The 72089-nt window shown below is 42.9% G+C and overlaps 1 protein-coding gene across 1 annotated transcript; it reads right to left on the bottom strand.

Moving 5' to 3' along the window:
- Nucleotides 1-27486: 27486 nt before the first annotated feature.
- SH3BGRL2 (SH3 domain binding glutamate rich protein like 2) lies at nucleotides 27487-69300 on the bottom strand (the record flags this gene model as incomplete). Its single annotated transcript, XM_081998255.1, has 3 exons — nucleotides 69030-69300; nucleotides 44704-44889; nucleotides 27487-27558 (listed from the first exon to the last, which is right to left on the bottom strand). The coding sequence occupies exons 1-3, from the start codon at nucleotides 69072-69074 to the stop codon at nucleotides 27487-27489; spliced, it is 303 nt and encodes a 100-aa protein (XP_081854381.1). The 5' UTR covers nucleotides 69075-69300.
- Between the last annotated feature and the right edge of the window lie 2789 nt (nucleotides 69301-72089).

The following is a 72089-nucleotide window of genomic DNA, read 5'->3' as shown; positions in this document are numbered from 1 at the left end:
GAAGTGAACACCTCTTTTTTTGAAAAAAAAAAAAAAATCTGATTGTACCTGTTTTGTACAGGAACTCATTTACGTTTTGAGAAAAAAGGTGATAGTGAGACTGACTTTTATGCAACATTGTCCAATTTGAAATGCAATCAGAAGCTGGCGTTCACTTTTGGGGCTTACCAGAACCCCTGGTTTTAACCTTTTTCCCCATATTGCTGTTTCAGTCACCAACCAGGAGAAAAAGAGATGGCCTGGCTACCTACACTGCTTCTCCCAGGTAACCTTCTTCCCTATAACTTTGAACTCATTGATCAATTATTTGAACCACTTTGAGAGGGAAAACAGAAGGGTTGTTGGGTTTTTAAAAATTGGTGAAAACTGACTGGCCAAAGGCAAGAGAGCAGCAATGCCCCTGCTGAAAGGAGAGAGACCCCATCTCGCTCTTTATTGTCTATATCAGAGACTTTGTGGGGGTCACTGTAATAGTGACCAGCATTATCAAATGCAACCTGGTACAGTAATTATAGAGGAAGTGCTTGAAATGCCTACTCTGGCTTTAAGTAAGTTAGTCCCTTATTATCTTAAAAACTAGAAATTAAGAAACTGTTTAGAAACAAGACAATGTTATATGGAAGAGAGACATAAGCGTCCTACGATGTGTAACGACTCCACGTGTACCTTTTGTCTAACAAATATTCTTGTGCCCATGCTGGTAAAAGCAATGTCACTGCACAGGAGAGTGGAAAGCCCCTTCTGTTGGATTAGAAACTGTAAATCTGTACATTAATGAACAAAAAGAGTCCCTTCAGGAATTCATCCCAGCTGGAAGGATTTTCCAGCTTTAAAGTCTTGCAGAAGCTGTTGTGGGCATTGCTGGTACGTTGGCTTGTGCCATTGCGATTCCATTCTGTTTTAATAACTGATCTGAGTGCTACTGGAGACTCAAGGGCTGCCTCTTCTACCGCTGGAGAAAAGTAGTCTCAAAAAATGTTAGCTATCAGATTCTGAAAGGGGCTTCACTAAATAAGAAACAGAACAAAAATTTTATGGTTTAATCTCCTCTTGATGCCAGGAAAGTGAAGCACAGGAATACAAAGATTAGTAAAATCAAGCTGGAAATACAAATCTGATAAATAGTCTGATTGAAGGCTAGAACAAAAGTGAAAACACTAACATTATTGGAGAAAGTATATAAAAAAAAGACACCAATGTGTAGCTTTGGTCATTAAATTATAAGTTAGAAATAATACATTCTTGAAATGAAGCTATTATAAGAATTCACATGAACTAGACTCATGGACTTATAATGCTTTCTTCCTAGTGGACATTTAGGAAGAACATCACTAACCAAGTCAAAACTGTGGGCTGTCTTCAAGCAAAGTAGTATTTACCACATCAGAAACTAGAATATCAGTGAAAACCTCTAGAGAGAGTTAAAAATAAGTTAATAAATAGAAAAAATCCTTATGCTTCTGTTCAAGTGTGAATCTTGCAGTTTTAAACTAACTCAGAGTCAGTATACAGCTGGTAAAAATCGGTGATTCCCAATACGCCATGTTTTTTTAGGGGAAATCTGTGTCGGTTCTTGATGGGGACCTTTGGGGGATTGCAAGGAGTACACAGTAGCACAGTCTGGTCCATCACATATATTACTAAAGCACTGGAAAGGGAGGACTAACGACCCCTGAGAAGAAGAGGTCAGAGGGGAGCAGGCTGTGAGGGAGCAGGGATGGTGGTGAAGATACAATTTTGGAATGGCCAGAGGTCCATTGAAGCATCAGAAATCACAGCAGATGGCTGTTCCTGCCTGCTGAGAAGTGCTGGACCTCCCAGATGGATGCGTGTACAGGTTTTCCCCAGGGGGACCTGTAAGAAGCTGTGCTCTGTAGTGACGTCTGGGCAAGTCAGCAGAGAGGGAAGGGTTGAAGTTTGCTACCGGCACAAAAAATCCAGTCTCTTTCTGAAGGTGAAGGGGGTAAGAATGTTTTTAAATTAGGAAGAGAGTTGTAATTCCAGTAAAACAGTGAATAAATCTTGCCCAAATCTTTACCAGAAACCAGCCTGAAAACAAACTCAAACGTTCCTGGGTCCCAACATATGGAAACCTGTCCTCATTCTCCACTTCCCACACATGCTGATTTCTCATTTCTGTGTAAGACGGGAAATAGAGTATGACTTCATTTCACAAGAGCATGACTTTTTCCCTTAGGATAAACCGAGAGACTTGATAGGGTAAGGACTTAACAACAATCATTCAAAACATCATAGACATTGTGGCTACTTCATCATCCTCTGAAGAAGCAGCCGACCTGTGAAATCATAATTGCGTAATAGACTGGCTTCATGCAAAGCTGGATTAAGTCAGTCCTCCTCAAGCCAGAAGTCTGTGCCATTATTCCCTCTCCCCAGTTCATTTTCTGTCCCCCATTCTGCCACTGTCCACTGAGGTCCACACCGCAAACAGGATCGGGGAGACGAGCATGAGCAACACTGCTGAAGTGGCAACAAACTGCAGTGCATGGGGACGGAGGAGCCAAGAAGGGGATCAAGTGGCCTCAGGCAAAGATATTCAGGGTGGGAATATCTCAAGCTAGCATTGTAGCAAAAAGGATTGTATCCTGTAGGAAAAACAGTGAGATAGCGATAAACTCGGGAGTGCCCTTCAAAAACCACAGTGGTGTGGAGGTCGTCCACACATGGTCAGGGCACGACAGGGCAACAGACATACCTGAGGGTTTCATTCCACTGAGCTCCCACAAGTGTGAAGTTCATAACTCTGTAATAACCTGTGTCCCTGCTGAAAACTATAACTGATATAAATGTAAGAATATTTTTTTTTTCTTTATTTACAGGGACAAAAACACTTTAAAGCCTGAAAAAAAAGAATCCAAATTGGGAAGTAATTCTGCAGAGAAATTCTAATCTATTTTGATCAACTTCAGAAAAAATGAAAATGCACATGCAGGAAGAACTTCCAACTATCCTCTATTCCCTTCCTTTCATCCTAGAAAAAGAAAATATATATAAAGCAAAAATGATAATACGCACATGGAACCTTTAACATGGTAACAGCTTGCTGCTTCTGCAATATCTTCTAAAAGAGTGAAGAGTCATCTCAAATATTCACATACTGCCCATAGTATCTGCCCATAGTATGGTGCCAATTTAAAATAAATGCAATGTGGACTATACTAATAAGATAAAATGATTATAGAAAATCATGCAGAATTACTGGGAAAAAAACAGATTATGTTAAGGTTAAATGCAAGTGGTCCCTGTGGGAATACAGCACAGATGGAAAGAGAGGTGGCCAGTAAATCCCCCCCAGAGCTGAATCCTGTGACAGACATAAAGCAAATGGTTGCTTCAAGTCTATCAGCAGCAAAAGGAAGACCAGGGTAAACGTGAGCCTGCTGATGAATGGGGAAGGAGAACTGCTGCTAGAGGACATGGAAAAAGCCATGGTCGATGCCTCCTTTCCTTGGTCTTTACTGGTAAAACCAACCTTCAGGAATCACAGGTCCCGGAGGCCAGCAGGAAAATCTGGAACAAGGAAGACTTACCCTCAGTGGAGGATCAGGCTAGGAACACTTAAAGAAACTGGACATACACGAGACCTGATGTGACGCACCCACAAGTGCTGAGGGCACTGACTAATGTGATTGCAAGGCCAGTCTTACTCATGTTTGGAAGGTCATGGCAACTGGGAGAGGTTCCTGAGGACTGGTTCAACAAGGCCACGTGCAGGGTCAGGGCAACCCCCAGTATCAATACAGGCTGGGGGATGAAAGGATCGAGAGCAGCCCTGCCCAGAAGGACTTGGGGGTACTGGTGGATGAAAAGCTGGACATGAGCCAGCAATGTGCGCTCGCAGCCCAGAAGGCCAACCACTTCCTGGGCTGCATCTAAAGCAGCGTGGCCAGCAGGTTGAGGGAGGTGATTCTGCCCCTCTACTCTGCTCTGGTGAGACCCCACCTGGAGTCCTGCATCCAGCTCTGGAGCCCTCAGCACAAGAAAGACATGGACCTGTTGGAATGGGTCCAGAGGAGGCCACAAAAACGATCAGAGGAATGGAACACCTCTCCTGTGAGGACAGGCTGAGAGAGTTGGGGTTGTTCAGCCTGGAGAAGAGAAGGCTCCAGGGAGACCTTACTGCAGACTTCCAATACTTCAAGGGGACTTCTAAGAAAGATGGGGACAGACTTTTTAGCAGGGCCTGTTGCGATAGGACAAGAGGTAATGGTTTTAAACTAAAAGAGAGTAGATTTAGACTAGATATGAGGAATAAATTTTTCACAGTGAGGTTGGTGAAACCCTGGCACAGGCTGCCCAGAGAGGTGGTGGATGCCCCATCCCTGGAAACATTCAAGGTCAGGTTGGACAGGGCTCCGAGCTATCTGATCTAGTTGAAGCTGTCCCTGCTCATTGCAGGGGGGGTGGACTAGATGACCTTTGAAGGTCCCTTCAAACCCAAACTATTCTATGATTCTCTGATTCTATGACTGGAAGAAAACAAATGTTGGTACTGTCTTCAGTAAGGACAAGAAGGAGGATCCAGGGAATAGATATGTCAGATAACCTTTGGGAGGGTGATGAAAAAAGCCAAGGTACTTAATACCTTCTTCACCTTGATCTTTCCCAGTAAAACAAATCTTCAAGAATACCTGAAATTGGATGTGGCTTCATCCTGGAAGGGAAAAGGAAGCGCAAAAGACCTAATATAATATCACATAGATGATCGCTATAGCATCCACATCTGAGGTGGTATAACGGCAGATTTTTGGTGATAACTTGAACAAGTATGCAGTGGTATCATATCATAATGCATTATCAAGAATGCGGTGGGTTGAACTTGGCTGGACATAGGTGCCTGCCAAGGCGCTCTGTCATTCCCCCTCTTCAGCTGAACAGGGGGAGAAAATACAACAAAAGGCTCATAAGTTCAGATAAGGACAAGTAGACATCACTCACCAGTTACCGTCAAAAGGCAAAACAGACTTGACTTGGGGAAATGAATTTAATTTATTAGCAATCAAATCAGAATAGGATAACAAGAACTAAAACCAAATCTTAAAACACTTTTCCCCCACCTCTCCCTTCTTCCTGGCCTCAACTTCCCTCTCGATTTTCTCTACCTTTTCCCCCATCCAGCAGTGCAGGGGGGCAGGGTTGTGGTCAGTTCATCACATGTTGTATCTGCTGCTCCTTCCTCTTTGCTCTCTTTGCCTGCTCCAGCGTGGAGTCCTTCCCACAGGAGACCGTCCTCCATGAACTTCACCAATGTAAGTCCTTCCCACAGGCTGCAGTTCTTCACAAACTGCTCCAGCCTGGTCCCTCCACGGGGTGCCGTCCTTCAGGAACAGGTTGTTCCAGTGTGAGTCCCTCCACGGGGTCATAAGTTCTGCCAGCAAACCTGCTCCAGACTGGGCTCCTCTCTCCACAGGGCCACAGGTCCTGCCAGGAGCCTGGACATAGGGGAAGCTTCTAGCAGCTTCTCACAGAAGCCACCCCTGTAGTCCCTCAAGAACCAAAACCTTGCCACACAAACCCGATGCAAAGATAGAGGCATAACTTTATTCCTGCCCCCTCAAGCCAGCCAGTCCCCTCACATTGCATCACACTCATATTTATGTATTTTTTTAAAAATCTAGATATAACAATGCATAGGAGTCTTTGTGCTTCAAGGCATTCAGTGAGAGCCAAGGAAAAGTTGCCCCTGCTCTTCACTTGAATTCAGGGTTATTAGTACTGCTGGAAAATGCATCTTTTCTTCACAGCTATTTGCTTTTTGTCTATTTTGTCAACCTCCCCAAATTAACAGCCGGTTATCATCATCACACCCAGAGTTCTTCTAAACACTCATGCAGGCAAGAGAACAACATGCCTCTGACTGATGCAGTAGCAGTAATTTTGAGTGGGGCCAGCATGCCGCCTTTGCACAGCCTGACACCCTCCTAAATTTGTGTGGACTCAGATGACCCCCTGGGGAAGGTCAGCAGGATCTCAGCCTCTTGCTTCCCAACCGGCTTAACCAGTAAGCAGATTATGGGTGCGCTTGGAGAGTGTCTGATTGCTTAACCCAATGAGAGCCTTTCCGTATTTTGCAATCTCAAGTCCATGTTGGTGTGCAAGACTGCAGAGACCATTGCATTCTTGATAAGACAATGCTCAGCGCTGAACCATTGTCTGCCAGAACAGATGGTTAATAGGGAACAGTCCCACATTATTAGTTTACCAGCCAGCTCATAAATGATGAATGCCACGCTGTCACTTTCTAAATGCATACGTGTTTCATCATCATTCGTCGTAAAGAGGAAAAGCCAAGTTAACTATGCGTCAGTCAAAAAATATTTCACCTTAAACTGCACATGTATTAAGAAATGCCTTGTTGAATGCAGAGATGTTTTTTCAGCAACAGAGCAATGTTCAAAACACCATGCGAAATATCTTTTTTTTTCCCGAATAGGTGATACTAACTTTTTAATTATATTTATTTTTTAGAATAGAGGATAGCACTATGATTTTTCCAGCAGTTGACTGCGGTTTGATCTCTCTGTATATGAGATTGAAAGCTGTAATTGGAAACTGTAACAGTCTGGCAGATCACACCTAGGTCATTTCCAAAGGGTCCCAGCTCTGCCACTCCTCCCTGTGCCCTCCCATACCGTGTGTTACTGCAATGCACTTCCAACCCTCTTTGCTCTACCCTCCCACACAAGTCTTTTGGACATAGACCTGATGGAGAGTCCATCCAAGGGGTTTCCTCGAGTGTCCTGGTGGGCTTGGGATGTCCCCATCAGCTTCAGCACTGCTTGTATGTGCCCACACTCCTGCCATCAAACATCCCAGCTCCTGCTGTTCTCTGATTTCTTTCCTTACTCTCCATTTTGTTCCATTTCTGCTCTCCTTTTCACCACCTTTACTTCCCTTTCTCCACCCAGTCTGCTCGCAGACCACTCTGTTATCCCTATTTTGCTACAACCATTTCCAAATTTGTTTTTTACTGATACCATTACGTATGTGATCTCAGTGTTATACAGCATTAATGACATGGTTTCCTAGGTACAGCTGCCCTTGTAAGGCTCCATTCCCCAAAAGAGCCTCCAAACTCCCCTTGAACTATATCTGGTTCATACTGGTTTCAGTTTGCTTACCTTACATGCTTTCCGAGACATGCCATCCTGCTTGTGTCTTGATTCCTCTACTCAGCTCCAGGTAAGTGCAAGCACTTTCTTTTCCCACATGCAAACCATGTCAAAGCTCATCCTGTAACATGTTTTTTTCACTCTGTTTTTTGTGCTCTCCCTTTGTTGCTCAGTCACAAATCTTTGGCCTGGACATGTTCTTGGGACATCATCCCCTTTTCCACAGAAGCAGCATCTCAACACCATCCTGATGCTCTGCAACCCAGCACCCTACGGCAATGCTTTCCCAGTGTTGAGAGACACCTGAGCTGAGCACAGCATCAGCCCGGGCACTGCAGCAGGGGTAGGGCAACGGGGCAGATGATACAACCTCTTGTTGACTGGAGGCTATGCAAAATGTCTCTGGGGTTCAGGTCTGCCTGGATCTGCATCTGCTTTGAGGTTTGCACTTGAGCAGATGAGCGCACTGGTGCTTTGTTTCAAGGAGCAAACAGGTTTAGTGAAAGATACACCTTTGATGAGAAGTGTCCAAGCCTGGATTTGGCTAAAAAGGGAGTAAGAAAACCAAAATATTTTGCCATGTTACTTGATATCTGATGGGGCCAATGCAATTTTCCTTTATAAGTATCTGAGAAAGGTACTTTCTAATCGCAGATAATTTCCTCAGAGGTGATAAATCATTTATTGTAGTAATTTTAATAGGAAGACAAGTTTTAGATGACCTTTTCTGTCCCTGCAGCTAGCCAGTTACCTTCTCAGACAGTGGCTATGAATTCAAGACAAGCAATTATGTGAAGCTGAAAATAGGGTGTCATGATCAGGACAGCTGATGAAAGGGTGGAGGAAAATACAGAAGAAACTTGGGCTTCTGTCGTGTTTGAACCCCAGCTGGCAACTAAGCACCACGCAGCCTCTCGCGCACTCCTCCTGGCACCGCCCCTGGTGGGATGGGGAGGAGAAGAGAAAAAAAAGGTAAAACTTGTGGGTTAAGATAAAGACTGTTTAATAGGACAGCAAGGGAAGAGAAAAAAAATAAATGATAAAAGAATATACAAAATAAGTGATGCACAATACAATTGCTCACCACCTGGTGACCGATGCCCAGACAGTTCCCGAGCCATGGTCACCACCCCTCGGCCAACCCCCACTCCCCCAGTTTCTATACTGATCATGACATTATATGGTATGGAACATCCCTTTGGCCAGCCTGGGTCAGCTGTCCTGCTGTGCCCCCTCCCAGCTTCTTGTGCAGCTCCTCGCTGGCAGCGCGTGGGGAACTGAAAAGTCCTTGACTGAGTATAAGCACCACAACTACTCAGCAACAACTAAAAGCATCAGTGTGTTATCAACATTATTCTCATACTAAATCCAAGCACAGCACTAGACCAGCTACTAGGAAGAAAATTAACTCTATCCCAGTCCAAACCAGGAGAGCTTCCTTTGAAACAAAAGTGTACTGAGAAAAAACAGGCAGTGATATTTCACTTCCCAAGTGAACAATGCATTTATAAAACACATATTTCTATGCATCATCATTTATAAAATACTTTATGAAGGGAGTTGGCTGGCGGGAAAGGAGTCACATGATCTTTTGCTCGATCCTCCCTCCCAACACCTAAAGCAGGTGAAATGCCAGTTGAGTAGAAAGGTTTGTGAGTGTTGTCCATGTAAGAGGTTTTTTTCTATGATCTTGTATCAATAAAGACCTGATTATGTTCTTACCTGTTCTCTGTTTCATAGGAAACATTTTTAAAGATTATTGTTGCTCATGTCAGTGTTATTTCTGCTAAGCACTGTGCCTCTCATGGTCCTTCCTGCTGCTGCTACATCCCCAGTAAAAGCTACATCCCAGAAAAAGAAGGTCATTCTGTATTATTTCTAGTTCAGTAATTTACTGTGGTAACAAGCCAGGGACAACGGTAGTATTTATAGAGGTAGTTAGAAGAAGGAGATTAATTAAAGGTCATTTTGAAAAGAAGATGATCCCATTGTTTTGAAAAATAAAATCAAGAGCATGCAGCTGTAACTACTTTGGAAGGTTTACTTCCACTTTTAAAGCAGATGTCTCTGATGTTATTTAATTATGCATACACTGGAATAGCTGGATACTATGGGAAATCTGCCGTGGGGGCAGATGTCAGCCGAATTCTTCTAGTTCATACAATGCACTTGTAAACTCGAGAGGGTTATGGCCTGTTTTAGTTAAACTACACTGTAACATACACTGCTTGCTGTTCATTAAATGCTGTTTGTTGAAAGCAGCTTCTTAGGGAACGTTGACATCATACTGTTCCCTGGCTCTTTAGTCCTTCCCTCAAGAACAGTTCAAGGATGCTCTTTTTTCATACATGAAACCAGGCACAAACGTGTGAATACTTTATTAGCAGTAAGTATATTTTCAGTCAAAAAGAAATCCAGCCCTTTGCAGAGGGAAGCACACTCATGATGTACTTTTTGGGTTCCATATTAGCAATCAGAAGGTGGGATCTTCATTGCCCACCCATGACACTGTGGCCTGTGTTTTGCACGTGCTCATGCATTGCCGGTTCTGGTGTTAAGATGGCAGGAGGTGAAAGTCAGAGTCGTTCACTGCGTGTTGAGGATCTGTGATTCCAGGTGCTATGGGCAGATACTTCTGTATCTGGCAAGACTGGATGTTGCTGCCAAATACCTTTCCTTAGACTACTTTTGGGTTTTATAGATGCTTATTTGAAGAAGATAATGATGCACAAGGCCTGTTTATGAACCATAGTTATGCCAGTTAAAATAAATGTAAAGTTGAATATTTTCTGAACTTAAATTCATTTGGATCAATGTGATGTAAACATACAGGTTTGGAGAAAGTCTTCTTGAACACAGCTGAAACTTTCAAAGCTCTTTTAAGACCAAATTTGGCTTTGACTGACCTTTCATTTTATGATGAAATATTTTTTTTCGCTAAAAGATAATCACTGCTGAATGACCTCAAGCAGACTTTTTCTAATTTCCCTCCATCCCCAAAGCCTTGCCTCACAGTGACTGTATTAAAGTTTTGGGCAATTGTAGTAGAACAAGCAGGAAAAAAATGTGTCCCTGGAGGTCTGGGAGTTGTGACAGCTAGTGCATCAGAGATGGGCATGGGATAAAATATGGAGACTTCTTTCCCACAAAAGAGAGGATTTGAGTCCAGGCTTAGATATTCAAATGCCTGCATTCAGGCAGCTGAACTGAGCCTTCCCTAGATGTTGACTGGCAGCAGTGGGAACTTTGATACCTTGCTCACATGAGAACATGCATTCCGATGTCTTAAATGGAGGTAAATTGCATCCCTCTGTTTGTATGTTTTCCAAACTGGATAAAAAAACCACAGAGCCAAAGGAGGCATTCAGTTGTTGGACTGTAATTAATGTCAACAGAATGATGACATATTTATTCAGTGATAAAGCCAACTGATGAGGTGGGGGGGGTAAGAAGGTATTTATAGAGTTGCTATGATCTTGATGACATCATGAATGTTGAAGGGTTGTAGCCAATATTTAAACAATTGAAAATGGTGCTACTTACGTCTTGTGGCTGCTATGACCATGGTTTGCTTTAAAAGAACTTGTACTTCAGGTGGCTTGGGTTGTAAAGAAGCACATAGCTGCTTTCAAAATGCACCTGCAACATCTGTTGCTCTCTTCCACTCTCCTGCTAGGCGAGCGTGCAAGGACACCGTCGCCAGCAAGCTCCTGCTTTCTGTGAGTGCTTCTTTGAACCCAGCAATAAGGAAGGCTAACTTCACCCCACGAATTTTGGTGAACTTGTGTCACCCTGTGTAATTTTGACCTGACTGCTCAGAAACGGGTCTAGCAGAAGCAACACATTTTAACGGGAGCCCGCCTAATCTCAGCCTAATTTGCTGTCTGACAACAGCAGCACTGAAATTCTTCGAGGGGGTTTTCCCGTTCCCGTGTGCCTGTGCAAGGAGAGGTGTTTCACCTGGCTCTCCCCCGGCAGCGCGGAGCTCCTGTCAGCCTCAGCGAAACAGCTGCTTCCCTGGAGAAACCACCCCTAGGCAGCAGATACTGCCGTGAAGCATCAACTCTTGTAAAACTGGTTTAAAACTGAATTTTTTATTTTAAAAAATTATGCGGTAAATACTTCACTCTGCATATCGTTGTTAAACTGTATTTCAGCTTTTCTTTAATCTATTTCTAGGCAAAGCAGGGATGAAAATAGGACTTTATATAACCCTGATGAAAGCATCTGTCAAGTAACGGGAAAGAAATAAGTACGAGAGACTTGTTAATAAAACAGTAGGAATATCTAGAGACACAGCATTACAATGAGGGAGCCTGGTGCTCTAATTAAACCATCTGCTTTTAAAATTCATTTCCTTCAGCAACCGGCTTAAGCGCTGGGGCATCCCTGCGTGGCACTGAGCTGAGCCCCCCGGACCCGCCTCAGTCCGTCTTCCCTGGGACACGCAGGGATTGTCCTCCCCACCGGCCCTCTCAGGTGGTGCAAAACGGCCCCCAGAGCCACCGGCCTCACTCAGGAGCGCTGCGGAGAGGTGGCCCCAGCGCCAGGGGAGTGTTATTCCTTGCGGTGGGTGACATTTCTGCCCCTTCCGTGTATCTCCTTCACCAAGGTTCATGCTGAGACCATACCTGACAGCCCCATGTTTGGGGGAGTATGGAGGAGGAATAAAGTAACTTTTCTCTTTCCATCCACTGCCAAAATCTCCCTTGGTCTAGGGATAGCAGCTACTGGCTGGTTTGTAAAGTGAAACCGCTAAAGATTTGGGGGTTTTGTCCCAGGGCACAACTGGAAGAACTTTGCAATCTTAAAGCTTTGTGAAGAAGTCAATCCCTCTGTCATCCAGCGCTACTGAAACACCACTGGATGTCCACTGCCCGATTTGTTTTCCACCTGCAACATGCTTTCATTGCAGATGAACAGGTTTCCCCCTTTCTTCCAGTTGTGCTTGTCTACTGTTCCTGGCATGGTGTGCAGGGGCAGCAGAAGGGCCATCTCTAACATGGGGACCTGATGACCTCTCTCTACTGGTGATCCTTCATCGATCCAATAAAATAAAATAAGCTTTTGGAAATGTCAGCCAGTGGGGTCCACTGCTTGCAAAAGCAAACCAGCAGGAACCTTCCCGGCTGCAAAGTAGGCAGCAATGGGGGTGGCTGATGGGGAAGAGCTGCTGGGAAGCAGTGGCATGGGTTACACCTACCATATTGCCTGCCCTCACTGCCCTCAGCCCTGTAAACCCAGAGGGCAAAGCTGAAAGCATGGGAAAAGCTAATTAAATGCAGTGCTCAATTAAAATCCCTCTAAACAAATTTTATTAGCTTCATGCAAAATAGTTTACTCATCCTTTTACTATTCTGCCCACACTCTCTTTATGAAGACAGCCCGTTTAGGAGCAGTGGAAAAGCAAGGTGTGGGTTAATCTGCTGATCCTGGGAAATTGTGCCATTAAGTGCCATTTTGGCATGGTCTAAGCAAGGCGATGGGCTGCTGCACACATGCTCATCCACCTGCAAGGAAGAAGCAGCTCTTTGGCTTGAAGTGATTAGTGACCACCTCCTGGGGCAAAAGAAAGCATCCCAGACCAAAGAGCTGCAAACAGGTAAAAATAATCCCACTAAAGCTTTCTGGAAATGGTATGAATTATTGTTTCAGCATCTTCAGTTGTTTTCTACATCTGCGAAAGCTTTGTGTGGGCAGAAAGACATGGAGAAAGTGGCCTGTCTATCTCCATCCTCTTCATCTGTGCCAGGAAGAGGAGCCTGCTGTGAAAATATGTCTCTAAAATTAAAACTAATCTCCCAAGAGCCTTCCTACTTATTTTCTTTAATTTAAAAACCTGACTTACCTTGCCTTAACAGGGTCTTGAACAACATATCCTTTATAGGCAGGCATAAAATACTCAAAGTCAAGGCCTTTTCTGCTCCTCACACCACCCCACCAGCGAGCAGGCTGGGGGTGGTGCCCAAGAAACTGGGAGGGGACACAGCTGGGACAGTTGACCCCAACTGACCAAAGGGATATTCCATACTGTATGTTCCCATGCTCAGCATATAAAGCTGGGGGAATAAGGAGGAAGTGGGGGATGTTCGGAGTTACGGGTGTTTGTCTTCCCAAGTGACCATCACATGTGATGCAGCCCTGCTTCCCTGGAGATGGCTGAACACCTGCCTGCCCATAGGGAGCGGTGAATGGTTTCCTTGTTTTGCTTTGCTTGTGTGTGCAGCTTTTGCTTTCCCTATTAAACTGTCTGTATCTCAACCCACGAGTTTCCTCACTTTTACTCTTCCGATTCTCTCCTCCGTCCCGCTGGGGCGGGGGCTGAGCTGCCTGCCAGGTTAAACCACGACACTAAGAAACTGATATCATGATGCATGGTTGAGTGGGAGAGAGGAAGCTGAGAAAATCTGGAATGTATTTCTAGTTTGAACCATCACCATCCTTGAAGACAGATTAATTTAAGCTTTAGGTCATATGTAACCCTGAGAGGATGTTTGGCAGACCCTAATGGTAAAGAAAATCCTGTAAAGTTACAGTGATCAAAACTCTCACCAGGCTTTAACTGGGAAAAACTGGTGAAGTAGTCACCATTTCATGTTTTTTCCTCAGTGGCTTCAGGACATATGCAGCACTGTTTTTCTTATTATCGTTAACCATAAGAGCATCCGTCCCATTGGGGTTTGGAGAGCAGAAGCCCTGTAGCACCCCTTGGGGCAGTGATGCATCTGCTCCCTGAGGTCTCAGGTAACACTTAGTGAGCGGTGTTTTCTAATGGGTGGTGCTTTGTAATGGCAATTTACTATCATGGGAAGAAGATAATCAAAATGTTTATTACATATTCCCAAAATATCTCACATATCTTCATAACCTCTGTCATGGTTTAGCCCCAGGTGGCAACTAAGCACCACGCAGCTGCTCACTCACCCCCCCCCCAGGTGGGATGGGGGAGAGAATCGGAAAAAAAACCCTCGTAGGTTGAGATAAAAGCAGTTTAACAGCACAGAAAAGGAAGAGAAAATAATAACAACAACAACAACAATAATAATAATGATGGAATATACAAAACCAAGTGATGCACAGTGCAACAATTGCTCACCACCTGGTGATCGATCGCCCGTCCCCAAGCAGTGATTCCCGCCCCCCGGCCAACTCCAGTTCCTATACTGAGCATGACGTTACATGGTATGGAACATCCCTTTGGCCAGCCTGGGTCAGCTGTCCTGCTGTGCCCCCTCCCAGCTTCTTGTGCAGCTCCGCGCTGGCAGCGCGTGGGGAGCTGAGAAGTCCTTGACTGAGTATAAGCACTACTCAGCAGCAACGAAAACATCAGTGGGTTATCAACATTATTCTCATACTAAATCCAAAACACAGCACTAGACCAGCTACTGGGAAGAAAATTAACTCTATCCCAGCCGAAACCAGGACACCTCTCAGCTGGTGACACCGGGCAGGGAGACAGGCTTTGAAGTTGGGGAGGGAGGCAAAGGGGAGAGGCCACCGGCACCAAGTTGTATTAGAAGATATGACGAGGTGTGGAGCGAGGCGAGAAGACTGGAAAATACACTGATAAATGTGCTGGGAGCCCAGCTGGGACGGTAGGACAAAGCCGGAGGATCCACTTGCGGGAGCCTGATGAGGGATGCGTGCAGGGAGCAAGTTGGAGCAAACACCCCAAGGGTGCTTTTTGGGGCAAACACAGTGATTTTGGCTTGATGTGCAGGAAAGCCAGGCAGCGGGGCTGCGCGGGGAGGTGACGGAGAGGCAGAGGAGCGGGGAAGGGGAGAGCCTGAGCCGCGTGCGGTGGGCGGCGTTGGGCTGCTGAAAGGCAGGAGGCAGATCCTGTATCTGCTCAGGGAAAAGTGGCCACTGCCCCATCCCACTCGCCACAGTGCACACAAATAAAGCCACAACCCGCAACCGTGTCAGGCCTCTCACGCCCAGGTTTTTATGTCGGGGTAACTGCTGGCAGCCATGCAGAGTCATGTTCCTTGTTGCGGGTCAGGCTGACAGGCCTGTGGTTCCCGGGATCCTCCTTCTGGCCTTTGTTGTAGATGGGCGTCACATTGGCAAGCTCCAGTCTTCTGGGACCTCCCCTGTTAACCAGGACTGCTGATAAATGATGCAGAGTGGCTTGGCAAGCTCCTCTGCCAGGTCCCTCAGTACCCTCGGGTGGATCCCATCAGGCCCCATAGACTTGTGGGTGTCCAGGTGGCTTAGCATGTCCTTGACTGCTCTCTCCTGGATTATGGGGAGGTTATTGTGCTCTCCATCCCCGTCTTCCCGCTCAGGGGGCTGAATACCCTGCGGATTCCTGATCTGGCTATTAAAGACTCAGGCAGAGAAGGCATTAAGTACCTCAGCCTTGTCCTCATCCTGGTGACAATGTTCCCCGCCATATCCAGTAAGGGATGGAGATTCTTGTCATGGTTTAGCCCCAGCCAGCAACTGACCCCACGCAGCTGCTCGCTCACTCCCCCCCCAGTGGGACGGGGGAGAGAATCAGAAGAGTAAAAGTGAGGAAACTCATGGTTTGATATACAGACAGTTTAATAAGTAAAGAAAAGCCGCGCACACAAGCAGAGCAAAACAAGGAATCCATTCACCACTCCCCACGGGCAGGCAGGTGTTCAGCCATCTCCAGAGAAGCAGGGCTCCAGCACGCGTAATGGTTTCTTGGGAAGACAGGCGCCATCACTCCAAACGTCCCTCCACCCCTTCCTTCTTCTTTGTCCCAGCTTTATATACTGGGCATGACACCATATGGTATGGAATATCCCTTTGGCCAGCCTGGGTCAGCTGTCCCGGCTGTGTCCCCTCCCAGCTCCCCGGGCACCCCCAGCCTGCTCGCTGCCAGGCCAGCACGAGAAGCTGGACTGTCCTTGACTGCTCAGCAACAACTCAAAACATCAGCACCTTATCAACATTTTCTCATCCCAAATCCAAAACACAGCCTCACGCTAGCTTCTGTGAAGAAAATTAACTCTATCCTGGCTGAAACCAGGGCATTATCCTTGGCTTTCTTTTTGTTGTTGATATATTTGTAAAAGCATTTTTTGTTATCCTTTACGACCGTGGCCAGATTGAGTTCTAGCTGGGCTTTTGCCTTTCTAATTTTGCCTCTGCTAAAATTTTAGATTAATCAAAGATTGAAGTCTGTCAAGAGAATGTTTAATTCATATATTTAGCAAACGCAGTTCTTTCATCTGCCCACACAATATGCCCAGGAAATATGCTAAACTGGAGCAATAGCTCAGTCAGGGCTAAAATAAGAAACTGTTAAATGGCAAGACTTCTGCCACGCTGAAAGCAAGTATCAGGCTCATCTCTGTCTTCGTTACACCTTTAGATTATGGATTCTGCCGGCTGAAGTAATTAAAGAGCTCATTCCAGACTTGCTTCATGGAGTTACTCCATGCTATTCTATAGGGGAGACCTCCTCATCCCAGGGATCTCAGTTGTCCCTGGACGTCGGTGGTGCCGGCAGCAGAACTGGACTCTGCACCGGCTCAGCTGCGTCTTCCACCTGACAGAAGCGTAGCTAAGGCAGCAGAGGAAACCACTGTGTAAGTACCTACGACAGGCAGTTGGAAGATTCCTTTAGCCAGCCTGGGTCAGCTGTCCCGGCTGTGTCCCCTCCCAGCTCCCCGGGCACCCCCAGCCTGCTCGCTGCCAGGCCAGCACGAGAAGCTGGACTGTCCTTGACTGCTCAGCAACAACTCAAAACATCAGCACCTTATCAACATTTTCTCATCCCAAATCCAAAACACAGCCTCACACTAGCTTCTGTGAAGAAAATTAACTCTATCCTGGCTAGGGAGGATAGCCCTTGCTATCCCTGCAAGGGAGACGTACTTAAATGAAAGGACAACAAGGACAATGGAGATAAGCTGGACACGAATAAACTTCAGCTGGAATTTGGAAGAAGGATTCTTTTTTGGAGCAAGAGAAGTAGGATTTTGAAACAACCTTCCAAATGGCATAGCGGAGCCAAAAGAAACAGGAAAAAAAAATCAACCCAGACCCAGATTGTTGCTTTTAGCGGGGTTTTGGTTGTTTTATGAAACAGATGCTGTGACAACAGAAATGGCAGAGGATTTGGCTCTGTAACCCAAGAGATCTCCTCCAGGTTGACAAAGTAATACAGATCGTGAAATTTTATTGCACTGAAATGCCGTCACCGCTGCAGGTTTCTATAGGTGCAAGCGGGCTTGATGGATACCCACACTCTACTCAGGGCGAGAATGCTCCGAAGGACATGAAATGATCACTTAGGGCTTAAGTATTATAGCCCGGCTGGAGCAGTACTGATGCTACAGCAATTTACCTTAATGTCTCAAGAGCGTATTTCACAGCCATGCTGTACAGCTGTCCTGACCTAAAAGCCCTCTCACGGCTTAAACTGAAATTTATGCCACTCACGGAAGACATCTAAAAGAAAAAGCATATCCAACAAAGCCAGGAAGAAAAACGGAAGAATCTAAAGCTGCGAAAACCCAAAGAAAAAAACACATTGAAGGAAGATTGTACCAGCAGTGCCAACGATTATAAAAGTCTTGTAGGAGGAAGACCACTAGCTCGGGGGTCAGCAGTGGAAGGCATTATCAGCCATGACAGGGCGCAGCACGGCGGGACGGCAGCGGGACACCCAGCCTTCATGGGTCGCAGCGCCAGCCAAGGGCAGCGCTCAGGGGGGTACAGCCAGCTCAGCAAGCAGCTTTCCCATCTTCTGGAGATGACATATGGCTGTGTCACTGCTGCAGACAGGTGACATCACCGAAGGGCTCTGCGAAGGCTATTACCAGCAGAGACAGTCATTAGGCAATCGCTAAAAGAGGTGAGTATGAGTATGTTGGCAAAGGAAGATGAGGCAGGAAGAATTGGACTCCTCTCCAGATATGGCTTTAATTAGAAAATTTATAAATAAATTGTAATAATTACGTATTTGGACACGTTAGTATGCTGCTCGTATCATGCTTAAGAGTGATTTCTTAGTTCTCACATCTTTACTTCGTCTGTACTGAAAGGCTGGTCAGTACACCATCCATCTCTGCCTCTTCACACCTATATCCATAGAATCACAGAATCACAGAATGGTCTGGGTTGGAAGGGACCTTCAGAGGTCATCTAGTCCAACACCCCTGCAGTGAGCAGGGACATCTTTTCCCTCCCTGCTCCCTTCAGGCACAAAAACCCCATGAAATTAAGAGAAGCTAAAGGGAAAAGAGGAGAAGAGCCGTTAGCGCTGCTTTGGCCCCGGTTGCCGACCCCGTGGGATGGATTTTGCAAATGGAGGGAGGACAGGCTGGTGTTTATGTGCTGCGAGAGCGGGAGCCCATCTCCAGCGCTGCTTCCTGGCAGCTTCGCCCTGTGGAAAAGAAGTCGGCACACGAATTTGCAGGGAAGAAAGAAAATTGGCTGAAGTTGTCTTGGAAATGCATGCAAAAGCCATCAAATCTGTCAATTACCCTTTTCCTACCAGGAAGGTGTGAGCTGGAAGTATTTAATGAAGGGAAGAGGAGGGACGGACTAGCAGCAGCTGGAGAAGCAGGCTGGGACAGACCCGAGCTGCTCTCTTCAGCAAACCTCACCCGCCACAGCCCCGTCTTCTGTACAGAATTCCCCTGCTATGAACCCCTCGTGCGCAGGGGCTGGTGGTGGGCTGGTCCCTTCGGGAGGCACAGGGAAAGGCAGCCACGGCTTTTGTTTGGTAGCCAGGGCTGGAAGTCCTGCTATGCTCTCAGCTCTGGTACTTCACAGTGAGGTGTTTGTGAAACCTCGCTGATCCTTGAAATGCCTCACCCAAAGAAACGAGGCAAAAACCCATGCTACTGCTGTGGGGTTTTTTCCTGGTAGGTCCCGGAAGAACAACTTATTCTGCCAAGTTTATTTATGGAAGGTGCTGTAATGCAGCGACACATAGGCTTAATTCTTGTTTTACACATTTTTGTGTTCAATGACTTCAATGGGACTGCTCTGGATCTCCAAAGAGGTACAAAGAAAAGGTAAGCGCAGTTTGCTGTGCAGCAGAGTTATGGGAGACAGCACCTGAACCTGGAAGAGGTGTACGATCTTTGGAAATCGACAGGCACCATCAATGTGCTCTTTATTCCCGCTATGTGAAGAAATACTTTCTCTCTCACACATCAGGGAGCAGGAAGCATCCCCAGGTGGATGCAGGGCTGCTGCGTGATGCGAGGTATCTTCTGAGAATGGCAGTAGCACCGCGTAAGGGCTCTTTCCCTTATGGAGTGACCCCACCGGGGCCACCCTGGTGTGCAGAGAGAGGGACGGGGTGTTCAGAGGTCTGCCCAGGCACGAAGGAAGGAGCTTCTCCTGCTGTGCCTACCTACAGTGGCTTGGTACCTGAGCATCTCTAGAGGGGAGAAATGGCATTATCTTTAACATGTGAATCATTTGACTTCTGATTGATGCCCTGGGATGAAATGAGTCGTGGTCAGAAGTGTGTGCTTTCCCTGGAGAGCAAGGTTCCTCTCCCGCATGTAGATGTACATACGGTGGACAGCTAAACTGGATGGGGCAATTTAGCAGCTAGGGATTGGCAGACATTGCTCAAGGACTCTGCTTCTGAACTCCCATTTTTCCGTGTTGGAATCTAACAATTTCTTTTTTGCCTTCTAAACACAATTTTTTGAGGCTGCAGCTGACCTTTTAGTTAGGGTGCTAGTTCCTTAATCCTATAATTTTCTAATGTTTCCCAAATTCACCAGGGGATTGCATTACATGCAATGGTCACCTTTAACATAACCAGCGTATGGAGGACTTGCACACAGAACCACATTCGCCTGCGCTGCCCCGCGCGGCCTGAGGGAGGTTACTTCAGAGGAGAGCAGGAAGGTACCCTCCTCGACAGCCCAGTAAGTCTATGGAATGAAAAGGAAAGTCCTTCTGGCACCTAAAAAGCAAATCAAGGGAATTTGCCAGTTCAGGAGAACCTTCTCACAGCCCAGACCGATTGCTCTGGAGCAGGAGATGTAGACAGACATCTGGTTTTTTTTTGTTTTGCATGTGTGCAAACACAGAGGTGACCTTTAAGTGCTCTCACCCACTGATGCTCCCCTGGCACAGGGAGCACATGCAGAGGAGCTGGGGACACATGGGAGGATGACAGCTAGTGGCAAAGCATCCCGCATCGTGCAACCTCTGCCCGCTGACGGTCCTCAGTGCGTTCTCTGGCAGCCGAGTAGGAGGAACGGTAGTGCCACAGGTTTCCACACGGAGCGCAGGCAGTGATGCTACACCAGCAAAGTGGCAACAGAACACGTCCTCATCTTCCTCTCTGGAAATCAAGACGTTTCCGCCCACCCCTGCAGCAACATCTGGCTGCTTCTACCCACCGTGGCACAACAGCTGAGCTGCTACAGCCCTGCTCGCCTCGGAGAGGTGCTACTAATCCTACATCAGCTGAGGGTCTCATTTCAGGCACGCAGGCTTGCCTTCCCCATCTCTTTTACTCGTCCTGTCTTAGAGCAGGTGGCACAGAACCTCGTTCCAGGGTGCAGAAGGAACCACACATGGGCAGAGTTTTCATAGCAGTGTCCACACTGGAGATAATGGGCAAATTTCAGACAGGAACGATAAGGTATTAAAAATTACATACTAGACCGAGAATCAAGGGAAGACTGCGAGGATGCAAACCTGCACCTCTGGCCAGTCACTTCACTGTGTAAAACATATTTAAACACAGATTGGCAAAGTAGACAGGCAAAGAGGAACTCACATTCCTTTCAGACAAGAAAAAGCAGAGCTCCTTAATATTTTAGTCCTAGGAGCAACACTTCAGTAGGTGAAAACTTCCTGGCCACACTGCCCAAGACACCCCAGAGGATCTGTCCTTTATTTCCATGGTATTTATCAACTAACCCAAATGCAAAAATGGAAGACAAGAAATCCTTGCTTTTTTTTCTTTTCTGTTTTTTTTTTTTTTCACTGCTATTTGTCTGGGGAGGACCTAGACCCTAACCCATCAGGTATTCTGCATGCTGCAATTCCCACCCAGTCCAGGGATGAAAGTCGCTTAGCACCTTACAGAACCGGGCTCACCCATCCCAGGCAAAGAGCTCTGCAGCACTCTTTCATCTGCTCTTTCATCTGCCAGAGCCAAAGCACAGGCTGTCACCAGAGGGAGCTGCAGCAAGGATAGAGACCTTGTATTTTTTCATTGTTTTCTTTGGCACATACAACACAGTTCAAATGTCTTTTTTGAATTACATTTTTTATTAGACAAACACAGTGTTAATATAGAATTTAAAACTTCACGTGTACACGGCCTAGGATGCAGCGTGCTCCCGCTGAGTTACAAAACACTGATGCCGTGAAGGCGAACACCAGCTCCACGTTTGCGACCGCACACGGATGTTACAAATGGTCAGGTCTGGAAGCTTTGCACGCAGGCAGGTCTACACGGGACAGGACGAAGCAGATTAGGAGAGGTAAGGAACAGGAAGAAGGGAGCAAGCTGGATCTGCCCCGGCTGAAGGACGGCTCTCAAGAAGCTGTTCTCCATTTCCCCTCCCAAATTCCTCAGGGAGCAAGAGGGTGAAGGACGGGCTATGATGCAGGTGGGGTTCCGCAGACGGCACTGCCGGCCAAGGGCCCCCGTGCGAAGCGCGGCTCGAGGTGCTGCCGGCAGCCGTGGGCCATTCTGCACCGTCTCTTCCACGCCCGCTCTCCATGCCAGGCGAACACGCAGGGCTCCCTCCTCCTCCCACTGCTGGCACCAAGACCTAATGACATCAGCGGACAAGTCACTGAAGACTGCTGGGATTTGGCACTTCCCTGGTGATGACCCCACTCCTGCACTCCTGTGAAGTGCCACTGCTTGAAATTTCAAGGTCCTGCTTCTGAATCACAGTGTTCTCAGAATTGGCCTCCCTAAATAAATGGCCTGATGTGGGGACAGGACTGGGAGGGACAACCAAGAAATCCCCTGAGAGCTTGGCAGCACCTCTTCATTTCAGTGATAGCACTTGGGCTGCTGAACACTTGAACCAGATAGTTATTTTAAAGTGTAAGCATGGATTTAGGGGCTTTAATCCAGATCCACTTCCCTTGGAAGGTTTGATTCTAGACAGTCAAGAAAAAGGGGGAAAAAAAAAGAAAAAAAAAGAAAAAAAGAGAAAGCCACACTAAGACGAACCAAGAGTTCAGAAGACTCATCAAAAACTGTTTCAACCTTACAAAGCATTTGCCTTTTGACTCAGGCCTCAAAAATCACTTTACTGAATTATTACAAAAATAGCAATATAGAAACTACCCTTTCTCACCTCAAAGCTTAAGCACATCTAAGAAGACCCTACAGAAACAGTCCTCTTTCTGGCAAGGCACTATCCAGTAGTGTGTGGCACAAACAAAACCACCTCTATCAAAGCCACTGATACAATGAATGTGCACGTGCACATCAGCCCACTCAGCAACTTCAGCTAGGTACAAAGATTCACATTTTAATTCACACTGCTCCCCCTTTTAAAAAGTGGGGTAGTTAGAAGTACTGGCTAAAAATCGGGATCATTTGGTTCTTTATAAGCAAGTATTTTAAAGAAAATTAAGAATTTGCTATTTCTTTCAATAAATGGCTCTAGTTTCCACAGAGCTTTTCGGTTACCTGATAGTACATTTCATTATTATAAAATTGGTTTAAAAAATTCCAGACCATCTTGTGTAACAAACTAGAACTCTACTTGCTTTAATTACAAAAATAAGGCTGTCGTAAAACAGACCAAACTCAGATTCAAGCAACATATATATATTTTTTTTAAACTAGCCACTTATCATTCAAAAGCACATATTCTAAGGGACTTACACTGCCAATCCATGCAAGCAAGCAGGATGTCTTTGGAGCTAGTGTTGTCCTCCATACAAATGATTATGCCCACGTGTGCTCTGAAATAAGCTAGGTTTACCTAACAGCTGTAACAGGGCTAGCTCTCCACTGAACGGGAGGCTTCTGTTCTACAATTATCAAAATTCAAGAAGAGTTTTGTGAAACTAATTTCATCCCAGGAGAAATCAGTGTGGTTTTGCCTTTCACATCAGTAAGCCTGGGATTTCACCCAGGATTACTCATGTGTATATACTCACACACTTAGGTTTAAGTTTTTTGAAACTGGGACTACAGGCAGTTCTCAAAGTTTACAACATATCAAGTACATGATAAATCCAGGATGGCTCCTCTGTAATCAACTGCATAATTACATAATTTTATATCTGTATTCATTTGCAAAGTTAAATATTTTTCTTTAACTTTTTTTTAGGAATATTTATATTGAACCTGGTGAGGTTAACAACGTACAGCTCCACCTCATGTCACATTCCCTTCCTACAGTGAGTTCAATTGTCATGAAAATATGGGATTGGTGACAAGAATGTCACACTAACTTACCACAGACAACATTAACTCTTAAACATGCACATACACATATGTACACACATATATGTCTATGTGCATGTTACCAACTCCCATTCAAGATTCCTCTAGAGAAGGTCCTGTAGCTAAGATTTTGAGACTTGAAAGCTGTGTGTGCTCTTGCTCCATCTATCCCTTTAAAAGAGCTGAGGAGGCACCAGAGGATCCAAAGAGAAACTGGTTTATGGATGAACTCCTTTAACATCTCCTTTTTTAAAGCTTTCTTGCCTTTGCACTAAAGGGAAAAGCCACACAGCTGTAAGCAGCTTGTAGCTGAGACAACATGAACAGGAAGGTAACCTGTTCTTTACTCCAGCAACTGGTAGTCACGAACATTGTTCATGTCATACCTCTGTAGTCGTAAGCCATTATCCAAAATCTGAGAGGCTACAGCCCCCCTATTGTTCAGCATCTTCGGCAGGGACTTGGATGATGACCTAGTGTGCACCCTCAGCAAATCTGTGAATGACACCTGAACCTGGTTCAGTGGTTGGTAACAGCTGGCAGAACTTCAGGCCAGTGGCATCTCAAAACCTTGAGGACTGGGACAACAGAAACCTCATGAAATTTGATAAGGACAAGGAGAAAATTCTGCCCTCAGGAGTGGCGAGGCATCAGTATGGGCTGGGAAGCGACTGACAGAGTAACAGCCCTGCTGAAGGGACCTGGGCATTTTAGTGAACGCCAGGTTGATGACAAGCCAGCGATGTACTCACCGCAAACAGGCGAAAGCACGCACTGCTTCAGGAGAAGTGGGGCCTGCAGGCTGAGGAAGTTATTATACCCCTCTACTCAGCACTGGTGAGGCCACCTCTGAAATACTGTTTTGGGGACCTTCTCCCAGTTCAAGAGGGATGTGAACAAAGTGGAAAGAGTAGCCCTCCACGAAAGCAAAGCAGCCAGGGGCCCAAAGCACAGCCTGTGAAGAGAGGCTGAGGAAGCCAGGTTTGCTTAGTGTGGTAAGAAGGCGGCTAACAGGTGATCTAATGGTAGCCTGTAACTATCTTGAGGGCAGTTACAAAAAGGATGGTGCCAGTCTCTTCCTGTGAGTGCCAGAGAACCTGTGTTCAGCCTGGGAGTTGAGGCTGGACATGAACAGAAAGTTTTCACTAGGAGAGTACTGCAGTACTGGCACAGGTTACCTAGAGGGTTATGAGTTAATTAATCTTTGGATATTTTTAACACTCCACTAGAAAAACCTGATCTGATCTGAGCTAGTGTTCATGTTAGTGCTGGATCAGATGACCTCTAGCTGTCCCTTCCAACTACCATGTCCTGGATGCCATGGTTACTGATTTTAACAGAACATGTGATTTGGTGCACAGACAGTGTTGCTTTCTGACACTTCAAGCTTCCTTCAAGCCACACAGTCTGTGATGCTGTGATCACCAAGAAGATTTCCCACATAATGGTTGTCTTTCATTACCCAAAGACTTAAGGACATTTACTGGAATGGCACTACTCTGTCATTATGAAATCACTTCAGTAAAACCTACATTACAGCATAGCTGTTATTTTCAAAGCCAGACTTGATTCAAAATGCATAATGCAATTTGACTTCTGTCTAGAATGCATTTTGTAATGGTTATTGCCAAGTAATGGGCCTAAGTTCTGCTATGTACATCAATGCAGTCCCACTGGAACAATCTCCACTTCCTTTACTTAGCTCCTGTTCCTCAGATGAGCTGACCTTTGCGGCCTCATCCAGCAAAGCACACACTCAGCTTTCTCACTGTCTTTGAGGCACCTCCACATTTCCACACCTGGGGATATAACCAGGACAACAGCTGGGTGAGTTAGGTGTGCTCTTGGACCACAGTAGTGTGTTTAACCATCCATGGGACTGAGCCCTGGCTCTCAAAGTATCCCTCTGACTCTCATGTGGCTAACGGTGGAGCTGTGTATTACTGAAGATAAACTCAAGGTTTTGGCAAAATTTCATTTTAAGACAGTCCAACTACAGAGCTCCAACTTTGGGTGTTAAGTTTTTCTCAGTTAAGAAATAACTTAATATTATCATTAGCTATGAGACCTCTTATTCTGAACGACACAGTATTTTCCACCAAGTGTTTTCCTGCACATTTCACCTGCATTTGGAACAGGAACCCTGTAAAAATATTTAACTTTGGCACCTCCTCCATAGTGACAACTGTTTTTAAACAGTCCGTCACAATGTACATCATGAGACAAATCAAGTTTTCATGAACAACATGGGTTAGCAGCCCATGGCTTTTACAATAAACATGATCTAGCACAAACATCACAATAAATAAATGCCGAGCAGAATTACAGCAGTTATTGGCTTAGACTGAGATCTCAAGATTGATGATTTTTACCTTCTGGATCATAAACAGCACAAGCATTCTAATAACCACCAGCTCTTTAACTATCATGATGAGCTAATTTCAGCTACAATAGTTGGAAGAATTAAAAAAGGTAAGGAATCTGACTACATAACAATAGAAGCCCTTCACTTCCAGTCCCTCGTCTCAAACATCCGTGTCTGTTAAAATATCAGTGACAGTTGCAAAAGCAATCGAAAGACAAAAGTGAAACATCAACAATGAGTATTTTTAAAAAGGAAGATGAGTAGCCCGGCCTTAATCCTGTTTCATATATGTGTTATTAACTCCATATTATTGGAGAGCACTGTCTCATGGCAAGCAGACTACTACTAGTGATGCATGTTTGCTCTATCACAGTGATCCATTAGGGAAGCTGTTGTGTGCTGAAGAATAGGGTCACTCATCCAGGAGATGTGCTTGTGGATACTTCAGATAGGCTTTCTAGGGTTCTGACTCCTATTTAAAAGAAAAGAGAAAAAAAGGTTATTAATGCTATGAATAAATTCTCATCTCCTGTGTCTAACCCTGGTCCACACAGCAGCTGAGGATGCATCACTCTGAAGTACTGCCAGACTGAAGCAGTGATCTGGCCAAGTTTACAGAGACCCTCCTCCAGGACTACAGCAGGTTATTTCCCAGGAACAGAGCTGCATAGAAGCTGCTATTTCTGATTGCAGTAGGACATCATCTTTTTCTGAGGACTAGTTCTTCAAGCTATGAAGCAAGGCAGGCTGCCAAAATAACCTGCTCTTGTGGTTCCCTGCTGACGTCCCCTCCCACTCCTGTCCTTCATTGAGTTCAGAAATAAGTGAATCCCTGGCAGAAGATGAACTCTATAGATACCCAAGAGCTACCGCCCAGGCCTGAAACAGTACTACTACCAAACACAGCTGTATCTACAATGGCCAAGGGAAGAAAAATCCTCCCCTATTTGTCTGATCTACTGCCCAAAAGTGCACCATGCAGTCTCTTTCAACAAGTGTCCAGGCTTCCACATGGCAATAAAATCTCCTCTATTATACTGCCCTCAACAGAAAGATGCTATCTAACTTTGTGTTCTGACCTGTATATATGCATTCATTAAAACTTAATTCTTATCCAAAAAATTGCTACAACTGATGCCTGATCCAGCATTTCAGCATTTAAAAAAACAATAAATTAATGCCTAATAAATAAATGCTGTCCTCGTTGAGCCATTATGCTAAGCTGGCCCAGCAAGATGATGTTTTGGTGACATAAACTGCAGATATTCCAGTGATTAAGATCCTAGTTCCGTCTCCTGTTATAACTAAGTCAGTTGCTTTCAATTTACGTTTATAATATGAAGGAGAATGTATTCTTTAAAATTCATTTATCTGCTGGCTCAAATTAACTCCCATGTATATGCTTGGTTTCATTTAAAATGCTTTGCTGCTCATAGCAACAGTTTTGATTACCTCATTAGCATGAAGCTGATATGGACAAGGTATGGATAAAGGCAGTGGTGCATCCGAACACACAGAGTTCTTTAGACTCAAAGAAAATTCAATCTCAATATTTCAAGAATTCCATGAAAAGTCTGCAATACTACACTGACCTTTGATGCCTAAGTAGGTTTCAGTCCAAGAAAGGAGAAGACAGTGTTGCTCTCCTTTGATTCAAAAAAGCCATCATAATCCTAGAGAGGGGAAAAAAAAAAACATGAGTCAACATTTGTATTTGTGTTTTCTTGATTGATCTTACCACACCGTGTATTAGACTAAACGGTGATATATAATAATGCTTAGGAAAATACTGATACTCACCCATATTCTACTATGCAAACCTAAAAGCTATTCTAAACTGTAATGATGTCACCAACTACAATGGCAAAGAAAAACACATCAATTGTCTAACTACAACACCTTTCACTACTTTTTTTGACAGGAAAATACAAGCATGGAGTGGCATTCAAAGGAAATCTATTGTGGGTATGTTTTAAAATTATTTAAGTGCCTAGCAATGCAAATAAGTTTCTGACTGGGTTTCCAATTTGCATTTTAGCACAAAAAATACTACCTAACATGAAAACCCCCAAGAAGTCGTCGTATGACAGCTGAACTCCTTATTTCTTCTGTGCTGGAACAAAGACTTTATCATCATTGTATCCTTTGAAATCAGCCATCATACCTCAGCGTTGGACAACCATACAGTTAAATACAAAATGTTACCATAAAGACACTTGTTGTATAGAAAGATAAAAAATAAGCTTCATTATCACTATTAAGTTCCTTTTAGGTTTCAGCTGCTTAAGATCAGGTTCTGATGTAAAAGCATTATTACTACTTTTACTGATTTGTTTATTGCATTGGATACCTGCTACTCTTCTGTCATCAGATGAGCTGACAATATTCAGTTTTCAAGGGAAAAAGAGAAAAACAGAGCACACTTTAGTGCATGGATTTGGCATATGGCAGGAAGCCAGCAAGTTTCAGGTTCTCTTAGAGGAAATCTTTGCCAAACCACTATGACCACTAGCAAACAATAAAGCACCCAGTTCAGACTCTTTTCTTCCTCCATATAACTGCAAAATCCATACTTAACCACTTCTGACACATAAAATACTCCATAAATGTCAGGAAATATCAGGTATGTGCTCATCACTAAATAGTAATTATTTCTAAATATCTATGAATAGTAGTTATGCTTAACTTGAAAGCATTCAACAAGAGAAATCCCTTTAAATACTAACTGTGCACATATACATCATAGTAACAGGCAGTCTCCATGCCTCCACATGCTTCCCATCTGTCTTAAAGGTCATTCTCAATGCACCTGACCCCCAAAGTTAGCACTTCTTTGGCTCCTAACCTCCAATCTCATTACTTTTTGAGAGCTCATCTCTTATTGTTAGTTTCAGGTGCTTTCCCTGAAATGGGACCTCAATTTTTCCCTAGCAGCTGCTGCTTTGCCTGCTTGTCTCATTCCACTCCTGCCTTCTCTTGAACCTGTAACCTCACAAACCACCCCACAATCACAGGGGACCATGTAAGATAAACAGAAGCAGCTCTAATTGAAAAGCAGAAATGTTTCTCTGACCTGGTATACTTGGAAGGCTGTCATAGGATATGCAAAGATTCGGAACCTTCTTTTATCTGCCAACCAGAGTTTACTCATGCCTAGCCAATATCCGCTTGTGCTTACATTTTGGTGCCTCAGATCCTAAGCAGGAAGCAAAAAAATGGTCTGGGCAAGCATTCTGCTTCCCAGTATTTCTCTGGGTCTTCACAATGCTGTGTGAATCCCTGAAAAGCTCTTCATCCCACCTGCCAGACCCCATTATAAGATATACCAAATTATATCTTTGCAGAAGGATGGTTGGAATTCTGTGAAATAACTTTGTAAGGAAAGTGTGTGCTTGTAGATGAAGACTTTACGTGTCTTCGTTCTCTTTTTTTCTCTCTACCAATGTAAAATAAAAGACTGTTTGGACAGAAAAATATATAGTCACTATAGCAAGGATAATATACCTCCCATGAGATCCATAATCATCCTGCAGATGTGAAGAATTTCTCTTAAAACCTTTATGGTGCACTACACGAAGATGCTTTACTAGCATTTTCATAATGTTATACTGTTATACCAACGTGAACACAACTGTCCGAGCAAAGTGATACTTTGCAGTTGATAATCATTCAAATACCCTCAGCCCAGGAAAAAAAAAAGCTGCACAGAGGCAGTTTCCCAGCCTAACCCTCTACACTAAAAGTATTGGCCCTGAAAGACACTGAGAGGCCAGCAGGAGTGTATGATGGTCATCAGGCCTCAGACATAATAGCTGACGTAAGTGGAAGGGGTAAACCTTCTTAAGGTGGCTTTTTGTCATTGTCTTCTTAAAACATGGCATATTGCTGAGCTATAGACTAGGCAGTAAGTCAGTATTCCGGGACTAAGCTTTATGTCTACTGATCCTTTCAGCTTTCATACACGTATCTATGTAATAGAGAGAGGGAGAGCGCGCACGCATTTCTTCTGTCTGGTTTTCAGTTCCATGATTTTGTCTATGTGCGATACATAATTTCCAATGAATACCATCTACTCATTTCACTCTATGGGAAGAGCCAAGTTCATTTGCTTTCACTGCCAGGGGAATGAAACACTTCAAGGAATAAAGCAGTTCTGGAGCAAAGGAAGGTAGAATCTCCTGCAATGATCAGCATCATGGACTGGAAAACAGACTTTGCAGACAGATGCTGCTTATAATTATGAGCACAGAACTATTACCATTACTGTTTAAAGTGCTAACAAATGAAGATACTAGACACAGTTTTAAGTTTCCTTACTGTTAATTTTAGGTATGGTCTGTTCTACCTAACTTTGAAATTAAACATATAATTAAACAGAGGAAATAGACACTTTTACATCAATTTAAAAAATCGTTAAAGGTGATGAACTGATGCTAACTTCTGAAATAACGTAAGTTTACAATTAGTAACCAGAAAGTAAATCCAAATAAAATAGACAGATCTCACAACTAAGCCATGGCATAAGCTGAAACAGTACTGAAGGCAATCCCAACAATGCCATGGATTAAAAAGGGCAGGGAAGTGTTCCCAGCCTGAAAATAATGTCATAAGAAATAAGGCTGCATTCCTGTCTCTGACAATGACTTTGTGACTCAGCTAATTCACCAATATCTGTGAACATCTGTTTACCTTAACCTCTGTAAAGTAATTTAGGACTTAATCATAAAAAGCTTTCTGGAAGTGCTAGTTATCAATTTTTACTTCCAGAAGTACCCAGGCCTGGTTTAGTATGTTTTTTCCACATTTTGACAGATTATCAAACCTGGATTCACTTACTGAAAAAAATCATGACGGTTAAACCATTAGCTAAACTGAGTAAGTGTATGTTTGAAAGAGCACAAAAACCAGTGGATTTATTAATTTTAAAAGGAGCACAATAGTTAATAACCACAAGATACCATCCACCAGAAGCAACCTCCATGATGTTTTGAAGTATCAGTATTGCAAAACATATTAAAATGCTATTGACACTTTCTTACTTTCATGGGGGATGGGGGAAAGAAGCATCACGCTTTTAGATAAAGTAGCAGTAAAATTTTAAACAGGAGAATTTTCCTACTAATCTCTGCAATGAAAACATATAATTCCAAAATATTCAAATGTGAAAAAAAAGTTTAAAAAATGCATAATAGTCCTATAAAAGTTGAAATAAATCACTTTAGTATGGTAGTTTCTTAAGATATTTTTGAGATCTCCTTGATCTCAAGGAACACGATCTCAAGGACTCATCGCTTGTGCTTTGGCATGTGGTAGGAGTTCAGAGTGGGCATCCCTGGCTTTCCTTATAATACAGGTGAGATAACAAACATTCCAAAAAATATCCTGCCTTTGACCTTACCTTTATATGGAGAGAAAGTCTGTGTAGACTTGGGCCACAAGTAAAGACACAAAATCCGTGGGTGAGGACATGAAAATTGTTGTCTCACATAAAGAGCACCCCACTGCCACCAGCAGTGGATACAGAGGCTGAAGAAGGAAAATGGTGCCAAGCTCAGTGGAAGCCAAGAGCTTCATACACAGGCAAGAGCCCAGCTGGCTTGTGAGCCAAGGGGTTCCACTTGGAAAAACTCTGTGGGACACTCTGCTTCCCACAGAGGAAGGACACCACCATCCTCTGGTTTTTGGCAAGGCAGCGGTTCCCTGTTTCTGCACCAGGCTGCACCACTGGTAGCAAGTTACTGCAATCCCATTGTCACTGTTCCAAGCAGCTCTACCAAGGCAGCGGGCGTTGCGGCTTTGCTGGGAGCAGCTGAGCAGTGCTGTCTTGCCCCTGTGCAAGGAAGTGTCTCCCACTGACACCCTGGAGGCATTCAGAAAGCAGCTGTTAACCTTAAAATATATGAGCACTGCAAAGTGCCACCCACTGCCCCACTTGAAAAGGCAAACAGGTGCACAAATTGCTTTAAATTATGATCCTTGGTGCTTTCCAGAGCTGTTAATTATGCATTATTAACGTATAAAATTCTGGCAACATCAGTAGCCGATTAAGGCTGCTAAAACTAAGAGGACATAGACACAGTGGACATGAATCATCAGTGACGCAGAGATGCTCAATCCCTCTGGAAAAGTTGAAAAGCCAAAAATACAGGTGATAAATCACAAAGGCAAGGGTATGAAAGTTTACCAAGAATGACAAATGCCAGTTAGGAGAAAAAAAGAGTATTTCAGGATGGTTTGAGGGGATAGAAAAGTGACAGGAATATAAATAAGGTAAGTAAAAAGCTATTTCAAGTGATAAAAGACTTCTTAACAGGCTAACGGCCATCTGACAGTTTTAGGCCTGTTTCCTCACCCTTAAAGTCAATGGCAGCTTGATCACCCACCAAGAAGTCTGAGCAAGATACAGCCCCTCTGTTCTACCCCCAGAATTGTTACAGCATTAAAGATGCTCTAAGAGCTACTAGGGAATGGAGCAGCTGACCTAATAAGCTCTTGGTTTGTTGAAAATAAACAAAGCTAACTGTACTGAGAGTTCCAACAGCCCACCTACAGACCAGCAAAATCTTCCTGGCCTTGCACGGCATAAAGCTCTGTTTTGCTTTCCCTCCTCCTGCTGAGTGACTCAAAACTGGGATAGAGAGGCAGACCGGGGCTGCAAAGATCTTCAGGAGGAAAGTTACCCCTGGTGATAATGGGAAGAAGGCTGTGAAGCTCACTGTGGTGGCAGGACGGTTGGTACTAGATATAGAGCTCGGTGGACCCAGGGAGCACATTGCCAGAGCACACTAAAGATGCTGAATGTTTACATGGCTTCATCAGAAGGCTGAAGTTCATGAAAGAGAAATGTAATAAGAATTACTAAATACATTAAAATTATTTTTGTTTCAGAAAAATAGCTAGAGACAGGGAAAATACGCAACAGAAGTATATGCTTGACTTGCTTGTAGGCTTTCCTATGCATATGCTTACGGCCTGTTGGGACAAAACTGGATTAGATGGACCTTCAGTTTCACACATTTAAGGACGCTTATGCTATCTTAAGATATATCTTACACAAAGTTTTAAAATAATCAGCAAAGTCAAATGATATTGTCCACTTAGTATGTTGGTAAAAGAAAAAAAAAAAAAAACAACACAAACCAACCACAAGCTTCACACTTATACAGCTTTGTGTTCAAAATCTGAATCCTTGTAGTTCATCCTGAAACTAAAAGGTGTTGTCGTTGCTTTGCACCTCTTTAAAACCAGATTAATAAAAAATAGGAGAACTGTATTAATGTCTAGATTCTGCAGAAATCCCAACAGCCATCCACTGCCCAAATGCTACAGTAAACTAAAAGCAGCTTAGTCTTTGAGGTAGTGGACAAGTATTCAAGAAATCCAGATTTAACTCCTCATTATGACACAAATGTCTTACATCCTCTGGCATTCGTGTGGGTTTTGCCAGTTTACTCCAGTAGGAAAACTGTTGGTCCTTGGGAATTCTCTCCTCTTTAGAAATCCCACTTCCAAGGTAGCTAGCTTTTCCTTCTCTCAACAGCAACTGCCAAGTTCACAAAGCTCCACTTGTGAGCAGTAGTTATATCCCAGCTGTCATGTGGACACCTTAAGCGTGCTGTATTCCTGCTCTTGGGAAACCATATCACTGTAGTGATGTGATTACAGACACTGCCATAATTAATTTGGCTCAGCATTTTGTTAAGCAGGTACACTGAGGCTCGCTTAAATAAACACTGTCACTGCTGGGAGAAACTATTTACTGTATACCAAAGTTAAAATTGGCAATACTGCAGACCAGCATAAATAACTATTTGTGCTTCAGGGAACATAACACAAGTGTGATGGCATTGGGTCGAAGTAAAACATTAATAAAAAGTAGGTTTAATTTACAGTTGGCAATTATACAGACACTGTCTATCCATTACTGTAACTAGGATTAGGAGAACATTATATCTAATGAGTTTCAAAGGCAGTAAACTGTGAATAAAATTCCTTCCAGTAAGTTTCTTTAAACAAGCAAGTTGGCTTTGTTGCTGTTTGCTTTTAGGTTGCAACAAGAGAAAGAGTGAGCTTGTTAAACATCCCAGACAAATCCTCATTGCTTACCACATCAAAAAGCAGAAAAACAAGGTACCCGCCCAAATGTAGCTTGCACTGCTTTTCATACGAATTTTTTAAAAATGTACAGATTATTGGAGAGCACTTAAAGATTAGTCTATTGGCATGCTGTTTGAATTTGTTTCTCTTTGCCAATATATTTTTAATATATGATTACGATCTCTCCATTCTTATAAAAGGGGCAACGTAATTGTCTTTACAAGTAATAGTGGGAAACTCATAATTTAAATGCATTGAGTCAGCACTTTGCTACTGACTGAGTTAATACTGTGTGCCACTGAGAATGAGCTGTTCGCATCCTTCCTGAAAAGGGCAGTTCAGTGCTCTAGGACAGATGACATTAATTTACTGATCTGATTAGGATTACAACAGAAAGCCCTAACTCAGCACAGCTCTCCTTGGAGAATGAGTGTGTGTGCAGGTGTTTTTTAATATTGCAGCCTTCCAGTACCTGAAGGGGGCCTACAAGAAAGTTGGAGAGGGACTTTTACAAGGGCATGTAGTGATAGGACAAGGGGTAATGGCTTTAAACTGAAAGAGGGTAGATTTAGATTAGATATAGGGAAGAAATTCTTCACTATGAGAGTGGTGAGACAGTGGAACAGGTTGCCCAAAGGAGTTGTGGATGCCCCATTCCTGGAAGTTCAGGGCCAGGCTGGATGGGGCTTTGAACAACCCCATCTAGTGCAAGGTGTCCCTGCCCATGGCAGGGGGGTTGGAATTAGATGACCTTTCAGGTCCCTTCCAACCCAAACCATTCTATGATTCTATGAACCTTCTGATAAGATCTCTGCATAGCATTTTTAAAGAGTATAAGCATAATTGACTCTACAAGCAACCTGTTATGCCTCTCCTAAGGGCCAGATGATAATTTCAGTAATCTCTTTACTCATAGGCTTCCAGAAACAAAGGTTTTAATAAAAGCGAGCAGATGTCAGCTACAGCTCTATCATTTGGGCATTACATGACAAATTCAGGCTGATGTGATGTTTGTCGTTCATTCAATAGTCGTGACAGGGTACGCAGACATCAACTATCTAAGAATCGATATCCCTTACCTCTAAGACAGGGAGTCCAAGTGCAGAAGGGCTTCCCCCATCCAAGTACTGAAGACCTCAAACTGGCACAGTGCCCACCTGCAGCAGGGGAATATTCAGGGGAGTCAATGGCAGAATCAGTAAGTACTATGGATGATAACAAGTGCCACGTCCCCCTTTTGTGCACCTGCCAGCTCATCATGTTATTTTACAAATTGTTTGGAGAAGAATATTATCAAATCAGACCATGACAAGAATTTGAGAAGGAGGAGGGATGAAAACATCAAGGAGTTAACTATGGTTGTCATCCTTTTACACGAGGTCATGGCTAAAAGACATAAAATGATTGTGCTGCACAGAAGCTCTGCATGCACATACTTTAACTTGGACATGTTTTAAGGTAGCTGTAACTTTACAAGGGACATGACAACCTTATGTTGGTTGGGTTTTCCTCTTAGAGCATTTTACTCATACCAATACTAGGTGACATCTCAGAGCACTAAATGAAATAGGGATTTCCCCCTTCCATTTGTTTGTTTTAGGAATTGGACACTGGCAGAATCATCTTTCAACTTTCCCTTTGTTTTCTGTGCTTCCTTCAGAGAAAAACAGAAATGGGAAGCTACTAAAGAAAGAACAAAGCCACCCTAATTGTAATGGCACTGCAATGTATTAACACAATTTTTACTTATAAATTGATTATAACTTTGCTATATCTTCAAAGTGTTTCTTAGAAGATAATCATATTAGCATGATTACAAGTGGAACAGTGGTGCACCGAATTACTTGTTACATCTTTGTTGTTCTCTGACAACAGCCATGGCCTTCTCTAGATATTGTTCCAATATACTGCTACATCCATATTCTGTGCAATACTATGCACCCCCAAGTATTACTGCCACTTAGTAAGCTTTCTCACACTTTCCTCCTATATTCTATATATCATATATCCTATATTTTAGAAGAACTGGCCCTTTATAAAAGACTTTAACCAAAGTAGTCACAACACCTTCAAGAATAAACCTATTTTCTTCAAGAAAGCATGGCACAATAGGAAGTTTCCATTCCATGCAAAGGAGAATTAGGATCCCAAACAGAATTGTTAGTAATTGTCACACTTACTGATTATCCATAAGTTCTGCAGAAGATCAATGTAATAAATATAAAAATCAGAAAGAAAAAAATCTGCAGTATTGTCTACTATATCCTGTAAAGGTGACAATTCTAATTTTATACTGGTCACCTTTAAGTATTCTAAAATACATGAACACCCTATACTATTATATTTAGGAAATAGAGAGTCTGCAAACAGAGTAAGGTACCTCCAGAGATGTATCAAATCTTTGACAGCTATCAGCTTTATGTAGTAGGATGGTTTACAAAGTACCTGCTACTTCACTTTGAAACAGCTATTCATGAAGTTTAGAATGCGGAGAGGAAAGAGTCTAAATAAAAACTGCGGTGCTCAACAGGAATGTGCTCCCTCCATTGCAGGGTAAACAGCAGCAGTGTAACACATTACTGGTATCAGTTCTAACTGCTCTCAGCAGGATCAAATTCTTGGATTATTTTATTTGTACTGAGTTGCTGAGCTTCTATTTTTTAAACCCTAACACTGGGCAGGCTGGCTACTCTACACTTTGCCTCTGGTACCACACTCCCCTTTATTAAGTATATATCACACAGAACTAAAGCTCTTCGCCTCAGGACACAGAAAAGCAGTCAAGTGGACAGCAAAAGCATAGGCATAGCCTGCAAGTTATAACCATACAGATCTTGTGAATGGTCTGAACAGTATCTTGCCAACATGGAGAAGACACATGGGCAGGGGCTGCTTTCCAACACCAGCTCTGCCTTCTGTACGCCTTGCTTGAGAAAAGGGCTTAATCAGGAAGATAAACAGTGCTGTGTCACTGTCCTCAAGTCACTCACATTCAGCCTCGGGTCTGTGGACACCTGTGAGCCACAAACTACTCCAGTGCAACTGCAAAAGGTAATTAAGAACGATTTCAAACAAACAGCTTAAATTGGCCATACAGGAAACTCTACCTCTGGTGGGAAAAATAATTAATCAAGAAAGTTTCAGCATCATCAATCATTAACAGCTGTTACATGGTCTCTGAACAAGTCACACTAACTTTTATCTAGCGAGATTATCCCTCTTCTGAAGACAGACCCGGACCACCAAGATACTGAGTGAGTTGCCTAAGACACCTCCAAGGGTGCAGCGAAACAAATGCAGACTTGCTGAATACCAAATTAGCCTCACAACTGCCCTTGCTCCTGAAGGAAACGCATTAGAGCAGGTGTGCTAAGGTCAATTCTGCCACATTGCTTGAGGATCTAGAGAGACAGAGTTCAAGATCTCTCTATCTGTAGCCACAAAAATAATGACAAACTCCCCAACAACAGGCCAGGGTAGGAACTCTCAGGTGGCCTCTAGCCAGTTTTCTTAAATCCTCTCTTTCCTCTTCTTTCTCTTATCAGTGGGTAGTTACTGATTTGTCATTTGACACATATAAAAAAAAGGAAGATAAAGAAATGTGTATTAATCTTTCCAGGATCTTTAAAAAAAAACGGAAGAGACTGATACTTAACAGTGCAAATAAATCAGTGCCATAGTAATTGCCTGTGCACTGAATAGTTTCTCAAGAACACCGCACCTCTTTCACCTATTTTACTTCTTACTATAGGCCTTCACTGTTTTGATGGAGTTGATACCCATATATTACATTTCAGGGAAGGACAACAAATATCACCTATCTCTATCTCTACTGCTGCCTACTAGGCACTCTATCAGGACTTACCCTAACACTCTAAACCATATGAGCAGCTTTCAAGAAAACAAAAAAACAAAGCGGGGGGCAGGGGAGAAGGAAGAGTCAGCCTGCTATGTAAATATTTTCCCTTCAGTTCAAACTCCCACCTGGAAACAGATTTCCTCTTAATTTTGGTTGGCCTAAATTTCAGGTAGTCTCACATCAGTGGCAGATTTCTGCATATAAAACTGTCACTGTTTCAAAGTGCTAACTTGCAGCTTTGTAAGGTTAAAATTAGAGTGCAGTTTCACTGGGAAGTGGAGATTTCCAGATCCAGGAGTCACTTCTAGTCTAAGAAGGGTTGTGTATTCAAATGTGGAGATTTCAGAGAAAGCAGAAGATGGAGGCGTGAAGCACAGGCATAATTTCAAACATCAGTTTTCCAGCATTTCTTGCTTTCTGCTTTAAGAACTCTCCATGTCCAGTGTTCTGGATACTGCAGATCCTGTTTGGATACGTGTACCTATGGCTCCTTACCTACCATGTGAAGAAGCTAGAGTCCTAGCTGGGGGTTGCAAATTCCACTCTGGAAGCCACATGCACAAAATTGAGGCATTTCAGCGTTTGGCATCATGCTATAGTCACTTTGTGAATCTGACCCTAATGCACCAATCTGCAGTGATCTCTCCATCTGTCTGGACTTCCCATGGTCTCTGTAAAAAAAGTTAACAGTAAGTAGTAAGTAAGTAAGGATAAGTAATTATTTGTTCATTCTTTCAAATAGTGTTTTTAACCTGCACGATACTTAATAGTTAGTACTATGTTGGATCCTACCAGCAGTACTTTAGAAAAATCTGAGTAAGTCACATGCAAGATCACTGATCTGGCTGTGTAAAAGAAATTGACAACAAGGAGGTAGAGCATTTAGAAAATTTTCTGTGACCTTGAAAGCAAAGGATTTAGTTAGTGAAAACTTAGAAAATGAACTACAGTCTTCATCTTCCCATTTTTACTGGGTCTGGCTGGGATGGAGTTAACTTTCTTCACAGCAACCCCTATGGTGCTGTGTTTTGGATATGTGAGAGCCTTGATAAAACACCAGTGTTTTGGCTATTGCCAAGCAGTGTTTGCACAGCATCAAGGCCTTCTCTGTTTCTCATTCTGCTCCCCTCCAGAGAGCGAGCCGAGAGTGGGCAAGAGGTTGAGAGGAGACATAGCTGGGACAGCTGACCCCAGTTGGCCAAAGGGATATTCCATATGATATAACATCATGCCATTAATGTAGCCATTGCTCAGAGACTGGCTGGGCACTGGTCTGCTTTTTGGAGATGGTGAGTGACTGCATTTGCAGGTTTTTTTCCCTTTCCTTCACTTACTAAACTGTCTTTATCTTAACTCATGAGTTCTCTTGCTTTTGCTCTTTCTATTTCCTCCACCGTCCTGCTAGGGGAGTCAGCAGGGAGCAAGCAGCTGTGTGGTTGCTGGTTGGGGTCAACCCACAACAGTCCTTTTTGGCTCCTGAACAGGCACTCAGAAAGGTTCAAGATAATGACAGATTTGATCAGTGTGCTAGACTGAATTTACAGCTGTTATACGTGTTTAGCTGTTACTTGATGTTGCTGGTCACGATGTTGACTCCCCTGTTCTTGATGCTGATTTGTTTTTTCCTTCAGTTGCTCCATTGCTTGCTCCCTTTATTCCCGTATATCAAACTCGAGAGCTTTTTAATGGCTGTTTTCAGCTTTTTCTATTTGCCATGTTACCACCTTATTTTGCTTAGCCTGGGACAGCCATGATAAATGCATTGACCTTGAGCCTAATTTGCTATTTGGCCCCTGCACTGCTGCCATCCCAGTACGCTGGGAACCATCTTGCAGAGACAATTAACAATTACACCTTTCTCTTCTTTTCCAGGAGCCACTTTATGGAGGAAATGAAGAACTGCCTTCCTCTTCTCCAGGACAGAGGTTTCCACCCTTGCTGCAACTGCCCTTCAGTTTCTTGAACATCCCAATGTAACCAGAAGGTCATACTGGTGTGTGCAGTGACACTGATTTTGCATTTTCGTAAGGTTAACCAACCAGCTGGGAATGCCACATGGGAATGTGCCCTGAAGCAAACAATTCCTGGGTGGCAAGGTGCGTGGGAAGAATTTGGGCAGGTGCCTAGAGCAGTTTTCACCTCCAGTGGTTTGGTACTTCACTCCTGAACAGACGTGGAACCCTCTTGAATTGGCAGACCACTTGAAGGAAGGATGCCTTGCATATACCATAAAGACACAACTTCTAGCAGTGTGTTGGGGCTTGGGGGAGGCTTATGCCCATGCTCAAAGAAATGAGAGGGTGTCTGGATCTGAGGACATAAAAATGGATACTGTGAGGGTCTTTGGATCTGAGAAAATACAGACACTGTGGCTAAATCAGAAACTCAACCCTCAACTACAACAGTCGTTCCTGCAGTCAAGAAGAAACAACAGAAGCATAGGTCAATCCAGTTAGTAGAGGAGAGCAGGAGGAAGAGATCATGGACTGGCCAGAAAGCAGACATTTTGAAGCATCACCCAAGGAGGTAACTCATGCCAAGGAGGTCCCACTGTATAATAAGTTATCAGAAAATGAAAAACAATACGCTTTATTTACTGATGGGTCCTGTCATTTTGTGGGAAAACATTAGAAGTGGAAGGCTGCTGTGTGGAGTCCCACAAGACAAGTCACAGAACCTGTCACAGGCAAAGGCAAATCAAGTCAGTTTGCAGAAGTGAAAGCCATCCAGCTGGCCCTAGACATTGATGAAAGAGAGAAGTGGCCAGTACTCTATCTCTATATTGACTCACAGATGGTGGCAAATGTCCTGTTGGGGGTAGCTAAAGCAACAGAAGCTGACTAACTGGCAGCACAGAGGTAAGCCCATCTGGGCTGCTGCATCATGGCAAGACATTTCTGCCAAGGTACAGAACCTCGTCGCAAAAGTACATTATGTAAATACTCACATGCCCAAGAGCCATGCCACCAAAGAACATGGAAATGAGGAGCAGGTAGATCAGGCTGACAGAACTGAAACAGCTAAGATGGACCTGGACTGCGAACATAAGGGCAAGCTATTCATAGCTCAGTGGGCCCAATTCACATCAGGACACCTAGGAAGAAATGCAATGTATAGATGGGCTCATGATCAAGGCTTGGAACTGACCACTGAAGCCACTGAACAGGTTATCCATGAATGTGAAACATGCACCATGATCAAACAAGTCAAGTCAGTAAAGCCTCTCTGCTGTGGAGAACAGCAGCTGGGAAAGACAGTGTGGGTTGCTCCTCCTTCAGGGAAAGGCAAACACATTCGTGGGGTTCCTTTTGCTCATGGGCCAGGGTGCACTTGGTGGGTAATGCAGGAGGATGAAGAAACCCGGTGTGTACCTCAAGGAGATTTAACCTTGTGGGAAAATAATCCATGATTTGAGTTGTATGTCATAGCTGTGTGTCAAAGTACTACAGCAGGAGCCACTAAAAAGAACTGAAGATGAACCTTGTACAGAACTGAGCAGGACACAACTGGTTTCAGTGCCCAACAACCCAACACAACCCAATACACCAGCTCTTCTTAAGGCTCTATTTGTCCTTTTTTTTGGTCTTTTCCAAATTATCTCCACTTTACATTTCTTTATGCAAAGTGCACAAGTTCCCTCTTGGAACATGCACTAGGCACTAACATTTCCTTACTCTTACATAGCACTAACTAGAGCAACATAAGTGTAGTAATTTCAGATTTCCACTACTGTAGATTAGAAGATCAGGTTCATGTGTCTGATAAGTCTGAAATGCAGACTCTCTTCTCACACACTTACAATGTTATAGCAATGTCACTAAGATGAAACAACAGATTGTAAAGTCATAAAAATATGTAAATTATCATAGTGTCAGTGCTATCACATAGCATGGATTATCAGTAAAATGATTTGTTGCGTGCTCACAGCTCTTATCTTGTTCCCAGGAAATAAAAATGGTTCTTGCTGGGTACTTTATTTCAAAATCCATTAGCAGAACTTGTTACTGAATCATTGGGGAGTGCATCTCAGAAGACTGAGAAAAGGACAAGATAGATTAATGATCATATTTGCGATTACATCAACTCAGAAACATTTCAAGGTCTTGCTCATACTTCAAAACATGGAGTTTGTCTGTTGGTACCAGAAGGATCCCTCCCCCTGTGGTACAAGACATTTTGTGAACCAGTAAGCATTGGTCATCTTTTTGTACCTTTCTCCCCTCTTAGACCAGGTATCACATGTTCAAATGTTTGACACCAACCCATTTTGGATATTTACTGAAAACACTGAAGACAAACTTCCTCTATACTGTAGCTACATTCTGAAAAGTGATTACTTCAAACAGTAATATCCTAGCCAACAAAATCTACTCTGAGATAATACCCTTGTGTGCATTGCTGAGGTTTTCTACTACAGAGAAAATGTGGAGGCAAAACACCAAACAACTATTAATGTTTTTACTAACACATAAAACTCAGTATGGCTATGAACATGACACTGAGTCATGGCTTGTACACCATATGCTTGTGAACTGCTACTGAAATAACACAAACAAAATGAAAAGTGTACCTATTTTGCTTTGTCTTGTCTAGCCCTCATACATTTAGAGGAACAGCAATGGACCTGACCAGTTTGTATTGTAAGCAAGTAAGACTGTACTGTCCATAACAATGTATAAGCCAGAATAAGTACACAGGCAATTTCCTGGTGAGGCTATAGAACAGGCAGGCAGAAAAACAGACAGTGTTTGTTAATGGAGCAAATTGTTTTAGAAATTGCCTGGACACAAATCAGTAATGATAAGCTACAATTTTCACTGACTCAACTAACAGAAAACTCAGTGGGTATTTCTTTGGTTTAAGTTATTTAATAGTGACTTTTTTTTTAGTTATTTATGTCAAGATAAACATATGAAAACACTCACTGTGGAAATGACAGAGACAAGATGTGCAATGTCTGCTGACTTCATCTAATTGTGGTATTTTACCCCTCTTCCCAGCACTGACCTCCTTTGTCTCCTGCCTAATGTTGTGCCTCCACTCTATCACCAATGAATGTTGGAGATCCTGCACATAATTGTTCCTTCATCCTAGAAAATACTGTTTCTTTCAAAGCATGTTTGCTCTTTAAAGATGTTCATGCAGATAGTGAGGTCTAGTAATAGGATTAACTCTGCTCAACCAAAACAGCTATCAGCTGAGCAGATGGATTAACGAGTTCATCTCACATGTTGCATGACATCTTCTTCCTTGCTAATTCCAAACAGCAATTTCTAAGGCTAGGTTAAAACATGCTGTAATGACAAGCTGAAATGGTAAGAAACAACATCTTAGAACCTTGTATTTCCCAGGCAAACTAAAATCACACAGAACAATGTAAATGTTGTAATTTGTAAGTGAGGAGCTGCTCCGTAAGTGAGCGTCAAAATCCCTTCCATGTCCCAGATACATTTCTTTGATATTTCTTACCTGGAAGTAGGACGATACAAGTTACACTGCTGAGGTAAACAAGTAAGGCCAATACAAAGCATATGGGAGGGATACTAAATACCTCGCTTCAAGAAGCCAGTTAGCTGCTGCATTATACCCAATCTGTTTGTTGCAGAGGATCCTAAATCACTTCTTATGCACTTCCTACATTAAGCTAACAATTGCACTGCAGTTGACAGGTTCTCAGCAGATCTGAACGATCCACCAGCCAGAAGCAGCTTCGTTACAGCACTGCTGGGTCTGGCAGGGACTGAGTTAGAACCAGCTTGGATGTCACCATGTAGTCACAAACCCACACAATACCCACATTTACTCTGGTCCAGCTATTAGAAGCACAGACTCTCTTCCCTATTTCATTCTCCTATTGAATTCACTGACAAGCCTTACCCAATCACTTCCTGATGCAGCCAGGGTGGTCCACGAAACCTCCCTTTCTCCCACCAGCCAGTCTAACAGGTACCTCAAACTTGCCTCCTGAAGGATGTACAAGTCACATGGCTGAAATATGAAGAGATGGAGCAAGGCAGAGAGAGCTCAGCTGTGCTCTTTACAACATTTTGTCCAAAGGTGAGTCCAAGTTCTGGGAAGATTCTCCCACACTACAGCAGGGCCCAAGACTCAGGGCTGCAGCATACCATGCTGGCTAAGCAGGAGAGTAAAACATGTGCATGGTGCTTTTCTCAACATATCAGTCAAAGGCTACCACTTCAGCTTGCACTTAGCAGATGGAGAAGTTATTGCAGCTTACACCATCAGAGAAACTAGTACAACAAGATTCACGGGCTCTCATCCTTAGCAGTCTTTCAGCAGAGGGAGACAAGTCTCAAGTTGCTTTGCTTTAGGTAAAAATAAAATTATTCTATTGTTGAAACAGCAATAGTTTTCATTTATCCTAGAGACTCTGATTCCATAAAGGCTCTCTGAGCATAAATGAAATTTAGACTATGACAGCAGCAGAGAAGGAGCTTAATTACAATATAACTCAATCGAGCCAATGTGCTCATTTACTGTGCCAAAGATCTCCTTCTGAATTTTTATGCTTGGACTAGACCCAAGTAGCAAGAAAACCATAAATCCTCAGCTAATAGTGGTCTCACAAGGGACTTTACCACCAACAGGTTGTACGTGAAGCATGTGACATTACAAATTCTTACATTTTGGAGGGAATTCACTAGCTGAAGACAACCTTAGGATTTACAGATGAATGATCTGAATTTTCACTGCATGATCATTACCTGCTCCTATCACCCCAAACTGCCGCCATTAATTCAGATTCTATTACAGAAAGCTCAACAGCAAGTCCCAGCTTTTTTTAAATGGCCAACAGGGTACACTAATATACTGTCTGCTGACAACAATAACAGCTACTCACTCCACAGTACCGATCATCACTGAATATCTGTGGTGGCAGTGGATTGCCTTGCGCGGGTTGCCTGTCCTCAGGAATATTTTTATACATCCATTGCCTTTTCTCCTCCGACATTGTGATATCCACTTCTTCAAACTCTATGCGATTGGCTTCCAGAAACCTCACCACATCTTGTTGCCTCTTCTTTATCTAGATGAAAGAAAGGGAAAAAACCCAATACTCAGAGCAAGTCCACCATAACACAGACATGCTTACAAATCTGAGAACATTCCTTCTCTCCCATCCCCCTTTCATGGGATAAGAAGTCACAAACTCAGGAAGACAGAGGAGAAAATATTATTTTCAGTTTTAAGTTCATAAAAGTTAAACACTGTTGTTTCTTTACAAGTTGGCAAAAGTTGTAATTCCTTATCTCATTTCTAGAAGGCTGTCTCTTTAGTTCATCTGTGGGAATTCCAGCCCTTACTCTCTAAAGATGCTTTAAAAAAATAATTTGAATGGGACTCTTTGGAAGTAGGAGTTAAAAGAGGCAGCTGGTTTTCAAAGTCATTAGGGCCCACATTTTTAAAGTATACAGGCACCTAGAAATGCAAAGTAAGCAACCTGGCAAGCCCAAGAATTTACTCCTGGAAGTGTTCATTGAGGTAAATTTGTTGGTACATCTAAAAAAAACACCCCAGCTACACACTGGGGTGTATTTTTGTTTTCCTAGACACCTTCACATCTTTTAAAAATACAGCTTGATGGTTCCCTGAACAAGGCTTGTTAAATCTTTAATTAAGAGCGTCTGTCTGCATAATACACATGCCTAAAAATAAGTGTGATCTCATCTCTTGAAAATTAACTTCATTGCAAAAAAAATGCATGAGGTTTGTACTAAATGTATGGGGTTTCTGCCCCTCAAAGAAACTGTCGTCTTTATACAAAAGCCTAATAGAGGCTGAACACTGGCAGCTTTTAGCTTGTTTTAGCTAACTAAAATAATCTCTTAACAGCTAGCTGGGCTTCAAGCAGATACACTCGGGTGAAGACTACTTCTGCCTCCAACAGGGCTTTATATCAAGATAGCAACCTTGGACATGAAAGTCTGTGGGGCCGAGGAAAGCCACCTGGGCTCATTCAGCCAGGTCTGCTCTGCATTCTCTTCAGGCCATGCTGTACTTTTTGCATCTACTTAATGAAATTAATTCTTTCAGAAAGGAACTATAAATTACATGCTGTCTTTTTTTACAGCTATAATCAGCAGAAGAAAAAAAAAAAACAGCTTTAATAATTTTGCAGTATTCGTGGAGTGTCAGATCCACGCAGCTGCTGACTGGCATAAAGCCCAGGTGGGTGAATCATGCCCGTGGGCATCATATGACCTAGATACTATTTGGAAATCAGACGATTTTCAAAGTGCATGTGGTAGTTGCTCTTGTCACACAACCCATTCTGTCTAACTAAATGCACCGCAAAAATACATCACTTTTGGAGGTAATGCTGATGGAATCATTTTTTCCTTGAAATAAGACAATAGCCAACCCAAGAAACTGCAAAGACAAAGCTCTTAAATGATTACTGTCTGTCTTAGGAAGTGGGTTGCATAGTAAGTTTTTGTTTCAGTGTCTTATTCTTTTTCCTGTTACTACATGTACTGATGGGGTTTTTTAGGCATATGTGAAAGGATCACTTTTTCAAACAGAAGGTAGCTCCTAAAACTGTGTGCAAATAATGCATTGTCAACAACAGCAAAATTACTGCATCATCATCACTGATGGCAGCAAAGACAACACACCTTTTACTGTCTCCCTAAAAATTGCAAAGACAAATTCTGTTGTCAATGTAGAAGTGAAAGATGAAAATATTTTCCTCTGTCTTTCACCAAAAAAAACCTGCATGTCTTTGACCAGAGAACACCCGCAAGAGAGGCCCGATATTAAGTATTTGTTCAAAGAGAAATAAGATGTCTGAAATGATGTGTGGGAGAGGTCATTTCCTTACGAGTACTGCTCAAACCACTATGAATTCCCTCCTTGCACAGGTCAGAGCAAACCAACAAACTACATAGTGTCTGGGCCAGCCCTCTGGCCCTGAGGCCAAATGGCATCATCTGGCCAAGTCTATTAAACCCGTAGCCTCTTAGAGTGGCTGCATGCAAACTGTATGTCGGGAATGATCCCTGGCATGCTGTAACATCTAAATCATGGCCACAAATTGTTTGTGAGACTAGGTTAGCCTCGGCCAAAGCTGTCTGTGCCTGCAACCGTTCTTCTAAGAGTTTCACAGTACCAGAGAGCTTCACTGCTCAGGCCCAGGCCACGTACCAGCACACATGTATCTACACCAGTCTTCCAGTAGCCTGCACACTGGGCACAAGTTTAACTGCAACTTAGAATTAATCAGATCCCTAATATTTTACTGGTCACACCATAAGAATTCTCCCACAAACCCACATTTCCTAATCTCTCCTTTTTATTTTTATAAAACTAATTAAGATGTTGAAGTGAAATACATTGTTTTGTTCTCTAACCAGAAGCTTTGCAATTCTCCACACGACATCTGCATGAGTTATCAGCTGTGGACGTGCCAGCTGCATAAATGTAAACAAAATGCCCTGAAAGTTTTTAGCCAAACAAGTAGTATCTCCTCTGTAAACTGGAACAAGAGTATTAGGTACATTAAAAATCCTTTTAAATTACACCTATTTGTTTAAGATTGATGCTCAGAGCACCTGCCGCAACAGAGTCCAGCTGGTTATTCCCCAGGAAAACCACAGGACCTTTGTCCTCCTCTACAACTGGATCTGTGCCGCAGGAGTGCGTCAGCCTCACAATCCTGCCTGCAGCTCTCATCTGTGGTTACTCCGAGCTCTAAAAAATTCCAGCGTTCGACCACATGAAACACTGAGCAAAGACACCATGGCACAAAGAGCAGTGTCAGCTCTCCCTTCCTCACCAGCCTATACAGAGGATCCGAGCTCCTGTCAAGAGCCCAGTAGAGAAATACACATCCTCATTTGACAAACTATGGAGGTGGATACTTCAGTCCTCTTTATGAAAATTAGCCTTGTACCTTGCTACTTCTAAAGTTTCCAGAGTGTGACACAACTGAAAGGAACCTGAAAAGTGTATTCATATAATCACAGGTACCATGTTCAGAAAAACTCGGTTCGTGGTTTGGGAAGGCATCCACAAATTTTCCCACCACTTTGGGAAAGCATCTGTATTCTTACAGGATAGACTGCTTTAGCATCAAAATACTTTGGTTTTAATATGCTTCAGCACACCAGAAGGCACTGCGAGATATACCATCAAAATATATATCCATTGTGAAGTTTCAGAGGAAAACACACATCCCCCACTTAATTTTGTATTCCATAAAGAGACCGCAGCTTCCATACGCATCCTATTTATCTCATCTCAAACAGGCAATTAGATGTTGATTTTTTTAAATTTTCCTTGTAGTCATGAAAGATTATTAGCCATAAATACAACCAGAAACAAGCAACATCACCTCTTTTATTAAGCAGTGGCACTGACTTTGAAACAAAATCAGTGGCTCTTTACACAATGTGATCCTAATCTAACTTTAACATGGTGAAGAAAACTCTGATAGAGCTAACAGTCTACTACTATAATTCTATAATAAATTTTTCCCAATGAGGATGGTGAAACGCTGGCACAGGTTGCCCAGAGAGCTGGCAGATGCCCCATCCCTGGAAACATTCCAGGTCAGGTTGGACGGGGCTCTGAGCAACCTGGTCTAGTTGACAATGTCCCTGCTCATTGCAGGGAGGTTGGACTAGATGGCCTTGAAAGATCCCTTACAAACCAAACTATTCTATGATTCTATGATTTTGACATACAGAACTGCTAAAATGAGCTAATCACTTATTCAGTAGCTCAATTTACAAAGAAAGTCTATCGCAGCTAAAGTGTTCCAGTTTTCTCCCCTAGTTTTCATTTCTGTATACTGATTTGCAAGAGGAAGGATATACTTTCAGGCTACTTTGGAGAAACACTTCAAAGACAGGCTCAGGCCAGGCCAGGTGGGACCAGTGGAATTATCTGTTTTGACCTTCAGCATCCCTGAGTTACTTCCTCTTAGGAGTAAAGAGTTTCTTTGGATTTTTTTCTCCCTAAGCTCCATTCCTAAATTGATAATAACAGAGAATCTGCCAGTCTTTGAAAATTGTTCCCATAGTTAATCAATTGCCATCACTTAAAAAATTTGCTTTCTTCTGTTCAGAATTCACCTCGCTTCCAGCTTTCAGGTACGTTACTTTTTATACTTTTGGCTAGACTGAAAACTCTTCTGTTATAAGATTTCTGTTTCCCACACAACTAATATGGCGGGTGGGAAACAGATCTCCCAGCTAACCTGAACAGCGATCTCCAGTAAAAAGATAAATCCTACCACTCATTTAACAGCGGAATAAGGATGTTACCATCATAAATCATGTCCAGACTGCACCAGAAGTTTAGGAAAATCAGATCACATCCTCTATATCCAAAATTCCCTGGAAGCTTCTCATCGCTTCCAACAGGTCACAATTTCCTTCTTTTTCCCCCCCCTCTGTGCTTCTTGAACCTATTTTCAGAAGATCTTCTGTACTAGAAAGGCTTGCCTAGTGACAGCTGCTGAACCAGAGGAGCATATCATGTGGTCTCTCCATTACTAAATGGCAGCAGTATTTCATTATTCTATACTATTTTAACCAAGATAACTGCAAAAATCTCACTAGTCCAGGATTTATGTAACCCAGATAGGATAAATGAATGCTACTTTGACTACACTATAGGCAAGATGACTCAAGCGGCAGTATTAATAGGAACTGTGAAATAGCCATGATTAAAAAGAACTTCTCTGCCTTATTTCATTAGCCCAGTTAATATAAATGGGACATAGCAGACACGTTCTCAGTTTCTAATCCCTTCACAGTGCCTGCAGGCATGTTGCTGAGTGTCTGGTACCCACAAAGTGGACACAAGAGATTGGTCTTCTGCTCCGGACTCTAACCCCCACCTTCTGGAGATAAGGTGTTCCCTGGGCTTCAGTCCTCCTGCCTGCAAGCGGAGGGAATGACAGCAGGTACCGTTCAGGGAACTGACTGCTGAGTGAGATGTGTAGCACTGCCTGTCGTATGGTCTCTTCATCCTGCAACTGAAGGGATCGAAAGCCTAACCTGAACTGTCCGCTCATTGAGCACAGATCTCCAGAAAAAACAGCCTGCTTTCTAACACAAAGTCCCACCCCAAAATATATTCAGACCACACATGTGGAGAACAAGGCCTTATGATGAGTATGTTCAAAGCTGGCTTGTCAGACCACAAACACATTTTTGAAGTCTCACAATTAAAAAAAAAAAAAAAAAAAAACCCAGAATGCATGTCTAAGTTCACCTCAAAGGCTTGTTTCACAGACTGGCATATGTCTATCTAGACTTGTGCCTCAAGAGACAGATGGTCCTTCTGGCTCTCCTCCTTCTCTTTTAATCTGGTTACCCTTTCCTCACCTCTGCCCTTACTCCAGAACTGCAGCAGCCACGTTACCCACTCACTGACTCAGCTGAAAACTGAATGTATTGCATTTGGCAGAGGCACCTTTAGGGTGCAGTTTGATGATACAGCTAAGCAGATCTCACTGCTGGCTGTCACTGAGACAACACAACCTTCATTCCTCCTGCCAAGCAGCTCTTGCAGCTTTCCTTGCTCAAGCATAATGCAGGAACCAGGGGAACAAGGGAAGGAGTATCAATGTCAGCACCACAATCTCATAAGTTCATACCAGTAGCACCCTAAGATAATGGCTCAGCAGAAGCTGAAGCATGACCAGCTACAGGTATTTGAAATATGAACTGCATAAACAGCATTTGTGTTACATAAACACAAGCTTCAGCTCACTCCCACAACTGAAAATATCAAACGGGAGCCTCTGCCTTTACAAGTCATGCAAACATAGCCAAAGGGATTGTTGCAGTGTAAAATGCAGATGTAACATAGTTAGCGAGGAGGATTACTAAACTTACTTCTCATACAGATGAGGCTTCACACATACTCCCAGGTAATAAGGAGATACTATGCTCTAACAAAGAGATGCAAGCCCTAACCACATCAAACAAACAGAACTCTAAACAGTGTTAACTGCAAGCCTACACATACCTTCCTCAGAAAAGCAAGGAAGAGGCAATGCCACTCACAAACACAATAAGCAACATCTGTATTCTTTTTTTTCCATTTCTCCTGTGTTTCTGCTTTCATACAGAAGCAATGAAAAACAATCTCACACATTCACCAAGGCTGACATGCAAATCCTCATGGTCCTGTTATATTTGCAACCTGTAGCAACAGGGACTTCATGCCAAATTTCTTTCTTTGCCTGGCTTAGGAAGGAGAGCATAACTGACCCCGGCAATTTTTATTGCAGAGAGATGGTAGTGCTGTGACAGACCTTCACAAAGGTTCATATGATTAATTCATTGGTTTTGGCACAGGAAAAAACAACTCATCTATGTATGTAGGGAAAAAGGAGATGAAAAGCTGTGGTGAGGTGAAGGATGGTAATAAAGAAGAAATTTAAAAAATAAAAATAAAAACAAATTAGCATTACACAACTATTCCCAAAAGTAAAGTGGCTACCTGCCATAACAGATACCGCATTACACGTGATAGAAGGAAAATACAGTCTCCTCAGAACAGATCCTCAAAGGGCTAAAGACACCTTCAATGCTTCATCCTCAAGAAAAACTATACATTAATGTTTCAATATCCTAAAAACCAACCATGGAACTTTTAAATCTGAAAAGAAATATAAAAGTCCCTGAGCAGTGGCTACAGGCAGCCTGCACCGTCCTGGTCTCCTGCTAGCAGCAATCTCCTGCTTGCATACAGAGACATAATTAAGGACACGCCATATGAAATACTCTACTGAACTGGGAGGGCAATCTGTTCAGCTTTATGCACACAGGTTTGCAGGTCCCTGGTAGCTGCTGAGACACTGCTTAGCCAGGCAACCTGCACACCTTTACCTTTATGCAATATCTGTATGGGAACTTTGAAAGAGTCCAGTATTTAAGAAATGCAATTACAATTTGAGCCAGGTTTGGGTCTTAAAAGACTCCTAATCACAAGCACTCAGCAAAGGAAAATGTATTATTTTCTTCTTCTTCTATAAAGCTACAGGAGACAGTAAACCGGTCCATGCCCAATGCCTACTAACCTCCTATTTTCCTTGTCAGATGTTGCACAAAGATAAAATTAATTTAAGTCTACTTCTGTGTATGTACATCTCTTACAAGCTGAAAGGAAAAGTTTCTTATTTAACTTAGTTTGTAAGAAACCATTGTTCTCTGTGCAAGTAACAAGGTAACACTCAGAAACACGAAGGAGTCTTTAGCAAGTACAAATACATCTATCACTGAGCAAAACAACAGATGATGGGAGTTCGCTATGGGGTTTATTTGGTATTATTTCAGTGAGCATAAAGGGAGAAGGAGAGAAAGATATGGAGCAAACAGAAAAAGGGGAAAGAACAAGAAAGGAAAAAGAGAAAGTTCTACAGAAATATCAGCTACAGGTAGGGCCATGCAGGGTGCCTTTGAGCTGTGTGCAGCTGAGAAAGCCTCTCAAGTCACTCCCAAGCCTACTTTTCAATTCTTCTGTATTTCAGGAAACAAGACTTGCCAATGATGGACACAAATGAAGTAAGGGATTCTATCATCATTTTCTTCTTGCAGTAGGAAAAATGTGTTCCTACAGAGTTGAAAACGCACTTGCATGTGAGAATCTGATGGACTGGAAGAAATCAGATGCTATGAGACCCAAATCTTGGCTCATTACTTCCCGTCAAAAGAAGAGGAATACCATTGAAGCTGGATCTATCTTCCAATAATGACATGAATTTGTAGTCTGTTGCATCAATGTGAAACCAAAAAATCAGCAATGCTTGTGGTAATAAAAATTGACTAAAACAAAGTGAAACTTGAAAGACTTTGCAATGGGAACTGAACCAGAACTTCGAAGCCCCACCGAGTGTACAGACAGGCAGCTCCAAATCAGAGACCTTGACAGACCAGCAGCCAGAGGACTCCATGCAGACTGAGAAATGTAGCGAGAGGATTCTCAGCCCAGCCTAGCAAGCAGCAGGTGACTGCCAGACTGAAGGTCAGGATGTGCTGTTAGTTGGTCTAGTAGCGAAACTTGCAAAACCTACTGCCAGTTTGGATCGTAACCTACAGCAAGAACTCCATTCTGTGGAATTACACTATCCTGAAAACTTTTACATTTCTATTTGACAAAATGCACACTGAAAATTATATTTGTGCTACAGATACAGAATCTCTCCTAGGCCTTGGTATTTTCTTGTGAGGGCACTGTGAAAGCATACTGGTTCTTCTTCAGCTGTGCCTCTAGCTAAAACAGAAGGCAGATTACCAGAGCATGCTGGTAACTTGGTTTGCTTTTAAAAATGTCTCAGGCAACAGTGAGCCAAGAAGTTTCAAACTTATTAGAATTATGTTATAGGACTTTTTTATTTTTTTTAACCAAGGCTGGGAATCCTAGTGGCTGGCACAAAAGACAAGACATACTTTGAGCAGCCTGGAAGATTTCAGGGATTCATAAAGCACATTCTCAGCTATCAAAAACTTCTTCTGATGGAACCATCCTACAGGACTAGAATAATTCATCTCAAAAGACTTAACAATTCAAGCCTAGCTGGCAGCAAACTTCTTTCAATAGATAGATGTTTTTGTTTGTAATTTACCGTATGTTTCAGTAATTCAAGAGAGTAATTAAAAAGAAAGTGTTACTTTCATGCATTTTCCAACAGAAAACCTCTCAAAGTTGCCAGAGAATAATTTAAATCTCCGGTTTAGCATTCTACATTGAACTCCTCCTCCTGCTATTCTCTTTTGTCAAAGTGGCATATTTATAGCAAGTATTTTGCATCATGAAAGAAACCCTTTCAACAAGCAACATCTATCTTACTTTTCAAAATGTATACTACACACAAATACAACTGTGATAACTGCAACCTTTATTAATTCAGCTACTCTTTAGTATCTCCTAATTAATGCAAGTTGTTCTCTGATCTCCATGCTATATTACCTTTATTCATATGTTTATTTCTTTTGATTTCTGTAAGTTATTTGATTCTGAAGAATATCCTTTGCTTCCCAGTAAAGTTCCAGTTCAGCAAAGTAGTCGAGAACTGTGAAGTTATGAACTATTGGAAACTCCGTCCTTAGTCCTGCAGTGATGAACAGAAAACTGAATCTCACAGTTCCTCCTGCAGAGTTAGGAGAGCAAGGAATTGTTTGGTGTCTTGCACATGGAAGTCCAATACTGCTACAGCTGAAAATCTGCAGAGATTTAAGAGATATCAGTTCATGAATGTGAATCAAGCTTTCTTGGTAGAATAATGATTTTGTGGAGAGAAGGAAAACGTAGTAACTATAGTTTGTTTCTTTATTTTCTTAAAATGTGTTAATGTGTTAAATATTTGGTAATTGTTTGAAGTTCACTGCAATAGCATTGAAGGGAGCAGTTTTATAAGCAGGTTTTGGAAAGTAAGCAAATGCTAGAATACTCGTATGAGTCAGCAGTGTGCCCTGGCAGCCAAGAGGGCAAACCACATCCTGGGTGCATCAAACACAGCATAACCAGCCAGTCAAAAGGGGCATTATCCCGCTGTATTCAGCGTTGGCGCGGCCTCACCTTGAAAACTGTGTGCAGTTCCAGGACCCACAATTTAAGAAGGATGTTAATTAAGGTCCTTGAATGCATCCAGAGGAGGGCAACAAAGCTGGTGAAAGGGCTGGGAGGAATGTGCTATGAGGAGCAGCTGAGGACTTTGGGCTTGTCTAATTTGCAGAAAAGGAGGCTGAGGGGTGACCTCAATACTCTCCACAGCTTCCTGAGGAGGGGAGGTGGAGAGGGAGGTGCTGAGCTCTTCTCCCTGGTATCCGGTGACAGGACACGTGGGAACGGTTCAAAGCTTCACCAGGGAAGGTTTAGACTGGACATTAGAAAGCACTTCTTTACGAGAGGGTAGTCAAACACTAGACCAGGCTTCCTAGAGGGGTGGTCGATGCCCCAAGCCTGTCAGTGTTTAAGAGGCATTTGGACACTGCCCTTAATAACATGCTTTAACTTTTGATCACCCCTGACTTGGTCAGGCAGTTGGACTAGATGATCGCTGTAGGTCCCTTCCAACTGAAATATTCTATTCTATTCTATACTATTCTATTCTACTCTAAATTCTGCAAAGAAAAAAAAAGTTTAAAAACAAAAAATCCCTCTAACAAGACATTCACACACACTTCCTATTATCTAACATGTTTATCACCTAGACTTTTAAGATGAAAACACAAAATTGCCTTTTTTTTTTGTGACGTAGTGAGTCAGTGGAGCACTGAAAGTGTTGTGAACTAGCTCTGTTCATTTATCAGTCACGCTGTTTTATAACAACGAATAAAGCATCCCCGGCTGTATTTTCTGTACTTACTGCAAAGGAGATATAATAGCAAATTTCTTGGCACTAAAAAAATAGGTCATGTTTCTTCCTTTTCATTAGCTTTAAGCGTCAAAACCCAGTGGCATAGGAATATTTATCTATTACAATGGATAAAAACACCTAGCAGCGTATGAGACATAATAAGCAATTAGCTCTGTTTCATCTGGGTCAGGTCTCAGTTCTATGAGCTCAAGATGTAAGTCCCATTGGACACCTCCTACCCTACCCTTGAGGCTGCACCCTCTGTATGTTGTCACTCAGGTCCCAACTGCATCCAACTGCAGCTCCAGCTGTTTCTGAAACTAGAGCTAGTTAATGAAGAATGTGGAGTGATGAGATGCCACATGCGGCAGAGTGTCCTGGCAGTATGGTTACGAAGAGACTTTAAGGCAAGCTCCAGGACTACAGTACTGCCTAGCCCAGCAGTGGCATCCAGGGTTTCATGGAGAACCCTGCTGCCACATAAACACAAGGTCACATCCATATTTCTCCCACACAGCTACTAATTCCCATCCATGAATTTGACAGAATGATTGGACACTTGGAAAAAAACATCTAGCCTTTCCCTAAGAAGGAATATGCTTGCATTAATTTGTTTTCTAATCCTGAACGATCAGAGATATTATGATTCCAAAATGCTCCAAAGAATTTGAAAAACAAGTTTGAAATAAAGCTGTCAGTACTTTCACTATTCTCTCCTGACAGCTACTATCCACACAGCAGAGATGTGTCATTCGGCCAACTGCAGATATACACAGTTCTGATAATGCACTTCAAAATAACACCAGTAACAGCAGTGCTAGTCACTCGGAATTTGTTATGCTAAGTTTTTACAGGTATTTACAGGTTTTCAGAGCAGTATATGAAATAGCAACAGAAAATGCATTTGTGGCTCTACACAAATGTCAGATTTCAGATAAAATTGGACTGTATTACTGCAAAGTTCTATCAGTGTGTTTTTGTAAGGCTAGGATGACAGATTTTGTTGATATCATTCCCTAAGCTGGGGCTAACTGGCACTGCTATCGTTCAGATCAATAACAGAATTACCTTTGACTCAACTGAGAGCAGAATGAGGCTTCTAACTTTATTAACAAATGTCAATGTTCCTTCTCTTTCAACAAATGCAACTATATCTCTGTAATTTGTGTGTTCTTGCGGATCTGTATGTGCAAATTACCTATTCTTTTATACTTCTGCAGGCCCATTGCTTAATGACTAGCTGCATCCCCAAACACAGCAGCCATCTGATTACTATCCCATAAACTGCAGACACATCTCGTGTAAGATCAACAGGAGTCACCTCCACATAGCCAAAGGTATGGCTGAATACCATACTGAACAAACCCATAGATTTTTCAGTCTCCCCTGGGGCCTGATGCTGGGAACGTCTACTAGAAAACAGACCTTGCTGCAGGCAAGCCAGTCTCACTGATGAGGAGGGCACTGCTTGCACACCAGGGCCTTCAAGGCAGCCGTCTTCTCTGATGAAAGGCTAGTTTTGTATCTCCTTTCTAACTAATTTTAGCTTCCTAGCAGGTTCCTACTGAAGAATATGATGCTATCTAAATCCTTCAATTGCCACTCCTGTCTCTGCTTCTGTATAAACATACCAGATCACTCAATTAGAGATGCTTCAGGAAGATTGTCTGACCTTATGAGATGCAGATCCAGATCAACGGTTTAATACATACTTGAATTGTGTTTCTTTAAGAGTAGACAGGGATGATAATTTCACCAACCCTGCAGCAATGTAATCACAGGTTTCAGTTGCTGATGATCTATTGTTCATCAGATCAAAGGAAGCTTTCTTTCAAATGAAGACACACAAAATTCACTTCCCTTCTCTGAAAAACACAGACCCCAATTCTATGATTAAGAAACCAGTCTTCAATTGATTTGTAATGTTACTATTAAATTGTTCCAAATAATCACTCAAAAAGGTTTTAATAGCACAGATAATACTTGATACTATCCTCCGCAGGATGACAATGTCAGGAAATAAAACAAATTTGTGAAAGTTGTGATGGAATGTCCACAATTAAATTCTGATTAATTTTTTTTCTGAGTCACGTTCTCTTGCTTCAGCTGGGATCTATCCATTGAATTCAGAGGACCCATGTTACACAGCAGATTGGTGAAAAGGATCACAACAGGCCATATCTCCTAGCATGTGAAGGTAAACAAAGTTCTGTCTTTTTGTAAAAGCGTAAAAAGCAAAATGCCAACAGGAAAAATTTATCAGCATGTGTCAAGGGAACATACACAATCACATGTTTTGACTTGTATTTAATATGGAGTACAAGTTCATGGTTTCAGGACTCTGCCTACAAACAAAAGCTCTGACAGTAACCCTGCTGGTAGAGTTTGCAGCAGAACAATCCCATGGAAGGGGACACTCAGAAAGCCAGAAACTGTGGTGGTTTAAGGCTTTGTCACAAGCAGAAGCTTGCTACCCTCCTCTTGCTAAAAGTTCTCACCCCTACAGCAGTAGCATAACTAGACATGTCCCGGTCCTGCAGATGCTCAGTTTCACAGTCCAACACATTACAAGCCTGTCTTCAGCACCCATGAAGGCAAACACATAAGGCTGCAACTGAAGAGGCTAGAATGCTGGTACGTGTTCTGTCCTAGAGCTCTGCAACAGGCACAAGAGCAACTTTGAAGTTACCATGGGATCGAATGCACCCTCGGTAAGTCTGCAGATGACACCAAGCTGAGTCGTACAGTTGACACAACTCAGGGATAGGATGCCATCCAGAGAGACCTGGACAAGAGCGAGGCATGGACCTGTGTGAACCTCATGAGGTTCAGCAAGGCCAAGTCCTGCACCTGGGTCGGGGCAACCCGCCGTATCAATACAGGCTGGGGGACAAAGGGATTGAGAGCAGCCCTGTCGAGAAGGACTTGGGGGTACTGGTGGATGAAAAGCTGGACACGAGCCGGCAATGTGCACTTGCAGCCAGAAGGCCAACCACTTCCTGGGCTGCCTCAAAGGAAGTGTGACCGGCAGGTCGAGGGAGGTGATTCTGCCCCTCTGCTCTACTCTGGTGAGACCCCACCTGGAGTCCTGCGTCCAGCGCTGGTTGTTCAGCACAAGAAAGACACGGACCTGTTGGAGCGGGGCCAGAGGAGGCCACAAAAATGATCAGAGGGATGGAACACTTCTCCTCTGAGGACAGGCTGAGAGAGTTGGGGTTGTTCAGCCTGGAGAAGAGAAGGCTCCAGGGAGACCTTATTGCAGCCTTCCAGTACTTAAAGGGGCCTAGAAGAAAGATGGGGACAGACCTTTTAGCAGGGCCTATAGCGATAGGACAAGGAGTAACGGTTTTAAACTAAAAGAGAGCAGATTTAGATTAGATCTAAGGAAGAAATTTTTCCCAGTGAGGGTGGTGAAACACCGGCACAGGTTGCCCAGAGAGGTGGTAGATGCCCCATCCCTGTAAACATTCCAGGTCAGGTTGGACAGGGCTCTGAGCAACCTGATCTAGTTGCAGATGTCCCTGCTCGTTGCAGGGGGGTTGGACTAGATGACCTTAAAACAACCCTTCCAACCCAAACTATTCTATGATTCTATGAAACTGCCACCACCAGCCCTGTCAGAGCTCTCAGGTAAAAATCTTCATAACATTGTTTACACTGATGTTAACTTTTTCCCAGGTAGGAATGGAAATATTTATGCCACTCTATGTCCCCATTAGCCAGCACATTTGTATTGGTGGATACCTTACATTGTTATAACTATTTTGATGTTTTGTAAGCACCTCATTGTCTGAAATAAGCTACATAAGTAAAGCTCTTAAGTGCAGCCAGACACATAGAATAACAGAGATAGCTGAGCAAGCACCATGATTTTAGCACTCTAGCTTAGACAGAAGACAGACATCCATGGTTACAATTCCCTATGTCCAACTCCTCAAATAAAGGAGCAGTCATTTTTGACAGGGCTCCGACAGATGCTGGCATATATTGAGGCACTTTATTTCTCTTCTGAGTATGCAAAAATCAGCAGTTTATTTTTACCGAGTGATAATCAGCATCTGTTGATGATTCCAAGGTTAAGAAACATACACACACATATACACAGGTATAAATATACATAACATATACACACACTATATAAAAATCTACCTCAATATATATATGTATGCAAAAATATATATGTGAATATAAATCTACATATGTATATTCAAACAAAAGGCAGATTCATACATTTGCAAAGGTCACTCCCAGGCATTAACTTCTGCAAGTTTATTCCTTGCAATAACATGAGAAACATCTTGCAGTTTTCCACATTGTCTTACTAGGAATGGTGGGGATTATCAATAACAATGCTGTTATTGATGATTAACATGAGCCACTGAACAACCTGTGTCTCCTAAGGGCTTCTCATCATAAATCAGCTAGCAAGTCAGTTACTCCCTTTCCTCTGTGCCAAATTCAATTATTTTATAGTGAAGTACAATATTAAATTTAGACTAAATAAGCTTGTTTACTGTTGTAAAACCCAGCTGTTTTTCTCTTCCCCCACCAATGAAATAGAAATAACTTGTTTCAAGAAGGTTCCTCATCTCTATAGCTCTTATCACGCCAAAAGAAGGATATCCCCATGCTTTGACTCAGCCCCTTCAGAGTGGTGATAAATAACTCTTACAGTAAAGTAGGACATCTGAATGCAGGGACTGCCACAGCCTTGAACAGAAGTATCAAGAGATTTCACCCCAAAATACTTTACAGATAGAGGCCTAAAGCCCAAGACAGACAAGAAGGCAGGTGTTGTATCCATGCTCTCTTGCTGTGAGACAAATAATGAGTTGCCTGCACTATGTTTGTATCTCAGTCACCCTTTCCTCCCAGTCAAAGTACCTGAAGTTCAGCAAGTTTGAGTCATTCTTTGAAAGATCAGGTCACCCCTTGCTCACCTACATGAGTCCCACTGAAATGAATCTGATGTCTGTTTTTAAAAATGAGAGTCAACAGTGACTTAGGTTTCTGAATTGACTCCATCTGCCCATCCAACAGGTGCTGACTAAACAACATAACAACCCCAGAAGAGAAGATTAAGGAAACAGTCTCATGGCTACCGAGGAACTCCGAAGCTCTTCCAAGATACTGCAGCTAACTGCAGACTGTTTCCACTGACAGTCACAGGTAAGAAACACTACCACCACTTCTGCATTTCCCCTCACCGTGCCAAGAAGAAAATCCACCAGCTTAAGAGACTTGCAAATGTTAACTATCTTCTGTAAAACTTATCAAACTCTAAGCTGGTAAAAAACACTGACATACTGGCACATGATCACAGTTTTGGACACAGTAGATTTCGAGTAAGAATAGGCTCCAAGGACTAGAGCATTTCTGTGTTCATTATTATTCTTATCAAGCTTTCACACTGCAAGCAAAATAAAGATTGTAGTATTTCATTCTGGAGAGAGTCCCTTAGGAGGCCAGCACCTGAGGCTGCAAGTGAGGAAACTGTTGCCCTTCGTGTATTTGCTAGTAAAATGATACAGTCTATGTTACCGGCTTAGTGACAATTTTTTATCTCCAAGCTGAACTCAGACTGCTAAGGACAAAAGTCATCCTGATTTTATACAATAAGGAACTTCCTTAAATGCTGACTACTCTTCCACAAATCCTAACTGCTTCTACATTTCCCTCTTTGGATAAATAGAAATGTCTGAAATAATTAAACTGGGAGATGCATTGTACAGAAGAGTACCAGGGCAACTAAAACATGGCATTCTAGATTTAATGTTTTGCTTTCATTTTAATTAAAATCAAAAGCATTCATATAGCAAGTGAAATGGACTTATTGAACAGTATACTTCACCTTTGACAAGACTATTAGAACCCAAATATTCAATGTATCAGTTAGAATACAGAAATTTTTTTTAAGCTCTTACAGGTACTAAGAAAAGTGATTTATTCTGAATAAATATTGCCCCATTACATAGGCAAGCTTGTTTTCTGGGCTTTATAACTATCAGATAACATCAACCAGTACACTTTGACATTTACTGGTATGTCTTCACTATTTCCTGAATTTTATCTATAGATCCTTAAATTTTAAAAATGGGGAAGTGTTCAGGAATAGAAGAGAGACATAACTTTGCAAGAGCTGATTATTTGCTTCTAGCCTCACTGTCCACCAGAATGGTGGAAATTCAGGAAACTCAGTTTTCTTGCCTAGAATGTGGCCTGTAAGTCATGCAATGGGTACTTACTTGCTATGGTTTGCCCAAGGACAGAGGCTTAGGACTCCAATACAACCATTCTACCCATAATCAAGTTCTTTCATTTTAGGCAGAAGATTATATCCTGAGATTCATTTCTCCTTACTGCTAATGAGGACATGTTGTGTTTGCAGACAGTACTCGAGCAATTCAAAGTTGGAGCCAGCAGCATTGTACAGTTTACATACATGAATAAAAACATTTAGAACAATACACATGCTTGACGTTCTGAACCTTTCACACAACACAAGACACCATTTAGATTTAATGGTAAGCATGGAAACCACCTGGCTTGGATGAAATCCCAGTTGGTCAATTAAGACATTTTCACTAATATCAACAAGCTTTGGATCACATTTTACACGAATTTACTACACTAGGCACACATCCCAGTAAATGACTGCAGATCACAGGATTCACATTAGTCCAGCAGTGACTTGAATTCAACAGGCTTTTTTAATACCTCTTTTCACAAAGATACTTAGCTCCCAAAGAAAAAAAAATACTAATGTTCTGCTGCTTAGCATATTTTGCCCACGTAAGACTTCCTGAAAAAAAAAATCTAGAGGGGAAGTGAGTAGTTGACCTAGGTTTACAGAAGAATAGCTGCACAAATTTTGGGAAAGCAGTTCTGTGATGTCCAAATGTAATAGAATTCAATTCATTGTCTCCTGGCTGAGAGACCTTTGTAGTGACAAGAAACCAGACACCAAGCCAGGAATAGGCTGCATATGGAAAACATGCTGCTTTCAGTTTGAATTCACCAGATTAAAGTTGCCGGTACCAACAGCTCCAGGTCAGCAGGACTGAAGCTAAGCAGTTGCAGTGATCTACTGTGTTACAGCATGTGAGCTGCCTGCTTTGCCCCTCCAATGGAGTTCGTCTCTGCAAGAGCAATGTTGGCAGAGAATAATGTGACAAGGACAGCTATAGATGTGGCAGTTTGTATGTTGATGTACTAGCACCAGACAACACAACGGGGACAACCAAAGACTGGCATTTGCTTCATTCCCTGCCTTTCCTCCTGGCTTGTACTCTATAGAAAACAAACAGGTGAGTTATGCACCCAAATTAATTTTAATTTCATAAAACAACATGGAAGACAAAAGTAATCCAAAAGTCATTTGTAGCAATAAATTGCATACAAGTTAATTATTACTTCTTTTTTTTTTCATTATTGTAATCAAATTCAGTTACATGTGACCTCCTGTGATCACTGACACTATGACCAGGGTTAGGAAAATGAATTTCCAGGCTTTGATGACATGGGTGGACGATTAAGGAGAACAGGTCACCATCTGTGAAGTATGACCATTCAGGGACTTGCACTTTGACACTGCTGTGCTCTATAGAAAAACAGAGGGGAAAAGGCTTCTTAAAATGAACAAGTTGCCTTTTATTACTCATTTTATTCTTTCTAACCCATGTGAATGGGTTTTGTGTGTTCAAAAAACATGTACACGTGGCACTTCAGGACATGGTTTAGTGGGCATGGTGGTGTTGGGTTGACGGATGGATTTGCTGATCTTAAGAGGTCTTTTCCAACCTTAATGATTCTATGATTCTATGAATATATTCATAATAGAGAGCTAAATCTTTAATGAAAATGTCACTATATAGTTGTTAAGAGACATTGAACCATATGCCTGTACAAAGCATATCAGCAAATGGAGAGTCAAAACACACACTCCAAACAGTCAGAACAATACATCCTTCGAAGTTTTATTACACCAACAATTGTAATCAAAGGTCAGTAACAATACTACTGTTCATGACACTATGTAGTCTAAAGCATGTTCTTCAAGGTAGCATTATTTCTGACATAATCTATCTGCCCAGAAGAAATGTAAATATTTGAAAAGCGCTAGAGCACACAAGAATGGTGCAACAGTTAGGTACTGAATGCCATACACAGATGGTCTAAATTCCACCTGTATCTTTGTGGCTAGGGTTCTCACTCGGCTCCTGCCTCAACACGTTCATTAAATTATCTGAACCACTGTTCAGAGCTTTTAGTTCTCTCCACCACAAGGCAGAAGGATGTAAGTACAATGTAGGCTGCTTTCGAATACAAACGTGAGAGCTAGATCCACAGAGGGTCCTTAGGGTGAAAAACAGCTAAAGCCTTCAGCGTTGACCTCCCTGTCTCTCAGAATTCAGAGCCATGAGCGAAGGCTCTCAGGCCCCCTCTGCCACATGAATCCTGCAAAACAGGACTGACAGAAGTCAGCAAAGATGACTATGAGCCAGCTGACCTGACAATAAGTAACTTGAGGAAGGATGAGGGAACTAATTCTGTCAAAGGCACTAGATCCAGAAAGTCCCCAGATCTCTCCTACAGGCACGATATAATTGCTAAGGTCCAAGACACGGATAAATATGACGTCCTGTGACTGAACAAGGATCCAACTTTTCTTCCAGCATCACTGCTGTTGCTACAGCACTACTCTATAGACGCACCACTGTCTTGACCAAGTAAAGTGACACAGTACGATGTTCATGTGAGATTCATAAATCAGGCTTTGAGTATTCAATCTAACACATGTATCCTCAGCATGCTGACAGATGTTAGACAATGTTGTGGTTATGCATTTAAAACATTGCTATTTTCCAAGTAAACATTGAAGGATCACTTCTAATTTTAAAGATTATTGTCTCATTTCTGAAAAGCTAATTTACCTGCTGCTATGATCTGATTGTACAAACTCCTAATATTAAAAAATCATTATAATGCTTATAATTTGCAAAGCTTAGTATTTTATATCATGGGTAGTTGAATTTCCGTAAATCACATGCAACACGTTGTAAATCCCTCCAAATGATGACCATAAATAATACAGTTTTCACAAAAAGCACTCGTATCACTCAACAAAATCACTTTCAGTTTTGACTGTTGCGCTTTGGAGGTGCAGAGATGTAAAAAAAACTGTTACATGGTGGATATTCTAGAAGTGACATATTCTAAGTTAGTTTATTGCACACCTCTCAACAAGAAGTACATTATTCCTGAAATTGCTATGAGAAATGTTGAGTTACAATGACTTTGTGCAAACAAGGGTGGAGTTGGAATTCATCATTATCACTAGGAGACAAGCTTAGCCTTAAGTATGTTAGCATTGTATTTGTCTTCATTACATTACCCAACACCATGTGAACCAAACAAACATGACTACAATTATTCTGACATTCTGATGTTTTATACTGTGATTTAAAGTCATTCCAGGAAACAAAAAATACAACTCATTTGACCTCTATAATAAGCTCAAACAAAAGCAGAGCTTTAGCTTCATAAAACCAATATTTGCTATAGAAACAATTTAACTATAACTCCACCTATCTTATGAAGCTTCCTAGTAAAAAATCTGTAATTCTCTTCAGTAGCAAGAGTCAAAGTCCAAGTTCTTGTCATTTAAACAAGCCTATTCAGGTTGGTGCTGTTCCTCCCCAAACCCTCCTGTCCCCCTAAACACATTCTCCTGGAGAATGTGGCTGAACAGCACTTGCCCTTGTACACTAAATGGAATTCATTTCAGTTGTGTTTTTCACATCTTGCGAACACACAAAAATTTCAGTGGGAAACTGTTTTCACATCTCTCACTGGTCAAAGGAGACTCTACCTGCTGTTCCATTATTTCAGTAACTCCCCATTATTTCAGATTAACAGATGAAGCTCCAAGGCAATAAACGATTACCACAGAGGAGAAAGTACAAGTGAGACAGCTGTTTGAAGTTTCTCCATTATTTGAAAGCTCTTCAGTGTCATTCCCCTTTACCTGATCTTCAGTCCTCTGACTGCAAGAGGGCTGATGTCTCCTCTGGTTTGGCATTTCTAGAAAACTGTAGAAACTCCAGGCATAAAGTTACTTAGCTCATACTACCAGTTTCCTGTCAAAGGTAGAGCTGCTTTAAAACACTGGAAACCTTTTAACTGAGTCAATACATAGTATGGTAGCACAAGTGTAAATTTTTATTGATAGACTGGAAAATGGGAAACAGATTAGTCACCTTCGAATGATTTGGTGAAAAACGAGGGCATCAACTATTTCCTGACAACAGTGAAGCACTGCCGAGGGAGAAAAGTAAACGCTAATTGTAAAGTAGCCTTTCTCCTAAGCACAAAAGAGCACGGATTGTCCTTATCAGGGAGGAGTAGCAAAGCCTGCCTCCCCAGTCCTACAAAGCAGTGCTTGGAATTCAAGACACAGCTTACCAACAAGTAGAAAATTCAGGTCAGAAAAAGCAGGAGACAGTAAGGCGTGTAGAAACATGCCTGCCTGCCTGTTCAGAGGCTGCCCATTGTGATTCGGTTTCATCTGCTTAATGCATGCTTAAAACAACACGAGGTTATTTAGAGATGTACACATAGACACAATGCCTCTCTCCTCCCTTCCCACAAGAAGGTTTCGGGAACTTGTCTACAGCATCCCTAACAGGATAAATCCACAGCCCAGCTTCCGTAAACACTGAAGATTAGTGTTTCCAATCAAGCAACAACTACGGTTTGGGATCTGTGAGCATTTTTAAGCTCATGAGGCATTTATATTCACAAGTTTTATTTAAAAAAAAAAAACAACAAAAAATAGTTGCTACCATTAATCTCTCAGGGGTCTAAGAACCTCCAAATGTAAGATGCTTCAGGGAGAAGTCCAAGATGAAACGGAGGTAAGGTTCAAGTTATTCTTGGCTCCTTCTCATCTACTCCAATTATTTCCTTTTCTCATTCTCCAGAATGACCCCCAAAACATTTTATGCAGTGAACTCTTAGAATTACACATGACTATTACATATTTTTATCTTCTTTAGCACTAAAGAAATTACACCAAGTATCAGGATGAATAAACATTTTTAAAGTTTCCAGGGAAAGTTATATTTATGCAAACTGAAGCCTTTACTGACTACACGACCAGTGTATTTCTCAGGAATGTTTCAGCCAAATGCCTATCATTTGACCTGGGTATTCTGAAGATTTCAAAAGGAGTCATACAGAAAGAGTTTAGCTCATTATATTTGCTAGGTAATATCATCTCTTTCACCAGTTAACATAAGGAAATTGTTGCATATTATATTTATTTAAACAAATCACCGTCTTCACCCCTCCCTCTATGCAAACTCAAACCAGTCTTATTCCAGGCACAAAGAGGAAAGGGGACTGAGAAATGCCCCTGCTTTAGCAGCACACTGCTGGTGAGGTTACAAAAAACCCAAAAGCTTAGTATAGAGACTAGACAAGCTTTTCATTTCAAAATAACAAGTAATTTAACAAAATACCTCCAGTGAAATTAGGAAAGGGAATCATGTCACTATGACATTGCTTTTAGTTTATCAGCAAATATTACATATAGAAGTTTTCAGTCAACTACAGCAGGTCAGATACTAATCTCAGCCACATCCACTCTCAAAAGCACCTAGCCTACAATTTGACTCAAGCTGACTCCAGGTGGAAATTAAACCATGGATTCTAACACTGTTTTTAGCAGGCGACAGTGAGATATATCAGGGGTACTCATTTCTCTAGACAGGGAAATTATCCCATCTCATGAATTGCACGATATCCCAAACATAGCTGACATAGTTGTGCTGAAGGCTGGAGGAGATGACAAGGAATTACATGACTCAAAACATTTTTTGTTTCTCTCACTAATATTTACTTCTAGGAGGATGAAAATATGTTTAAAACTTCCCTGCTTAGAGATGTGCAATACAGTAACCACCCTTTTCTCCAGATGCGGATTCCCACATAAGCTGCTGATAGTAGTTTTGTCTCTGTCATTTTCCTCAATCACTTAGCCCTTATCTATGAACACCCTCTGCAAAGCCCACAGAAAAAAAACCTCGATGATGCAACACTGAGCACAGCAGGAACCTAGCCTATAACGAAGGTTCCTAAATGCTGTGATAACACAGAGGAAGAAAAACTGACAGAAAAGAGATGTCACAGCTCTGGTCCTGTGTAACAGTACCTTCAATCACTATCTGTTCTTCTCTGGCTAGATTGTACTCAGATGTACTGCTGTCTATATGAAGAAAGTTGACTGTCCCCAGTATGCAAACTGTCATTCCATATTATAATATGATCTTCTTGTTGTCCAACCCAGAAAAAAGACAGCAAGTGAACCAATGTGCAAATAAATTGCTCGTCAACCTCAGACTTGGTTTGCTGGGTTAATAGATGGTGAGGAGAGTTACATTGCTGCTGCTAACGGGATACATACCTTGCAGGCAGAGACAGGGAAAGGAGAGGGCAGAATCAAAAACTCCCAACAATAACCTATTTGCAGGCGGGTCAGAACAGGAGATATGGGTGAGCTAATTACATGGGCCTTTTCCGCCCCTTCAACAAAACCAAAATATAAAACTACACATTATTGTTCAGGCTATGAGGCATGAAACAGAAACTAAACCTAGAAATACTAAGCTACCACAGCATGAACCAACTGCCCATGTGGGGAAGGAGATGTTTCTGTTATGAATGCTTGATGAACTTGGATTATAGAGTTCTGAAGACACTCTGTGTTTACTCAGTCGGCTACTGAAATGGATAATTAATTTTTATTAGCTGTAATGCAGCCACTAAGCATTTTGAACACTTCATGCCAAAACGTATCAGAACACATACGTGTCACTATGGCACTGAACTGAAAACAAGTATCGCGCAGTAAAAGGCTGAAGGAAGTGAACACACAATAAACCTTCAGATGAGAAAATACCGGGCTACATCCTTCTGCAACGCAAAAACGCTGCTGCCTTCACTGCTGAAGCATAAAGAATAGCAATTATATCTAAATCCTTCTGACATTTCTCATTAAAGAACAAATTCAGTAGAACACTTACGCTCAGACTGCCTTATCAGAAATTGGAGCTCTCACTTTATATGAAAATATGGAAATTCATAGGTCACATGCGTAATTAATGTAACAAGAGAAAGCTGTAACAGCTTCAGTTAAGCACAGGGACGCAGAGATGCCATTCAAAACCGAGTTTGAAAGGCGCTGTACCTTTTCCAGAGTATCTGTGAATGCAGAGAGGTGCTACTGGCCTGAAGTTTGTCTCCAGGCTCTTCGTTTATTTATTTTTTAAGACTGCAGTAGTTGGCGGGCACCGAGGCACCGCGCCTGAGCGGATTCAGGCGGCCCGCCCCGCCCCAAGGCGCGGAACCCCCTTCCCCAGCAGGCACGTTTAGCCCACCTTAATCACCTTCAAGACCCTTTAAACACACCCAATATTTGCTCCCTACAAAGCGGTTTCAGGGGGGCTTGGTTTGCCGCAGGCAATTTAGGAGCAAGTTCAGCTTTGGCAGCCTTTCGCGGGGGGGCGGGGGGAGATAGTTGTTCTTTCTCCCCTCATTGCACACGCGACCCCGGCAAACTCAGACCCGCGCCCACCACAGCCTGCCGACCCTCAGCTCCATGTCGGCGTGCGGGGCCAGGTCTCGGAGCCGAGGGCAGGCTCGGAAACCGCGGGGACGGCGACCGGCGGCTGACAAACACCGGGCAGCTTCGCCCCGCGCTGTCCCCTGCTCCCGAGGCTGAGCCCTGGCCGCGGCGGCCCCGCGCCCCGTTCCTCTCTCTTCTGGCCGTGCCGCTCGCCCCGACTCACCGCCACCGAGCCCGAGGAGGAGGCGACGAAGACGCGGATCACCATCTTCACTTCATGAGCCGCGCCGCCACCGTGGCTACGGGACCGGACGGGACGGGGCAGCGAGGCTGCGGGGACGCCGCTCACGAAGCCGCCCCGCTCCGCCCCGCCGCCGCTCTCCGCAGCGCCCCCTCCCCCGCGGCAGCAGCCCCTCTCGGGCGAGCCAGGTCCGGCCGCTCGCTGACAGGAGGCAGGCGAGAACGGCGAGAGGCGGGAAAGGTGGGGGCGGCGCGCAGGGGCCGACGGGTGCTGTAGTTCGCCGCAGGCGGGGGACAGACCGCCCTTCGTCGCGCTTCACGGGGAAAACCGAGCCAGGCCGGCAGTCTGCGTGCTGCAGGCGGCCTTGCCCCCAACGCCCAGGGCTGTCACAGTGCCACCGTTGGCGTCTGAGAGGCTGAGAAGGGGCGTGTGCCACCCTCCAGGTGCGCTGTCTGCAGGTCAAAGCGGCCCCAGCGCATGGCGAACAAAGCGCTTCAATTCAGCCCGTCTGCCATCAAGGCTGCTCCTCCCTGACAGCTCGGCCTGCCTGGCTGCTGCCGGCACTCCTGCCTCGTGGGGAGCCACCATCTCTGCTCTGCCGGGCCCCAGGCCAGCCCTGCTGGCCACCATTTACAGCGGCAAAGGGGTAGAAAATGGCGCTGCTCTGGACAGACCACACAGGCGCTTTCCTGTCAGGGCAGGCAAAAGGGACAACGCAAGGGAGGTAGGCCACTGGGCGAGAGGGCTCTCCTAGCCCGCAGGTCTCAAAGAAGTTAAACAGCGCTGCCTGTTTTCACTCCCTGGTGTAGATGTACAGTTCTCAATATTGTCAGCCTGTGGAACAGATGTTATTAATCAACAGCATAAGCAGATAACCCCCAAATACCCCTTCATCAGTCAGCGCATCTGCAAGTAGCTGAGGGGAGTCCCCACGTCCCTCATCAGCTTTCGGGTCTGCGAGGACACGGCCTGTCTTTACTTAGAGGCTCAGAACCACATAGCTGGCAGCTTTATATGGGTTACTACAGCCATGACCCTCGTCCTCTCACTTCCCTACACGCAGCCAGATGGTTACTCATTCCCTCTGTCTAAACTCTTCCCACCATTTCACCCTGACGGAGGAGTGCGTGGTGGCAGCCACCTTCACACCTTTGCATTGCCGCCATCCTCAGTGAACGTCCGCCATCCCGACTGAGTGCAGACCTCGACTCGCTGCCAAATACGTCCTTAAAGCTTTCTTTACATTTTCTTATTGATTGATTTATTTTGAAATCCTGCTGGTCTTGTGGAAGGTACCTAGCAAGAGCCATAAAAAATAATAAGGATGCTCAGTGCTCATTTTGAGCTTGATTTATGTCTTGTGGAAGTCATTGGGAGGCTTTCCACTGACTTCACTGTCCTTTGGAGTGGAGCTCAATATCAGCAATATAAAGTCCAATCCAGTAATGCTAATTCAGATACCAATCTTGCAAAGATTTATAGCAGTGCATTACTTTGCTTTCATGCAAGTGCTTGTTGAAAACAAAATAAATATCGTCGGAGTAAACTTAGGTACAAAGGTTAAGATTTTCTGGCTTCAGTGCTCCTGTCTTCAGTTGAGTGTTACTCTCACTGTGGGAACCACAAACCAGTGACCAGCAAGTGTTTACTGGTTAATGGTTGCTGAATGACCACCAAAAGGACCAAAGGAAGCAAACTTTTTTTATGTTGGTTTGTAAAGTAACTCTGGGCAACTTGTTAAAACTCTGTGATAGGTGAGTAATTATAGGAATTTGATGGAAAATCCCCATTCCCTTTCTCAGTGAATTTCCTTCACACTTCAGGATTATTTCTGACAATATATTTTCCTGTCTTTCTCTAAATTTTCTTTAAAAGGTTGAGATGTTTACTACCAATTACTTCCCTATTTACTCCCTACTAGAAAATACTGGTTTTAATATTCTAGTTTGGCCATACTGTTATTATATGAAACCAACAGAATCAGGGCAACTCACTACAGCTGGTCGTATTTGATTATCTCACAGCATCAATATATAGCATTAAATTACAATATTAATAACTCCTGCCTTCTAATACATTTTTTTACATACAGCAAAACAGAAAAAAAAGGTAGTGAAGTCTAATTCTGAAGGGTGCTGAACATCTTTCACTCTCACTAAACAGAGGAAGAGGATGCTCCTACCTCTTACAGACAACCTTGACACATAATCACTAACTGTGTGGCAGCGTCTGAAATAGAGTGCAATAGCACTAACTGGGGAAAAAGCATGAGATGTAAATAAGAAAATAAAGACATTCTAATGGGACTGAAAAAACTGTGACAAGGTACTTTTAAGGTTGTTTCCTCTCTTTGTAAGAGTTTTCTACTTTGTCAGGTCCAAAAGCCACAAATCTGGTCTCCTTTCCCATCATGGAAAACAAACAACTTTCATTTCAGTCCACTTGAAAGTATTACTGAGCTACATAAATTCTCCAAAGCTGTGGGGAAAAAAGAGGTGGTAGGAAAGGTAAAATGAGGTAAAACCAGCACTCATTAGAACAATCCAAACCCACTGCTCCATTTCAAATACTGCAAACTGATACCCAGCCAACCAAGCCAATGTGAGTTTTTCCTCTTTTTAGAGCCTCCCTTTTTTTCCTGTAGCCCTTGGGTGAGTAGACTCTTACAGCTTGAACTTCAAAACAGTCTGAGCAGCCAGCCTCACAGCCAGAGTTGATAGACCCAAACTGAGCTAAAGAGCTCATGGAGATCTTCCATCCATCACACTTGACACAGCTTCTAGCCAACACTCCAGCATCCTTATTCCACATGTATTTAGAGACGCCATTAAAGACAGAGCAGGGGGCTTCCTGCCTGCGTTCAACTACTTGACCATGCATGCAGCAACTTAATTAGTGTCCTGCAAACACCCTTTGAAACAGATTTAGAAAAATCTCAAGCTGTATTTCAATTCATTTTCTTGTAATTCTCAGTTTTTATAAGTAGGTTTATAATGTTTTGGGCTAAAAATCTTACACCTATAACTTCTCAGCATCAGCTTT

The sequence above is a fragment of the Phaethon aethereus genome (assembly GCF_964289735.1).
Source record: "Phaethon aethereus genome assembly, chromosome: 3".
NCBI classification, from domain to species: domain Eukaryota; kingdom Metazoa; phylum Chordata; class Aves; order Phaethontiformes; family Phaethontidae; genus Phaethon; species Phaethon aethereus.
This window is presented reverse-complemented; position numbering and strand designations above follow the sequence as displayed.